This window comes from Dendrobates tinctorius, unplaced genomic scaffold (assembly GCF_039654945.1).
Source record: "Dendrobates tinctorius isolate UK_male_01 unplaced genomic scaffold, ASM3965494v1 ptg000322l, whole genome shotgun sequence".
In the NCBI taxonomy this organism is placed as follows: domain Eukaryota; kingdom Metazoa; phylum Chordata; class Amphibia; order Anura; family Dendrobatidae; genus Dendrobates; species Dendrobates tinctorius.
In genome coordinates, this window is record NW_027361989.1 from 3,499,660 (window position 1) to 3,560,607 (window position 60,948).

At 46.3% G+C, this 60,948-nt stretch overlaps 1 protein-coding gene across 1 annotated transcript; it reads left to right on the forward strand.

Moving 5' to 3' along the window:
• Positions 1–50,137: 50,137 nt before the first annotated feature.
• On the forward strand, positions 50,138–60,414 carry LOC141074072 (uncharacterized). Its single transcript, XM_073561589.1, has 2 exons — positions 50,138–50,186; positions 57,434–60,414. The coding sequence occupies exons 1-2, from the start codon at positions 50,138–50,140 to the stop codon at positions 60,277–60,279; spliced, it is 2,895 nt and encodes a 964-aa protein (XP_073417690.1). The 3' UTR covers positions 60,280–60,414.
• Positions 60,415–60,948: the final 534 nt, after the last annotated feature.

Consider the following 60,948-nt stretch of genomic DNA (forward strand, 5'->3'; position numbering starts at 1 on the left):
CTCTCAATCTCAGCACTGGACTGCAGTGGTCTTGTGGCTCCGGAGGTTTCTGCCAGTCTGAGCACTAGACTGCAAAGGTCTTATGTCTCCCGGGGGTCTCCGTCAGTCTCAGCACTGGGCTGCAGTGGTCTTGTGGCTCCGGGGGTCTCTGCCAGTCTCAGCACTAGGCTGCAGGGGTCTTGTGGCTCCGGGGGTCTCTGCCAGTCTCAGCACTGGGCTGCAGTGGTCTTGTGTCTCTGGGGGTCTCTGCCAGTCTCAGCACTGGGCTGTAGGGGTCTTGTGGCTCCGGGGGTCTCTGCCAGTCTCAGCACTGGGCTGCAGTGGTCTTGTGGGTCCGGGGGGTCTCTGCCAGTCTCAGCACTGGGCTGCAGTGGTCTTGTGGCTCAAGGGGTCTCCGTCAGTCTCAGCACTGGGCTGCAGTCGTCTTTTGGCTCCGGGGGTCTCTGTCAGTCTCAGCACTGGGCTGCAGTGGTCTTGTGGCTCGGTGGGTCTCTGTCTGTCTCAGCACTGGGCTGCAGAGGTCTTGTGTCTCCAGGGGTCCCTGCCAGTCTTATCACTGGGCTGCAGTGGTCTTGTGGCTCGGTGGGTCTCCGTTTGTCTCAGCACTGGGCTGCAGTGGTCTTTTGGCTCCGGGGGTCTCTGCCAGTCTCAGCACTGGGCTGCAGTGGTCTTGTGGCTCGGTGGGTCTCCGTCTGTCTCAGCACTGGGCTGCAGAGGTCTTGTGTCTCCGGGGGTCTCTGCCAGTCTTATCACTGGGCTACAGTGGTCTTGTGGCTCTGGGGGGTCTCTGTCAGTCTTATCACTAGGCTGCCAGGGTGTTGTGGCTCCTGGGGTCTCTGTTATTCTCAGCACTGGACTGCAGTGGTCTTGTGGCTCCGGAGGTTTCTGCCAGTCTGAGCACTAGACTGCAATGGTCTTATGTCTCCCGGGGGTCTCCGTCAGTCTCAGTACTGGGCGCCAGTGGTCTTGTGGGTCCGGGGGGGTCTCTGCCAGTCTCAGCACTGGGCTGCAGGGGTCTTGTGGCTCCTGGGGTCTCCCTCAGTCTCAGCACTGGGCTGCAGTGGTCTTGTGGCTCCAGGGGTCTCTGCCAGTCTTTGCGCTGGACTGCAATGGTCTTGTGGCTCCAGGCTTCTCTGTCAGACTCAGCGCTAGGTTGCAGTGATCTTGTGGCTCAAGGGGTCTCCGTCAGTCTCAGCACTGGGCTGCAGTGGTCTTTTGGCTCCGGGGGTCTCTGCCAGTCTCAGCACTGGGCTGCAGTGGTCTTGTGGCTCGGTGGGTCTCCGTCTGTCTCAGCACTGGGCTGCAGAGGTCTTGTGTCTCCGGGGGTCTCTGCCAGTCTTCTCACTGGGCTGCAGTGGTCTTGTGGCTCCGGGGGGTCTCTTTCAGTCTTAGCACTAGGCTGCTGGGGTCTTGTGGCTCCTGGGGTCTCTCTCAATCTCAGCACTGGACTGCAGTGGTCTTGTGGCTCCGGAGGTTTCTGCCAGTCTGAGCACTAGACTGCAAAGGTCTTATGTCTCCCGGGGGTCTCCGTCAGTCTCAGCACTGGGCTCTAGTGGTCTTGTGGCTCTGGGGGTCTCTGCCTGTCTCAGCACTTGGCTTCAGTGGTCTTGTGGCTCCTGGGGGTGTCTGCCAGTCTCAGCACTGGGCTGCAGAGGTCTTGTGGCTCCGGGGGTCTCTGCCAGTCTCAGCACTGGGCTGCAATGGTCTTGTGGCTCCGGGGGTCTCTGCCAGTCTCAGCACTGGGCTGCAGTGGTCTTGTGGCTCCGGGGGTCTCTGCCAGTCTCAGCACTGGGCTGCAATGGTCTTGTGGCTCTGGGCGTCTCTGCCAGTCTCAGCACTGGGCTGCAGTGGTCTTGTGGCTCCGGGGGTCTCTGCCAGTCTCAGCACTGGGCTGCAATGGTCTTGTGGCTCTGGGCGTCTCTGCCAGTCTCAGCACTGGGCTGCAGTGGTCTTGTGGCTCCGGGGGTCTCTGACAGTCTCAGCACTGGGATGTAGGGGTCTTGTGGCTCCGGGGGTCTCTGCCAGTCTCAGCACTGGGCTGCTGTGGTCTTGTGGGTCCTGGGGGGTCTCTGCCAGTCTCAGCACTGGGCTGCAGGGGTCTTGTGGCTCCTGGGGTCTCCCTCAGTCTCAGCACTGGGCTGCAGTGGTCTTTTGGCTCCAGGGGTCTCTGCCAGTCTTTGCACTGGACTGCAATGGTCTTGTGGCTCCAGGCTTCTCTGTCAGACTCAGCGCTAGGTTTCAGTGGTCTTGTGGCTCAAGGGGTCTCTGTCAGTCTCAGCACTGGGCTGCAGTGGTCTTTTGGCTCCGGGGGTCTCTGCCAGTCTCAGCACTGGGCTGCAGTGTTCTTGTTGCTCGGTGGATCTCCATCTGTCTTAGCACTGGGCTGCAGAGGTCTTGTGTCTCTGGGGGTCTCTGCCAGTCTTATCACTGGGCTGCAGTGGTCTTGTGGCTCCGGGGGGTCTCTGTCAGTCTTAGCACTAGGCTGCCGAGGTCTTGTGGCTCCTGGGGTCTCTGTTATTCTCAGCACTGGACTGCAGTGGTCTTGTGGCTCCGGGGGTCTCTGCCAGTCTGAGCACTAGACTGCAATAGTCTTAGGTCTCCCGGGGTCTCCGTCAGTCTCAGCACTGGGCTCCAGTGGTCTTGTGGCTCTGGGAGTCTCTGCCAGTCTTAGCACTGGGCTGCAGTGGTCTTGTGGCTCTGGGGGGGTCTCTGTCAGTCTCAGCACTGGGCTGCAGAGGTCTTGTGTCTCTGGTTGTCTCTGCCAGTCTTATCACTGGGCTGCAGTGGTCTTGTGGCTCCGGGGGGTCTCTTTCAGTCTTAGCACTAGGCTGCTGGGGTCTTGTGGCTCCTGGGGTCTCCGTCAGTCTTAGCACTGGGCTGCAATGGTCTTGTGGCTCCGGGGGTTTCCGTCAGTCTCAGCACTGGGCTCCAGTGGTCTTGTGGCTCCGGGGGTCTCTGCCAGTCTTAGCACTGGGCTGCAGTGGTCTTGTGCCTCCGGGGGGTCTCTGCCAGTCTTACAACTGGGCTGCAATGGTCTTGTGGCTCCGCGGGTCTCCGCCAGACTCAGCGCTGGGCTGCAGTGGTCTTGCGGCTCAAGGGGTCTCCGTCAGTCTCAGCACTGGCCTGCAGTGATATTTTTGCTCCGGGGGTCTCTGCCAGTCTCAGCACTGGGCTGCAGTGGTCTTGTGGCTCGGTGGGTCTCCGTCAGTCTCAGCACTGGGCTGTAGGGGTGTTGTGGCTCCGGGGGTCTCCGTCAGCCTCAGCACTGGTCTGCAAGGGTCTTGTGGCTTCACCTTATATTATAGCAGCAAAGTGAATAATAACCATCAGGGCCCCCGAACCATCAGCCACGGAGCCAGAGGGGATTTAGCAGAGTAGTTTGGGGGACATGTAGGACTTGTTATTAATCGCTTTTTATTCTGCTGTTTGTGAGGTAGGATGTAAAAAAAGACAGCAATTCTGCTAATGTTTTCTATTATGTGACTGTACGGCCCTTCACAGAGACGAGAATTAGCATTATGGAAGAGGAGTCTATGAGGAACGTGTTCAGCTGCCGACTCCGAGGAGGAAACTGCTTGTTGTCTGTGGCCTAAATATATAGGTTTTATTAGTAGATGTCAGGGAAGAAAACTAAACCCTGTAAGATAATAAATCTCCTCATATGTTTCCCTTATTATCTCCAGTAAGTGTATTATTACACAGGATTCTTATGATGTTACAACGGATCATCTTCTTCTCATTCAGGTCTCTACAATATCGGATCCTCTCAGTGAAGATCTTCTACAAAAGAGAATTTTCCTGATTTACCCATCAAAGATGGATATGGACAGAGACAAGATGGCGGAGAGGATGTTACACCTCACCCTAGAGATCCTCTTCCGTCTCACTGGAGAGGTGAGAGAATCTGATAACGTCATATTACATCATTCTTATCTATGGGAATAACAGATGGACAGAACTGGAGAGGTGAGGACTCTGGAAATGTCTGTAGTGAGATTTATTAATGTGTCTCTCCATTACCAGGATTACACAGTGGTGAAGAAGACCTCTAGTGAGCGCTGTCAGGACCCTGTGTCTGAGGGATGGGGAAGACCCCTGAGCCCAATCACGGGGCCTCCACCTCACCCCCTGATCCATGAGGACATCAATGACCAGAAGATCCTAGAACTCATCTACAAGATGACTGAGCTGCTGACTGGAGAGGTGACACTGCTGGGAATGCTGGGACATTATACAGTAACGCTATGAAGGGATCGGGGGGATGACGGTATCATTGTATGTGTCAGGTTCCTATAAGGTGTCAGGATGTCGCTGTCTATTTCTCCATGGAGGAGTGGGAGTATTTAGAAGGACACAGAGATCTGTACAAGAACGTCATAATGGAGGTTCCCCAGCCCCTCACATCTCCAGGTAATAGACAGGACTAAATACACACGGCCTATAATTATCTGTATGTAGAGAATGAATTCAGTCCCTGTATGTGTTTCCTCCAGATCTATCCAGTAAGAGGACAACACCAGAGAGATGTCCCCGTCCTCTTCTTCCACAGGACTGTAACCAAGAAGATCCCAGTGCTCCTCAGGATCATCAGGTAGATGGAGAGGTGTCAGGAGATCTCCCCTATGAAGTGTAGATGGCTGTGAAGGTCTTGTGCCCAGTCTTGTTTTATCCACCAGTATTATATGTGTTATACTTGTGTAATGAGAACGGTGGAGATGGCAGGATTAGAGCTGATCATAGATGGGACTTCTCCATCTGTCTGTGACTTTTACAATATTTGTTTCAGGGTGAAGATCTGACCCATATTAATACTACAGAGACATATGTGAGGGGTGATGAGTGGTGTAAAGAGGAGATTCCCACATATGACTACCCAGGTGAGTAGTAACCACTGAATGCAGAGAAGTCACATATTCCTCTCAGTCACCGGCTGTGGCTGCTTTATCGGTGGTGTAGTCCGGCCGTATTACCATGATCACCATTTTCCCTCTAGACCACAATATTCTCCTCCACCCAAAACTGTTCTAATGACTTTGGGCGTTGAAAGCCCTTTTCTATAGAACTTACAACCTGGTGGATCCACCTACCCCCTGGGATTAGTGTGAGGGTGATCCCTTAAAGCGAGATCTATATGATTGCTTGTTCCTGACCCTATATAGGTCGAGTGCGCGCTTAAAGAGTCACACTGAACACAGAGTTAGATGTCTACTCCTTTCTCAGCAAAGGCTTGCACACAACTGAAGTTTATTCTTATGACAGAGAGACAGGAAATGGGTGTCACACAATCTTCTGAGTAGCCAGTGTCACTCTATGATAGGTCCATTTCAGCTTCACTTTCATATATGGTATCCAGTATCTCAGCTTCTGCATTCCCAGGATTCCTTCCAGGGTGTTGTCTGAAGACACAGACGCCATCTTGGTACACCATATCTGAACTGACTTATATAAGGTTTAATAATTGATTTCATTAGCCATTCTCTACTTCACATTAGGAGACGCTGACCGTTACCTGCCCAGATCTGTAACTATAAAGCCAAATGACAGCGTACGTAGAATGTGCTGACAAGATAGAAAATCACTTGGAGAAAAATATTATGCTGGGCCTGTAAGAGAAAGCGGAGGGTAATGATGCTGTTGGCTTCCTAGATCCCTGAGATCTTATCGGATGAATCTTCTCTCCCTTCTGTGCTGCTGAATGTCTCATGGTCCCTACAAGACCAGGTCCAGTCTTTCTGGCCAAACTTCCCTTTTATGAGCGACAACAGTAAATGTGCAGTGAGGCCAAGTGTGAATTTCTGTCCAATAACAGCAGAGTTTCCCTTTATCCTGACTTTTCAATTTGTATAAAATCTACCTTATTTTTCGGACTATGTGACGCACTGTTTTCCTTCAAAAATGTGGAGTAAAATGGGGGGGTGCGTCTTATAGTCCGGATGTACTGGCTCTGGCTGTGGTGAGGAGGTGGGGGAACGGCATCGGCGGAGCAGCGGGTCACACAAGGCTGGAGCCAGTGGCTGCGGCTAACTCCTGTTGCTGTGGCTAAAGAGAAATGAATATTCACTGCATTCCACGCCCATGGGCTTGGAGGGCAATGAATATTCATTTCTCTTTAATAATAGTATCTTGATATGATTAGCCCCCAACCCCGGTCCTGGTATACGTGGCCCCATCCTTATAATTGGCCCACACCCCCATCCCCATCCTGGTATGCATGGCCCCATCAGGAAACATTAAAAAACAAACCATGACACTTACCTACCCTGCGCTCCCTCTCAGCGTCCTGCTCCGGTGCCAGCAACTGCTATATCTTTGTAAGCAGCACATGGCAGGGACGTCACGTGCTGCTCACAAGCAGAGCACAGCTGCCAGGACTGTGCACACAAAGGGCAGTGAGTATTCATTGCTCTTCAGTAGCGCGCAGTGTCAGCCACCGGCTTCCTGCTGCTACCGGCGGTCACGTGTGCCGCTACTTAAGAGAAATGAATATTCATGAATATTCACTGTTCTCAGCACTGCTTACAAGTATATAGCAGTTGCTGGCACCGGAGCTGGACGCTGTGAGGGAGCGCCGGGTAGGTAAGTGTAATGGTTTGTTTTTTTTAATGTTTTGTGATGGGGCACTGCATACCAGGATGAGAATGGCCCATACATACCAGGATAAGGATGGGGGTCCATGCATACCAGGATAGGGATGGGGGACCCTGCATACCAGGATGGGGGTGGGGGCTACTTATAAGGATGGGGCCCTGCATACCAGGACGAGCTGGGGCCCTGCATACCAGGATGAGCTGGGGCCCTGCATAACAGGATAGGGATGGGACCATGCATACTAGGACGAGATGCGGCTATGCATTCCAGGAAGAGATGGGGGCCCTACATACCAGGATAGGGATGGGACCATGCATACCAAGATAGGGATGGGACCATGCATACTAGGATGAGATGTGGCTATACATACCTGCTGTTGGGGAGCTATAGAGGGAGGGCTAAATTAACCCTTCACGGTGGACCAAGTGATTTCCAAATTAATCCACGGGGCATTGCTAGCAACTGGGAATGGCCAGACGGAGACATATGCCTCTGTATGGGAGGATCAAGGCAGATCACTAAACCCGTTTATTATGTCACCCTTTTATAGTATTTTGCTTAATTATGCAAAATACTCAGCTACCAATAGCATCGTCGTAATACATTTACTTTATAAGCCAATAGTTTTGCAAGAAAATCGGAATATGTCCCTAGTTACATGATGTAGAGAATAGAACAATAGCACATTCATCAGGGTCTCATATCTCGTGCAAGCTGGAACAGTCTGGTTTCATTACAGCCTTGAACATTCCCCTAGTTACAAAATTTAACTCTTGAACAACAAAATGGCGTCGCAAACACAAAAATGGAGTCTTTGAGAACAAGATGTCCCATACATCTAAATACTGTACTTCACAATACCAGGATGAGGATGGGGCCCTGCATACCAGGATAGGGATGAGGGTGATCATTCCTGTCAGGATAGGAATGAGGGGGCATGCATACCAGGATAGGGATGAGGCCATGCATACCAGGATAGGGATGAGGGATCCATGTATACCAGGATGGAGATGAGGGATCCATGCATACCAGGATAGGGATGAGGGATCCATGTATACCAGGATAGGGATGAGGGATCCATGTATACCAGGATGGAGATGAGGGATCCATGCATACCAGGATAGGGATGAGGGATCCATGTATACCAGGATAGGGGATAAGGGGGCCATGTATACCAGGATAGGGATGAGGGTGATCATTCCTGTCAGGATAGGAATGAGGGGGCATGCATACCAGGATAGGGATGAGGCCATGCATACCAGGATAGGGATGAGGGATCCATGTATACCAGGATAGGGATGAGGGATCCATGTATACCAGGATGGAGATGAGGGATCCATGCATACCAGGATAGGGATGAGGGATCCATGTATACCAGGATAGGGGATAAGGGGGCCATGTATACCAGGATAGGGATGAGGGTGATCATTCCTGTCAGGATAGGAATGAGGGGGCATGCATACCAGGATAGGGATGAGGCCATGCATACCAGGATAGGGATGAGGGATCCATGTATACCAGGATAGGGATGAGGGATCCATGTATACCAGGATGGAGATGAGGGATCCATGCATACCAGGATAGGGATGAGTGATCCATGTATACCAGGATAGGGGATAAGGGGGCCATGTATACCAGGATAGGGATGAGGGATCCATGTATACCAGGATGGAGATGAGGGGGGCCATGCATACCAGGATAGGGATGAGGGATCCATGTATACCAGGATAGGGGATAAGGGGGCCATATATACCAGGATAGGGGATGAGGGGGACCATTGGTATCAGAATGGGGATGAGGGGGCCATATATACCAGGATAGGGGATATTAAGTACAGAATTGACCACATTTTTTGCTTCATTTTTTTTCCCTAATTTCTGCTTGTAAAACCTAGGTGCGTCTTATAGTCCAAAAAATACGGTAATTTCAAGGAGGATTGTGAGAATCTCCAGGACAAACATTCCACCTGTGCCATGATAGATCTCTAAGCTGTGCGTGGCTGATGGCTGTAATATACATTTATTCCCGCCTGCAGGAGATGTGTTGGCTCCAGCCCTGGTGTCATGGAGTCACTCCACGTCATAAATTACATTGTTTCTGATCCTAAGGAATTCAGATTACTGCACAATCTCTCCTGAAATGGGGAGCAATATTATTTTCTCTAATCTTCTGGTCAGGATTCATAGTAGCTCCAATGGTCCACCATAAATGAGGGCAACTCGTACATACGTTGTTGTTGGGGATGTAACATATTTTTTTATTCTATGTCTTTTTTAACCTGTTCATTCTGTATGATAGTTTGATTGTGGTGGGATCGGCCTTCCTGCCAAATGTGAGTCTGTAACTCCCTGATAGTCTTAAAAAAAAATCTCTCCATCACCTCTTCCAAATGCCTAAGATCTAAATTTAAAGTGCCCCTGTCAGCAGGATTGTGCACAGTAACCTACAGACACTGTCAGGTCAGCGCCGTTATACTGATTACAGTGATACCTGGTGATGAAATCCGTCTTGTGGTTGTTGTTTAATCTTTATTTGTAGTTTTCAGTTAATGAGATTCTCCTGCTTCGGGGCGCGGCTTTATGTGATGAATATGTAATCATCACATCTGTCCAAAAAATAAGGAAAAAAGCAGCACAAAACGGCCATAGTCCTGTTTCTTGCCTGCACTTATCCTGCCCTCACAAACCTTGTCCATGTATGCTTTTCTGAAATAAAGGACTTTAAAGGGTTTTTTATGATACGGTAAACGGCGTGTGCTGCTTTTTTCCATATTTTTTTGGATTGTCTTGTGTGCTTCTTCAAGCAAGCACCTTCACTACCGTGCTTTCACCATGCAAAGTGTTGCTGACTCAGAGTCCACCCACTCCACCAGTAAGTAGACTGTTTCTTAGTGCCATTCTATTTTTTTCTTTTTGATTTACATATTCATCTGTATTGGCTTTTGACAGGTCTCTGATCCCTCACTGACCTGCCCCCCATTATTTCATAATGCATATAATAGTGTTGATATTATTGTTGATAATGCCTATTGTTGTGAGTTCATTCTCTGGTCCACCAGCAGTGAGTTCTCCTTCCAGACTCCCTCTGGTGGTAACAGGAGGTAGTGAGGCTGATTTAATCAGTAGAGATCTGCCACATGATAATGAGGATGACGATTGGACCTCAGGAATCTTAAACTGGATTTAAGACAGCCGACGCCCTAGTCTGTGCTGGTGATTGCTTCTGCTTTCCAGGTCTTGGTTTTCAGCTCTGTTCCAGCCTTTTCAAGCTAAGTGTTTTTGCTAATGTTCACACTTGATTTTGTTGGTCTATTCAGTTTTTTGTGTGTTCAGCCAGCCCCGGCTGGGGCTGTGCTGAATTTCTACTCCTATTTATCTGTATTTGCCAACTTGCTTTTTAGTCCCTTATTAGATTGGCATCTTTTTGCTCTGTCTCAGAATATTTCAGAGTGCTGATATAGTGGGAGAAGTCTAGTGACTTCTGGGTTAATTTTGTTATCAGAAGTGTTGGACATTATTTTTGTAGGGTTTTTGGCAGATTGCAGACAGTGTCTTTCCTTTCCTTTCCTCTATAGTTAGTTTGGGCCCCATCGTTTGCTCAGCCTATTTTCCTGCCTGTGTTTGTGTTTTCACCTTGTTTCACCGTCAATACATGTGTGGGGGCTGTCTATTCCTTTGGGGTCTGCTCTGGGGCAGTTAGTTTTCCCCTTTTCTTGCTTTAGGCTTATGTAGTCCTCCGGCGGTGACGAGGCGTCTAGATCATCGAAGGAACGCTCCACTGCTACTGCTAGTTGTGTGGTTAGGATCAGGGATCTGCAATCTGCATAGTTACCAACCTTTCTGGTTTTCTGGGACTTAGCTTTTTGTTGTCCTCCTCGGTGACTCATTCATAACAGAATCACCAGCCATACCGCAGATTCTAAGGAACTCAAAAGCAGGAAAAAATTGTTTAAAAAAAAGAAAGAAAAAAAAGTGTCAGAATTTTTTTTATATATATTTTTTCCTTTTTTTTTGGGGCCGTAGGAGGATTTTTTTTTTTTTCCTAATGGAGATTAAGCAATTGTCTGATCGTGTGGAGCAACTTGCTGCTGAAGTGCAGGGAATTTCCACTTACCTCATTCAGTCACATGCTGCTGAACCTAAGATCCCCACTCCTGATGTGTTTTCTGGGGATCTGTCTAAATTTTTGAATTTTAAGAATAATTGTAAATTATTTCTAGCCTTGAAGCCTAACTCATTGGGGAGCTCTGTGCAGCAGGTTAAAATTGTCATCTCCTTGCTGCGTGGCGATCCCCAGGATTGGGCTTTTTCTCTGAAACCTGAAAATCCTATTTTGACTAATGTGGATGCATTTTTTCAAGCCTTGGGGTTGTTGTATGATGAAGCTAATGCTGTTGATCAAGCTGAGAGAACCCTGTTGGCATTAAACCAGGGTCAGGATTCTGCAGAGTTATACTGTCAAAAATTAAGAAAGTGGGTGGTCCCCACTGCATGGAATGATAGTGCATTGGCAGCTCTATTTCGGAAGGGTTTATCAGAGACCGTAAAAGATGTTATGGTTGGATTTCCTGTTCCCTCTGGTCTGGATAATTCTATGTCATTAGCCATTCAAGTTGATCAGCGTTTACGTGAACGTAAAACTAAACGGGAGGCGCTGCCACCTTTTGAACAAATGTCTGAACCTATGCAATGTGATGGGGTTTTGTCTAGGGCGCAACATCGGGAGTTTAGAAGGCGTACTAAGCTGTGTTTTTTTCTGTGGAGACGCCTCTCATACTATTTCTGTCTGCCCTAAATGAGAGAAACGTTTTGCACACACATTTGATGTGGGTGGTGTACAACCTAAGTTCCTTTTGGCAATTACTCTGATCTGCTCCTTATCCACGTTTTCCACTAAGGCTTTTGTGGATTCTGGAGCAGCGTTGAATCTGATGGATTTGGACTTTGCTAAACATTGTGGTTTGTCCATGACGCCTCTGCGGACGCCTATTCCTTTGAGGGGTATTGATGCTACTCCTTTGGTGGAGAATAAACCTCAGTTTTGGACCCAGGTGATAATGCGGGTCGCCCCAGACCACCAAGAAAATTGTAAATTTCTGGTGCTGCATAATTTGCATGATACTATTGTTCTGGGTTTTCCCTGGTTGCAAACTCATGATCCTGTTTTGGATTGGAAATCTGGGTCTGTGGTAAGTTGGGGCTGTCAATGTGTTCTTAGGGACGCTCCTGTTTTCTCCACCTCTCCTCAGTCTCATGATATTCCTGATTATCTGGCCGATTTTTCTGATGTATTTAGTGAGAGTAAGTCTGCGTCTTTGCCTCCTCATAGGAGTTATGACTGTGCAATTGAGTTGATGCCTGGGTGTAAATTTCCCAAGGGTCGGCTTTTCAACTTATCAGTACCCGAACATGATGCTATGCGATCCTATATTAAGGAGTCGTTGGAGAAGGGTCATATTAGACCATCCTCATCACCTTTAAGTACTGGGTTTTTTTTTGTGGCCAAGAAAGATGGTTCATTAAGACCGTGTATTGATTATCGTTCCCTTAACAAGATGACGGTTAAATATCAGTACCCGTTACCTCTGATGTCTAATTTATTCCCCAGAGTTAAGAGTGCCTGCTGGTTTACTAAGCTTGACCTCAGGGGGGCGTATAATCTTATTCGCATCAAGCACAGGAATGAATGGAAGATGGTGTTTAATACTCCGGAGGGACATTTTGAGTACCTGGTGATGCCTTTTGGGCTCACTAATGCCCCTTCTGTCTTCCAGTCCTTTATGAATGATATTTTCCGAGACCTTGTGGATAAGTTTTTGATCATCTATCTGGATCATATATTGATCTTTTCTAGTGATTGGCATTCTCATGTGGAACATGTCCGGACTGTGTTCCGGATTTTGAGGGAGAATTCCCTGTTTGTTAAGGGATCGAAATGCCTCTTTGGTGTACAGAGGATTTCATTTTTGGGATTTATCTTGTCTCTGTCGACTATTGAAATGGACCCGGCCAAGGTACAGGCCATTTATGATTGGGTTCAGCCTACTTCTTTGAAGGCTCTCCAGAAGTTTTTGGGTTTTGCTAATTTCTATCGTAAATTTATAGGTAATTTTTCTGGTATTGTCAAACCACTGACTGATCTGACCAAGAAGGGCGCTGATGTGCTGAATTGGTCTCCTGAGGCTGTCTCAGCATTTCAGGAGCTTAAGCGGAGATTTACTTCAGCTCCAGTTTTATGGCAACCTCATGTCTCACTTCCATTTCAGGTGGAGGTAGATGCTTCTGAGATTGGTTCAGGAGCTGTGTTGTCCCCAAAAGACCCTGTGACTTCTAAGATGAATCCTTGTGCCTTCTTTTCTCCTAAGTTCTCCCCATCTGAACGCAACTATGACGTGGGGAATCGGGAATTCTTGGCCATGAAGTGGGCATTTGAGGAGTGGAGACATTGGTTGGAGGGAGCTAGACATCAAGTTGTGGTCCTCACCGATCACAAGAATTTGATTTATCTGGAGTCGGCCAAACGCTTGAATCCTAGACAGGCTAGATGGGCCTTGTTTTTCACTCGTTTTAATTTTGTGGTCTCTTTTCTTCCGGGCACTAAGAATGTTAAGGCAGACGCTCTTTCTAGGAGTTTCTTTGCTGATTCTCTTAATGTGACTGAGCCTACTACCATCCTAGGTGAGGGGTAGTTCTTTCTGCCATTTCGCCTGATTTGAGACACACCCTGGAGGAATTTCAGGAGGATAAACCTGAGCGTTGCCCTATGGGAAAATTGTATGTTCCTGACCAGTGGAGAAAGAGAGTGATGTCTGAAGTTCATTGCTCCGCATTAGCTGGTCATCCAGGTATTTTTGGTACCAGAGATTTGGTGAGTCGGTCTTTTTGGTGGCCCGCCTTATCTCGTGATGTCAGGAATTTTGTGCAGTTCTGTGGGACTTGTTCTCGGTCTAAACCCTGTTCTCGTTCTAGTGGGTTGCTGATGCCCCTGCCATTGCCCAAGAGGCCATGGACCCTTATCTCAATGGATTTTATTTCTGATCTTCCTGTTTCTCAGAGAATGACTGTTATCTGGGTGATTTGTGATAGATTTTCGAAGATAGTCCATCTTGTACCATTCCCAAAGTTGCCATCTTCTGCTGAGTTGGTGCCCTTGTTTTTACAACAGGTGGTTTGGTTACATGGGATTCCTGAGAACATTGTGTCGGACAGAGGAGCCCAGTTTGTTTCCAGATTCTGGAAAGCCTTTTGTTCCAATCTGGGAATTCAGTTATCCTTCTCCTCAGCGTTTCATCCCCAGACTAATGGACAGACTGAGAGAATAAACCAGACCTTGGAGTCTTATTTAAGATGTTTTATATCTGCTGATCAGGATGATTGGGTTTCATTTTTGCCCTTGGCCGAATTCGCGCTGAACAATAGAGCTAGTTCTGCCACTTTTATGTCACCCTTTTTCTGTAGTTTTGGGTTTCATCCTCGATTCTCTTCAGGGCAAGTGGACGCTTCGTCCTGCCCAGGTGTGGACACTGTGGTTGAGAGAATGCAGCAGATATGGGACCAAGTAGTGGATAAGTTGTCACTCTCTCAGGAAAAGGCCCAGCGATTTTCCAACCGACGTAGGACCATTGGTCCCCGGTTTAAAGTGGGTGATATGGTTTGGTTGTCATCTAAGAATATTCCTATGAAGGTTGCATCTCCAAAATTTAAGCCAAGATTTATTGGACCTTATAAAATTTTGGAGATTCTTAATCCTGTTTCTTTTCGATTGGCTCTTCCAGTTACGTTCAAGATCCATAACGTATTTCATAAATCACTGTTGAAGAGGTTTGTTGAGCCTGTGGTTCCTATGGCAGCACCTCCTGACCCTGTATTGGTTAAAGGCAATATGGAATATGAGGTAGAGAAAATATTGGATTCTCGTTTGGTTAGATGGAGACTCCAGTATTTGGTCAAATGGAAGGGTTATGGCCAGGAGGATAATTCTTGGGTCTCTGCCTCTGATATTCATGCCAATAGATTGGTTCGTGCTTTTCACCGGGCCCATCCTGATCGGCCTGGTGGCGTGGATGAGGGTTCGGTGACCCCTCCTCAAGGGGGGTACTGTTGTGAGTTCATTCTCTGGTCCACCAGCAGTGAGTTCTCCTTCCAGACTCCCTCTGGTGGTAACAGGAGGTAGTGAGGCTGATTTTATCAGTAGAGATCTGCCACCTGATAATGAGGATGACAATTGGAGCTAAGGAATCAGACTGGATTTAAGACAGCCGACGCCCTAGTCTGTGCTGGTGATGGCTTCTGCTTTCCAGGTTTTGGTTTTCAGCTCTGTTCCAGCCTTTTCAAGCTAAGTGTTTTTGCTAATGTTCACACTTGATTTTGTTGGTCTATTCAGTTTTTTGTGTGTTCAGCCAGCCCCGGCTGGGGCTGTGCTGAATTTCTACTCCTATTTATCTGTATTTGCCAACTTGCTTTTTAGTCCCTTATTAGATTGGCATCTTTTTGCTCTGTCTCAGAATATTTCAGAGTGCTGATATAGTGGGAGAAGTCTAGTGACTTCTGGGTTAATTTTGTTATCAGAAGTGTTGGACATTATTTTTGTAGGGTTTTTGGCAGATTGCAGACAGTGTCTTTCCTTTCATATCCTTTATAGTTAGTTTGGGCCCCATCGTTTGCTCAGCCTATTTTCCTGCCTGTGTTTGTGTTTTCATCTTGTTTCACCGTCAATACATGTGTGGGGGCTGTCTATTCCTTTGGTGTCTGCTCTGGGGCAGTTATTTTTTCCCTTTTCTTGCTTTAGGCTTATGTAGTCCTCCGGCGGTGATGAGGCATCTAGATCATCGTAGGAACGCTCCACTGCTACTGCTAGTTGTGTGGTTAGGAGCAGGGATCTGCAATCTGCATAGTTACCAACCTCTCTGGTTTTCTGGGACTTAGCTTTTTGTTGTCCTCCTCGGTCACGCATTCATAACAGCCTATAATACTATGGCTATTGTGAATCTTAGAAAAAATTTGCATATGACACTGGCGGTGCCTGTCCAGTAACATCTATCTCTTACTTATAGATGCTACTGTGCAGGTGCCGCCATCGCCAGTGACATTTTTCTGGATGTAATTTTTTATGTAAAATAGGGGGCAGGTCACTGAAGGATCAGTGTCATGAGCCAATACAGATGATTATTTACACAGAGCAACACACAAGGTCCCGCCCACAGCCACTCCCACACCCCACCCCGAAGCACGAGAATCTCATTAACTGAAAACTACAAATACAGATTAAACAACCAGCCCTCACCTGCCCAGAAAAGGCACATCTATTAGATGCGCCAATTCCAATGGTTTTCCCAGGTCTTCCCACTTGCCCTGTAGCGGTGGCAAGTGGGGCTCATATTTGAGGGGTTGATGTCACATTTGTATTGTCAGGTGACATCAAGCCCACAGCTTAGTAATGGAGAGGTGTCTATCCATTACTAACCTCATAGTTACATGGTAAATAAAGACACAGCCAGAATAATGTCTTTTATTAGAAATAAAACGGTTTTTCTTTTTTAATTAAAAATAACAAACACAGTTATACTCACCTAACGCCTACTTCCACCGAAGACCTCGTTCTCCTGTATTAAAAATAAAAAAAAAAACAATATACCATTCCTGTCTGTCGTTCTGTCCCACGCCGTAATCTATGTCTGGGGGATAATTAGTTTCCAACCTGGACGGTGCCAAGATGCAACTGTCCAGGCTGAGAGCCACTGGTGAATGAGCAAGCGCAGCATCATTGACCAGCAGTGACATCATCGAGGTTTCCAGCCAGGCTGAACCGCAGTGACCTCAGGACCGTGGTAAAAAGTCAGTGATGAGGTCACCACAGTTCAAGCTAAGTGACTTCACAGCAGATCACTGTGAGAATTCTCTGTTATCTTTAAATAATCTTATAATTCTAATAAAAGACTTTATTCTGGCTGTGTCTTTATTTACCATATAACTATAATATTAGTAATGGATAGGTGTCTTATAGACACCTCTCCATTACTAAGCCGTGGGCTTGATGTCACCTGATAATACAAGGGTGACATCAACCCCACAAATATGAACCCCACTTGCCACCACTACAGGGCAAGTGGGAAGAGCTGGGAAAAGGGCAAGAATTGGCGCATCTAATAGATGTGCCTTTTCTGGGCAGCTGCAGGCTGCTTTTTTTAGACTGGGGGTCAATATCCATGGCCCCTTACAAGTCTGAGAATACAAGCCCCCAGTTTTCAGCTTTAGCAAGGCTGGTTCTCAAAAATGGGGGGCACACACTCCGTTGTTTTAAATTATTTATTTAAATAATTAAAAAAACAGTGTGGGGACCCCTCTATTCTTGATAACCAGTCTTGCTGAAGCTGACAGATGAGGGTTGCAGCCCCCAGTTGTGAGTTTTGTCAGACTGGTTATTGAAAATACAGCAGGACCCACGCCGTTTTTTCATTTATTTTTTTAGTTATAGCACAAGTTGCGGGTGAGGAATACTCCCATCATCCGCTCCTGCTGTCACTGTTCTTAGCAGCAGGTGTAGGATGATGAGAGTAATACTCCCAAAAGCCTCCACCTGCGGTCATCATTCTGACCTTAATATAACTCTCATCATTCCCCCCGCCGGCAGAGCAGGGGAGAATGATGAGAGCGTCTTCAGCACCTGCCACCGGGGAACAGCACTTACTGTAGTGCTTATTCCTTGCCGGCTGTACATGTGGTACTGATGCTGCACACTGTTGTCAGACATGTGCCCAAGTATTATGCACATGGACCAGAAAAATCGGTACTGGAAGTATCAGGACGTGTGACCCGGCCTTATACACAGTTCTCTTTAAATTCCTAATATTTCTTCTTGAAACTCATCTGACAGAAAATATTGGAGCTTAGGATAGTATAGATTGTGAAGTCTCCGAGCCCCATACTCTAATTACACCAGAGAGGTTTCACCACTAGTTACTCATTTATTACTGATGGAGACTGTTGAGGTTGATCATTTCAGTAGTTCCTAATCAGGCCCCATTTTTAATATCTGACGTGTGTCACTTTATGTGGTGGTAAGTTTGGAATTCTTCACAAAGGATAATAGGAAACAAATGGATCTTACAAATTATTTTCCAGCTTCGCACTGTACCCTATATACGGTTGTACACTACTGTCTGGGCACATGGCAGTGTTCAGAAGGGAAGGAGCGCCATTTAGCTATTTGAATGCAGATCTAGCTGGAATAATTTGCAGACACAATATATTGGGAGCACTGTTCATGGTCACCTGGCAGCTCAAAAGATGTCCTCCATGAACATGCTTGGCACTATCTTCTCTGCTTTCCATATCCCAAGGATTGCCTTGCTCATCGCCCTTTAACGCCATTACATGAATCTGGACTTACACAGGGACCCCTAGGCTTGGACCATGGTGTTACCTGCTATTCTGTGGTGTTAGATGGCAAGAAGAATAGTCACGTAGCTGGGTCAGAACCAGAAGGACAGAATACAGAATCAGAAGACGCAAGAGTAGTCAGTAAACGGGCCACGGTCACAACAGGAAACAAATACACAAGCCACAAGCTGAGCACAGAGGACTGAACCTGAGGAGAACAGCGCTGTATTTGGCAGATTCTGGCCATGTGCTTTGAGCTTTAGTAGAGTGTGGTACTTTCCAATTGGCTGAAGTAGGGAGCAGATTACTCCAGCTGGACAGCAGGAACAGATCCCAGATGAGATTGGACACATCATATGCAGAAGCTCTAATATAACTAAATGACCAAAAACCAGAATAGTAGAAATCCCCATAAAGTGATTCCATTTTATAAATTAATTTACTGAGGGTTATTGTCATGATCCAGGACACGATTTCGCTTTGGCCCGTCCTGGTCAGACAGGGTTAATTGTTTCTGCCTCTCTCTGGCAGAGGGCGGCTATTTAATGCTCACTTGACCTAGGTCCGGTGTCAGTTATACTCCTGCCCTCGGCTGAGTTAGTTGACCCCTTGTGTACGTGTGCCTTGTGCCTGATAACTTGTTGCTTGTTTGGTTTTGATCCAGTTCTGTCCCTTTTGTACCGCACCTCTCTCTCATGTGTGACTCTCGGCTTGTGACTTGACTATTCTCTGCTCGTCCCTTTGGTACCGCACCACCCTCTCGTGTAAGACTTCTGCTTATCTGACCTGCATTTTTCTTTCCTCTTCTAAAGTATTCCTGCAGTAGGTACAGCACATCACCTGCAGTATTAGGACGCTAAGCCCCGACCCTACCGTCACATGATCGTAGGTCCTGGTACTCCTTACTATTTTCCGTGCCTCAGGTCCTGTCTGTTTAAACCTTCATTCCCGTGTTGGTCCCCGTGCTCTCCCACAGTGTGGGTAAGTCAGCCTGCTCAGCCGTGGCAGTTGCCGACGCTGACAGGATCCTGACATTATAACTGACCGTTACCATTTTTGTTCTCTGCTCCCTTTCTCCTATGTGTGTGATGGATCCTATGCATGCTCTTTTTGAGCAGTTAAAGCACCTGACTCAGATGTCTCAGAGACTCCTGGGGTAACAACTAGCCCTGGCTCAGTCTCAGCAGCTGATCGCTGACACTGTGCAGGGGGTTTTGTCATCAGGGGCTCGGGAGGTTACAGTAATTTCCCCTGAATCTCCGATTAAGTTACCGGATTCTTTTTCTGGAGATAAAAGGGAATTCAAAGTGTTCAAGGAGGGCTGTAAGTTTTTTTTTCATTGAGACCATACTCTTCTGGGGATGAAAGTCAGAGAGTGGGGGTCATTATGTCTCTGTTAAGGGGAGCTCCCCAGGTTTGGGCTTTCTCCCTTCCTACCACTGCCCCTGAGTGTATGACTGTGGATGAATTTTTTGAGGCCTTGGGGCATATTTATGATGAGCCTGATCGGATGCGTATGGCTGAGGACAGGGTGATGAGCGTGTGTCAGGGGAAGCACTCAGCCGAGTGGTTCTGCTCAGAGTTCAGACGCTGGGCTGCTGAGGTCTGCTGGAATGATGCCGCCCTCCAGGGTTTGTTCCATAGAGGCCTGTCTGAACATCTGAAAGATGCCTTGGCTCTCCACCCTCCGCCTGATTCCCTGGAGGAGGCTATGACACAAGCCGCCTGAATGGATCGCAGGCTACGGGCAAGGGGAATGATGCAGGTTCAAACCCCATTATTTTCTCAAGGAAGGGGAGCCAGTCTTACATTGGAAACCATGGAGATGGGAACCATCGACTTCAAGGAGAAAGGAAAGAGACAACGGCACTTGGGAAAGTGCTTTTTTTTCTGTGGGATTCCGGACATTGGAAAAAGGATTGCCCTTCTTGTCCACCAACCTGCAAGTGACTGAGCCCGGGTGATTGTCGTGGAGGTCACTCAGGCTCTCAGGTATCTTTTTCTCCATTTTCAAAAATGTTATTGCAAGTGGAACTTTGTTGTGGGAGTGTCTCCACACCCACTTCTGCTTTCGTGGATTGCGGATCGTCGTCGAACTTTATTGACTCTGACTTGATGTCCAGGTGTAAGTTAGGGACAGTTAGGCTGGAGACTCCTATCCACGTTGTTGCCATTAACAAAACACCACTGGCTAAAAATGATGTCATATTTCGTACAGAAGAGTTTCTCCTTAAAGTGAGTTCCTTACACCAGGAACATATTTCATGTTTTGTTATGGACAACCTGCCTGCTGGACTGGTGTTGGGGTTCCCCTGGTTACAATTACATAATCCTGTGATTAATTGGGAATCTCGGGACATTGTTAAATGGGGTCCCTATTGTTCTGAAAAATGTCTGGTTACTGTGTCTTGTGTCGTCCGTGGGTCTGGAAGGTATTCCGGAGTGCCTAAAAGACTATACGGATGTTTTCTCCGAAAAAGAGGCTGAGGTTTTACGACCACACCGCCCTTTTGATTGTGCCATTGACCTGGTTCCAGGTGCTAAATTGCCCAAGGCCCGCTTGTATAACCTTTCGGGTCCAGAATGGGCTGCGATGAAGGAATACATTTCCGAGAGTCTCCGTAAGGGACACATTCGTCTTTCTGTTTCTCCCGTGGCAGCGGGGTTCTTTTTTGTAAAGAAAAAAGACGGTGGTTTACGCCCATGCCTCGATTTCTGGGAGTTAAATAAGATAAATGTGAGAAATACGTATACCTCCCACTTATTCCTAATTTATGCAACCAGTTGTCCGGAGCTAAGTGGTTTTCGAAATTAGATCTGCGGGGAGTGTATAACCTTATCCGAGTCCGAGATGGAGATGAGTGTAAAACTGCTTTTCTCACTACTGAAGTGTTGTTTGAAAATTTGGTCATGCCTTTCGGTCTGACCAATGCTCCAGCGGTCTTCCAAAATTTCATAAATCATGTGTTCTCTGATTTTATTGGATGGTTTATGGTGGTGTATTTGGATGACATATTGATCTACTCTCCTGATAAACAGGCTCACATTGGTCATGTTCAGGCAGTTCTCCAAAGACTTCAGGAGAACTGTCTCTTTGCTAAACTGGAGAAATGTTTATTGTTTGTTCAGGAGCTGTCTTTTCTGGGGTTCATTGTGTCTGCTGAAGGGTTTCGCATGGATCCTAATAAGGTGCAGGCCATTGTCGAGTGGGTTCAACCTTGTGATTTGAAGGCTCTGCAGCATTTCCTAGGATTCGCCAATTATTATCACAAGTTTATAAGGGGGTTTTCACAGGTGGTTAAACCCCTCACAGACATGACTCAAAAGGGGGCCGATATCAAGAATTGGTCAGCCGCAGTTTTTGAAAAAATGTTTCATGTCTGCTCCGGTTCTTATTCAACCGGACCCATCTGAACCATTTATTGTTGAGGTAGATGCCTCAGAGGTGGGGGTGGGGGCGGTATTGTCCCAGGGACCCGCCACTTTGACCAATTTGAGAACTTGCGCCTTTTTCTTGAAGAAATTCTCCCCCGCGGAGAGGAACTATGATGTTGGGAATCGAGAACTTCTGGTCGTAAAGTTGACCTTTTGAAGAATAGAGGCATTTTTTGGAGGGGGCTGTCCATCCTATAACTGTAATTACAGATCACAAAATCCTAGCTTACATTGAGTCAGCTAAAAGGTTGACTCCCAGACAGGCTAGATGGTCACTTTTTTTTCCCGATTCAACTTCTCGATCACTTTTCAGCCAGGATCCAAAAATGTCAGAGCTGATGCCTTGTCACGCAGTCTAGATCCGGTGTCCCCCCCGAACCTCCATCCTCCATTCTTCAGCCTGGGGTGGTGGTGGCAGGTGTCTCTAATATGTTGGAACAGGAGATTTGGGAAGTCCAGTCTCTTGCACCTCCGGCTAAGCCGGTGGATAAACTTTTTGTGCCAGCTCGGTTTTGTCTCAAGGTCCTCCGGGAGTTCCATGACTCAGTTCTGGGTGGACATCCAGGGATCTTGGCTACCCAGAAGGCCATTGCTAGAGTATTTTGGTGGTCTTCTTTAGCCTCTGATGCTGGGGAATATGTGTCTGCATGTGATGTTTGTGCCCGTGCAAAAACCACCCATAACCGGCCGGCCGGGGAATTGGTACCACTGCCAATTCCTGAGAGACCATGGACGCATTTGTCCATGGATTTCATCACCAACCTTCCCCCCTCCAAGGGTAATGCCGTTGCTTGGGTTGTGGTGGACAGGTTTAGTAAGCAGGCACATTTTGTACCTTTGGCAGCTCTACCTAATGCGGAAACATTGTCCAGATTGTTTGTTGAGCATGTGGTGCGGTTGCATGGTGTACCCTTGAATGTGGTGTCTGATAGAGGAGTGCAATTTGTTTCCTGATTTTGGAGGGCTTTTTGTAAGAGGTTGGGTATTAGTCTGTCCTTTTCATCCGCTTATCATCCAGAGACTAATGGGCAGACCGAGAGGACCAATCAGTCTCTGGAGCAAATTCTGCGTTGCTTGACCTCAGCCTGACAGAATGATTGGTGTTCTGTGTTACCGTTGGCCGAGTTTGCGTTTAACAACCGCATTAGCCAGTCTACGGGTACATCTCCCTTTTTCTGCAATTATGGGTTTCATCCACATTTTGGAGAATTTTCCCGTTTGAACTCTGGGTGTCCTGGGGCGGATGAGACTATCCAGCGGTTGGGGGAGGTATGGCGGGAGGTCCAGAGTAACATTGCGAAGGCCCAGGATAAATTTAAATTTTTTGCAGACAAAAAATGATCCGTGGGACCGGTGTTTCAGATTGGGATAAGGTATGGTTATCTACCAATAATATAAGGCTCAAGGTCCCCTCTGTGAAGCTTGGACCTAAATTTATTGGTCCCTATGAAATTATAGAAGCGGTTAACCCGGTGGCTTTTCGGTTGCGTCTCCCGCCATCTCTACGGATCCCCAATGTTTTCCATAGGGCCCTTTTGAAACCTGTGAGGTCCGGTGGGGAGGGATCATCAGCTTCCCCGCCACCGGTTTTGGTAGACGGGCAGTCTGAGTGCGAGGTGGAATGAATTGTCGACTCTAGGTTGGTCCGTCATGCCCTTCAGTATCTGGTACATTGGAAAGGCTATGGTCCTGAAGAACGGTCGTGGGTTCCTGCTCAATCAGTTCATGCGGATCGGTTGGTCCAGGCCTTTCACGCCAAGTATCCTGAGAGACCTGGGGGTCCAGTGGCCCCCCATTGAGAGGAGGGTACTGTCATGATCCATGACGGGGTTTCGCTTTGGCCCGTCCTGGTCAGACAGGGGGTTAATTGTTTCTGCCTATCTGGCAGAGGGCGGTTATTTAATGCTCACTTGACCTAGGTCCGTTGTCAGTTATACTCCTGCCCTCTGCTGAGTTAGTTGACCCCTTGTGTACGTGTGCCTTGTGCCTGATAACTTGTTGCTTGTTTGGTTTTGATCCGGTTCTGTCCCTGTTACGAGTTCTGCCTGTCCCTTTTGTACCGCACCTCTCTCTCCTGTATGACTCTCGGCTTGTGACTTGACTATTCTCTGCTCGTCCCTTTGGTACCGCACCGCCCTCTCGTGTATGACATCTGCTTGTCTGACCTGCGTTTTCCTTTCCTCTACTAAAGTATTCCTGCAGTAGGTACATCACATCATCTGCAGTTGTAGGACGCTGACAGGATCCTGACAGTTATAATCCAAAGCCACTTTCTGGAAATTAACACAGTGGATCTTGGAGAGTGAAAAATTACACATTTGCCATTTTATTACCCAGCACATAGTGCCCAGATTGTGCGCCAGGAGACACACACCAAATATTAAGTGGATTCTTCTCACTATAGTACTTTCCAATTGGCTGGAGTAGGGAGCAGATTACTCCAACTGGACAGCAGGAACAGATCCCAGATGAGATTGGACACACCATATGCAGAAGCCCTAATGTAACTAAATGACAGAAAACCAGAATAGTAGAAATCCCCATAAAGTGATTCCATTTTAGAAATTAATTCACTGAGGGTTATAATCCTTAAGAGCAGTGAATATTTTGACTCCACAGCCACTTTATGGAAATTAACATGCAGTGGATGTTGGAGAGTGAAAATTACACATTTGCCATTTTCTTACCCAGCACATAGTGCCCAGATTGTGCTCCAGGAGACACACACCAAATATTAAGTGGATTCTTCTCACTATAATATTGCTAAATACAGGGATCCTAAATGTTGTTTGCGCACACTGCAAGACTCCGAAGTGAGAGCGGATTTTGCTGGATTGCTTTATAGAAACCTTGTTGCTTTTCAACAGCCTTTGAGCCACTAATAGTGCGGGAACCTCTTTTTCCATTGACAGATGATGGACCTGAGTGGGGACTTGTTTTTTGTGAGATGAGAATTGGTATTATTTTCGCCTACATAACATTGATTGGTTTCTTTTTATTCGATATTTGGGAGGCAGAATGAACAAACAGTTGAACACCGCACACTACTGGCTCATCCAACAAGGTTTTCTATTAGACTGTGAACTGTCATTGTCTTGGTAAATAATTAAAGTTTTTTACATAGCTTGACATTTTTATGGACAGTTTAAGTAGAAATGTTCAAAAATATAAAACTCAAGGAGATTTTATTAAAAAATAATTGTTTTTTTTATCTTATCAGATAACTGTACCAAGAGATCAGAGGGACAGCTGACATTTTCAATTTTTAAATCTGATGATCTTGAGATCCTACAAGATACAACTGAAGTGAATGCCATTACTCCAGATATATCATCATCCATTTACAGCAAAGATCCGACTACTAAGGAAAATCAAATTCGCCAAAGAGGCAATAAAAAACAAACTGCTCCTAAAGCAAAGAAGCCATTTTCATGTTCAGAATGTGGGAAATATTTTGCACAGAAATCAATTTTTGTTATCCACCAAAGAACTCACACAGGGGAGAAGCCTTTTTCCTGTTCAGAATGTGGGAAATGTTTTAACAATAAATCAGATTGTGTTAAGCACCAGAGAATCCACACAGGGGAGAAGCCTTTTTCATGTTCAGAATGTGGGAAATGTTTTAGCAATAAATCAGATTGTGTTAAGCACCAGAGAATTCACACAGGGGAGAAGCCTTTTTCATGTTCAGAATGTGGGAAATGTTTTAACAATAAATCAGATTGTGTTAAGCACCAGAGAATCTACACAGGGGAAAAGCCTTTTTCATGTTTAGAATGTGGGAAATGTTTTGCACAGAAATCAAATTTTGTTACCCACCAGAGAACTCACACAGGGGAGAAGCCTTTTTCATGTTCAGAATGTGGGAAATGTTTTAGCAATAAATCAGATTGTGTTAAGCACCAGAGAACTCACATGGGGGAGAAGCCTTTTTCTTGTTCAGAATGTGGGAAATGTTTTGCAGATGAATCAAATTTTGTTACCCACAAGAGAACTCACACAAGGGAGAAGCCTTTTTCTTGTTCAGAATTTTGGTAATGTTTTAGCAATAAATAAAATTGTGTTAAGCACCAGAGAACTCACACAGGGGAGAAGCCTATTTCCTGTTCAGAATGTGGGAAATGTTTTAACCAGAAAGTGCTTCTTGTTAGACATCAGAGCAGTCACACAGAGGAGAAGCCATTTTCATTTTCTTAATGTGGCAAATATTTTACTTGGAAATCAACTGTTAATAAACATCAGAGACGTCACATAGGGGAGAAGACTTTTTTATGTTCATGTTTGAATGATTTTAACCAAAATTGAATCTTCTTAAATGGGTTGCCTCTTGTCATTCCTCATGTTTGCTGACAAAAGGATAAAACTAAACCTTATTAATTCCAAATATAAAACTGTACCCATAATTCACCCCCTGAAGGTTAGTCAGAAGGTGACTAATAGAAAAAACATGTACCCCACAGTTCAGTATATAGGGTGAGGTGATGTGTACACACTCACTCTCCAAGCCTCTCATCTCTACGGGTTTAATCATCCACACCAAAGACGACTCATCAAGAGACTATTTAATATTGACCTATATTCAAACGAGACTAAATTAAAAAGAAAACTAAAATCATGTATCATGTTATCCGAAACAGTCAGAAAACTAGCCCCATATTGTCAGATCCCAGACCTCAAACTATATACTTCGGAAGTTTATAAGCCCCTCCAGTGCCAGGAATAGATAGTATGAATTTGAATTTACCAAATGGCTGCAATGAAACAAAGAGTGAAAAATTTAAAGGGGTCTGAATACTTTCCATAGCCACTGTATCAGTGTCATGTCGGACGCTATTCACACCACAGCGTCCGGCAGGCAGAGGTAGTTCCACCTCCGTCCACTATAGCCTCAGTGGCGCCGGCTTGAGTTTCTCAGGCTATCGGGGGTTAATCTAGCTGAAGATCAGGTTGGATGTTTGGTCACGCCCACGGTCTTTAAATAGTCGTGCTGGCCTATGGGCGTCGACGATTATAGCTTGTGTGTCATACCAAGTGGTTCCGGTCTGGAGTGGAGGTGTTGGAGAGAGAGAGAGATTCATATCTGGTGTCGTATGATCCATTGTTACCTTCTCGCCTTCCCATATTTGTGTTTTGTTGTGCCCTGTTCACATTACTGTATAGTCCTGTGTGTATGCGGCGCGGTGCAGTTTAAGTTCTCCCTGTCTGTCTTTATTGTTTGGGGCTTTGGTGGTTTGTCTCCTCACTGGGTGGAGGGTGGAGGGTTAAGCTTAGGGCTGAGCAGGAGATAAGGAAAGGGTGGAGGCTCAGGCATTTGCACCATCAGCAAAAACCCTGGGTTGAGGGTCAGACAGGGTTTCCCCTAGTTAAAGGGACATCACAGGGGCCCCGGGTATTTCTGCCTTAGTTGACCTAAGCCCCGCGTGACATTATAATCGGCCCACATTTTTCAGGAGTCCATGGATCCCTTGGATTCCATAACCCGCCAGTTGGTGGCGCTGTCCTTACAGGTCTCCGAGTTAAAAGGGGCAGTTCAGCAGCAGGCCCTGGTAGTAGCAAAGGTGCAAACGGCATCTGCAGGTGTCGGTGCAGAGCCGAAGATCCCGCTGCCAGAACGATTCTCAGGGGGAACGCAGCAAATTTGTCATATTTCGGGAGGCCTGCAAGTTATACTTCCGCATGCGCCCGGTCTCCTCAGGTAATGAGGCTCAGCGGGTGGGCCTGGTGTTATCATTACTGAGTGGGGACCCCCAAGCATGGGCATTTTCCTTACCAGCTGACTCTGCTACATTTCATTCTGTCGATAATGTTTTTTCTGCACTCGGGCTCATTTATGATGATCCCGACAGATTAGCTCTAGCAGAATCTAAAATCCGCGCCCTCCGTCAGGGGGAACGTATGGCGGAAGACTATTGCTCCGAATTTTGCCGTTGGGCAGTAGACACACAGTGGAACGACCCAGCGCTGCGGAGTCAGTTTATTCAGGGGGTTTCAGTAAGAGTTAAACAGGCCCTCCTGATGTATGAGACTCCTGCATCGTTGGAGTCTGCCATGAGTTTGGTTATACGCATTGATCGCCGTTTGCGTCAGGGGGCACAGGAGACGCTACCCCTGGGGGAAAGCAGGGGTGCAAGTGTGGTTGCTGCAGGTGAGCCCACTGAGCCTATGCAAATTGCAGGGGTGTCACAGGTTAAGCGTCGCGTCCCTGGGTTCACGAAGCCCGGAGCATGTTTTTACTGTGGTAAAAGGAATCATTATGTTAACGCTTGTCCTGTGCTACCAAAGAAGGTCACACCGGCGGAAAACTACTAAGCTCAGTGGGTATGGAGGAGACCCAACTGAGCGTATGCATATCCTCCATGATGGTATCTCAATGTATGCTCCCTGCCAAGGTTATTATCGCGGGCAGAGAGCTACCAATATCAGTGTTTGTGGATAGCCGTTCCGCCACCAATCTCATAGATGAGGAGTTTTCACGCACTGCCGGGTTTAAGATCGAAAAACTCCCTCATCCTATTCAGTGGTTACCATTAATGCCGCTCCCCTCCCTCAGGGGGAGATTACGGAGTTTGTGGCTGAGGTGAAACTCCACATTGGGGTCCTACATTCGGAGTGGGTTACATGTAGGATCCTCCGTAATCTCCCAGCACAAATGGTCTTGGGTTTTCCATGGTTGTCCAGGCACAACCCGGTGATTGATTGGAAAACTCAGGACATAGTCCAATGGAGTGGTTTTTGCCAGGACAATTGCTTGGCCACATGTGTGTCCGCCGTGATGCCCAGCCTTCCGGAGGCTTTGCAGGATTTCGCGGATGTTTTCTCTGAGAAGGGTTGCTCAGAACTGCCTCCACATAGAGCCTATGACTGTGCGATTAGGTTAAAACCCGGGACCAAATTACCTAAGGCCAGGATGTTTAACATTTCTGGTCCAGAGAGACAAGCTCTGAAAGACTACATCGCGGAGAGTCTGAGCAAAGGACACATCCGGCCTTCGTCCTCGCCTGTAGCAGCGGGGTTTTTCTTCATTAAGAAGAAAGATGGGGGGGTTACGGCCGTGTCTGGATTTCCGGGAGTTAAACCAGATTACGATCCGTGATCCATACCCGATGCCTTTGATCCCTGATTTGTTCAACCAGGTGGCGGGGGCGAAGTGGTTTTCCAAGCTTGACCTCAGGGGGGCGTATAACCTCATAAGGGTCCGTCAGGGGGATGAGTGAAAGACGGCCTTTAACACTCCTGAGGGTCATTTTGAGAGCCTGGTTATGCCATTTGGGTTGACAACCGCGCCTGCTGTTTTCCAACATTTTATTAATGACGTGTTTGCTCATGTCCTCGGGAAATTTGTGATTTTATACCTGGATGATATCCTCATTTATTCGAGCGACCGGGACATTCATTTAGAGCATGTTAGGCAGGTGTTACAGTTGCTCCGTGAGAATAAGCTCTATGCTAAGCTGGAAAAATGCTTATTTTTTGTTCAGGAGTTGCCTTTTTGGGATATATTGTGTCCGCCGCAGGGTTTAAAATGGACACCGCTAAGGTGCAAGCGGTGCTACAATGGGAAAGGCCTGATAATCTGAAAGCGCTCCAGCGGTTCCTTGGGTTTGCTAATTATTATAGGAAATTTATAAAACACTTTTCTACTATAGCCAAACCGCTCACGGACATGACAAAAAAAAGGTACCGATCTGACTAGCTGGTCTGAGGTGGCGATGCGTGCATTTGAGCGTCTGAAGAACAGTTTTGCTTCAGCCCCCATTCTGGTGCAACCGGACGTGTCTAAACCTTTTGTGGTGGAGGTTGATGCGTCTGAGGTGGGAGTGGGGGCAGTACTGTCACAGGGCTCATCTTTGAGCGATATGCATCCATGCGCCTACTTCTCCAAGAAGCTGTCGCCGGCCGAACGGAATTATGATATCGGCAACAGGGAATTGTTGGCCATCAAATTGGCTTTTGAGGAATGGCGACACTTCTTGGAGGGGGCGGCTCAACAGGTCACAGTTATCACCGACCATAAGAACCTGCTCTATCTGGAGTCGGCCAAGCGTCTGTCTCCTAGGCAGGCTCGCTGGGCATTGTTTTTTACACGTTTCAATTTTCTGGTGACTTACCGTCCCGGGGCTAAAAACACCAAGGCGGATGCCTTGTCCAGGTGTTTTCCGGGCGGAGAACCTCGGGAAGAGCCGGTACCCATTCTCCAGGAAGGTGTAGTGGTTTCGGCTCTCACGACTGAGGTAGAGGTGGAGATTGCCGAGGCCCAAGAGGAGGTACCGCCAGGACTTCCCACCAGCAAATCATTTGTACCCCTTCATCTTCGTCTTAAGGTGTTGAGGGAACATCAGGACTCAGTACTGGCTGGTCATCCAGGGGTTAAGGGCACCTTGGAGCTGGTATCGCGTCGTTTCTGGTGGCCCAAAATCCGGCAGGACGTGGTCTCGTACATGGCAGCTTGCATCACATGCGCCAGGGCCAAGTCGCCCCGAGCCCGTCCTGCTGGCACGCTACAGCCTCTGGGGGTACCTAATAGGCCATGGACAGAAATCTCCATGGATTTTATCACTGACTTGCCAGTCTCGGCGGGGAACACGGTCATCCTGGTGGTGGTTGACCGATTTTCAAAGATGGCGCATTTTGTCTCATTGCCCTCCTTGCCCAATGCGAAGACGTTGGCTCAGGTGTTTGTGCAGGAGGTGGTCAGACTCCACGGAGTTCCGTCGGACATAGTATCTGATAGGGGAACTCAATTTGTTGCGAGGTTTTGGAAAGCTTTTTGCTCACGTTTGGGGATCAAGTTGTCACATTCATCGGCGTTTCATCCACAGTCAAATGGTCAAACTGAGCGCATGAACCAAAATCTGGAGCAGTATTTACGATGCTTTGTGTCCGACAACCAAGAGGAGTGGTCTACTTTCCTTCCCCTGGCCGAGTTCGCGTTAAATAATCACCGTCAAGAGTCATCGGTAGAGTCTCCGTTCTTTTGTGTTTACGGTCAACATCCTCAATTTTGTACCTTACGTCAGGGTGACTCGGGGGGCGTCCCGGAGGAGGACCAGCTAGGAGCTCAATTATCATCGGTCTGGAGGAGGGTGAGACAGCGATTGTTGAGCATGAGTGCGAGGTACAAACGGGTGGCTGACAGTAGACGCGTGGCAGGTCCGGACCTGTGTGTGGGTGAATGGGTGTGGTTAGCGACTAAAAATATAAAACTCAAAATTCCATCTTTAAAATTGGGTCCAAGGTTTATTGGGCCTTTTAAGATTGCTGCCATCATTAACCCAGTTGCTTATCGGTTGGAACTCCCTGCAGTATACAAGATACACAACGTGTTTCACAGGGCTTTATTGAAAAAGGTGGTAGGCTCTGTGGACACGACGCCGATGCCACCTCCAGTCTTGGTGGATGGCGATTTAGAGTTTGAGGTCTCCAAGGTAGTGGACTCTCGAGTAGTGCGCCGTACTCTTCAGTATTTGGTACACTGGCGGGGGTATGGTCCGGAGGAGAGGTCTTGGGTACCAGCCTCGGACATACATGCAGATCGGCTGGTCAGTTCTTTTCACCGTCGTCATCCGGACAAGCCGGGTCCTATGAGTCTTGAGGGCCCTGGGGTCCCTCGTAGAAGACGGGGTACTCTCATGGCGGACGCTATTCACACCACAGCGTCCGGCAGGCAGAGGTAGTTCCACCTCCGTCCACTATAGCCTCAGTGGCGCCGGCTTGAGTTTCTCAGGCTATCGGGGGTTAATCTAGCTGAAGATCAGGTTGGATGTTTGGTCACGCCCACGGTCTTTAAATAGTCGTGCTGGCCTATGGGCGTCGCCGATTATAGCTTGTGTGTCATACCAAGTGGTTCCGGTCTGGAGTGGAGGTGTTGGAGAGAGAGAGAGATTCATATCTGGTGTCGTATGATCCATTGTTACCTTCTCGCCTTCCCATATTTGTGTTTTGTTGTGCCCTGTTCACATTACTGTATAGTCCTGTGTGTATGCGGCGCGGTGCAGTTTAAGTTCTCCCTGTCTGTCTTTATTGTTTGGGGCTTTGGTGGTTTGTCTCCTCACTGGGTGGAGGGTGGAGGGTTAAGCTTAGGGCTGAGCAGGAGATAAGGAAAGGGTGGAGGCTCAGGCATTTGCACCATCAGCAAAAACCCTGGGTTGAGGGTCAGACAGGGTTTCCCCTAGTTAAAGGGACATCACAGGGGCCCCGGGTATTTCTGCCTTAGTTGACCTAAGCCCCGCGTGACAATCAGTAAAAATAACTCATCTTTATTAGGTAAAGTATAAAAGAATTGCACCATTTTCCGATACCCGTCACGTCTCCATTTTTCATGATCTCGGGTTGGGTGAAGGCTTATTTTTTGTGTGCCGAGCTGGCGTTTTTAATGAAGACCATTTTGGTGCAGATACGATCTTTTGGTCATCCTTTATTGCATTTTAATGCAATGTTGCGGCGACCAAAAAAAGTAATTCTGGCGTTTTGACATTTTTTCTCGTTACGCCATTTAGTGATCGGGTTAATTCTTTTTTATATTGATAGATCGGGCGATTCTGAACGCCGCTATAACAAATATGTGTATGTGTGATTTTTTTATTGTTTTATTTTGAAAGGGGTGTAATTTGAACTTTTATATTTTTTTAATATTTTTTAAAACTTTTTTTACTTTTGGCATTGTGAAGACATACAGCATTCTATGTTAATTAACCAGACAACTATTTTTAGCAAACGAAGAATAATAGAATGTTATCTGTATGTTGGGTTTAAATTTAAGTGTAGATTTCTAGTTGGTCAAGAAAACAGACTTTTGTTTGTGTAAGCCGGTAATATTGACATCCATACATCCAAAGGACAAGAGACAGGACAGCAGCCACAACATCATCACAAGGGACACGGATCTATCATTCTATAGGAAACAACCTAGGGGTTTTCAGCCTCGGTTGGAAGAATACAGATCTGCTCCATTGACCATCGCTGAACCATGGATACGTTTGGAGAAGCCAGATTGTGGTCTTTGGATCAACTGGCCTTGTACCTTGAATGGACTGTCATCTCCCTACACTTGTCATTACCTCCTCTCTGTGTGTGCCACAGCTGGGGTAGTGACCCTGGAAGATCTGAAGTCACAGCTGCTATTATCCCGGCGGGTCAGTGGAGGGTGAGACTCTGTAATGTGTCCCATCTTGGGTCCTGTGCTGGGACTGTTCTATGTGTTATCTGCCTGTTTTGTGGTACAGTAAAGCATTGTCCACACTGTGTTACCCTCACCCTGTGTTGTCTGAGTAGCGTTTTGCCCATGTTAAAAGGAGAGCAAGGTTCGGTGGGACGATCACTGGTTCATGTGGTTTTGGCTAGCGGGTGGTGCTTATAGCAATCCGGCAGTGACAAGCATAGACTTCTGCTGGAGACCTCTGGTTGTCATGCCAACCCATCGGTGACCTATGATCATGTGATGGGGTCACCGATGGGTGGGATTTCTGGTGCTTGCTGGAAGTGCGCATTAAATGCCGCTGTCAGAGGCTGTTCGGGGCAAATGGCAGGTGTTCAGTACAGCTGACGTGTGCCGGAAAAGATGTCAGCTCACCGCCGGAGCCCACATCAAAGGGGGGAAGTACATTTACACCCGAGGTCAGAAAGAGGTTAAAGGGGATTGTTTTTACTGAGACAGAAGTGGTAATCAATCATGTATACATACAGATAATTACAGAAATACACAGCTTCTAATGGTAAATAGTATAGAGTTACCACAAGAAAATATAATTTGTAAAAGAAAAGAAAATACAAGAAAATATAATTTGTGTAAACCATGTGTAGAGATAAAAATTCAGGGAAATGTCAAATGTTAGAAATATCAGAGAAAAGAAGCGATCAAAGAGTCCAAAACCACATATATAGGAAAATATAAAATACAATTTTATTGTGATATATCAGGAAACAAGAAACAATGGGGAAAGAGTCAAATTGACCACAAAAGCACATGGGCAAAAATGGGACACACCAAGGGTAAGAAAGACCCAAGGGATAGAGGTAGTTTAACATTGCCATAATGGCATAGATCAAAGATATATCGCACTTATCCCTAATCCAAGTAGCCGGACAGGATATACAAACATATAATAGTCAATAAGCTTAGCAATAGAATGAAAATTATTGCCTGTCCGGGTATAAGGGAGAGGTCCACCCTGGCTTTATAATCAATTGTTTTAATGGGTTTTGTCTCCATGAAATTGTTATGGTAAATGTCAGATGTTGTAACGCCATCTAGTGGCTATGTGCAGAAGTGCCATCATAGAGTAACATGTATCCTAAGAGAGTGTCACTATCAAGGTGGGGATGAAAGTGCACCATATTTACTGAGTGTAAGATAAATCCATACATAGATATATGTAACCGGATTGTAGATCTATCACTGGATATCAGTGTATAAGGGGAATAGATCCTGTGCACTTATAGATGAATAGCTTATATAATGAGAGGACACAGAGCAAAGGGTATAAATAGTGAGAGAATAAAGAGCTGACAGCGCATTACATCCCTGGAGTACAGATAGGAGATATAAAGTGCAGCCAGTGCTATATGGGATATCCCAGGAATACAGCACAGCCCATATAGTGTAAAGGAGGAACCATCCTAACAAGAGATGGAGATTACAGATCCTACAGACGACATGCCGGGAGTGTACAGAGAAAGATGGCAGATTCACCACTATTCCCTCTTACCAGCGTTTCGCCCCGTCAGCTTCCTCAGAGGGTACGGATAAGTGTTTCCAACACACCAAGGTCCTGCACTAATCCAGGCAAGGGGAGTAACTCTGGGGTAAAGTGGGGGTGATTCTAAAGGAATTGGGGCTGTTCCCCGGTCACATCTTCCCCAGTGAAGCAGGAGGTTCAGGATGAAAACCTGTTGGTAAGACCAAGATGAATAATGCTGCATAGAGCCATCTGGTAGTGATCAATCAGGTGAAGTGATAGTGAGGGGGGTCCGGAAACAGAACAATGCAGGTGAAAAGAGCCAAATGTGACCCCACCAAGTGACCAGTGAGAGAGCAACTGTGCAACGGGTAAGAAAGGAGAATAAACAGTGATATGGTAAAGATATAAAGAGAAAAGCAGCTTAATAACAGTGATGGATAATAAAATCTATGGGAAGTGTTTGTGGTGAAGTGTATACACTCCTAGAAATGTTTCCTCTACAATATAGAGATATAAATGATCAGTATTAGGACGTGTAACAAAGAGGAATCTGTTATTTTATAGAGAGAATGTAATGAGCAATAAATGACGGGAATAATCGGGAAGGAAATTGTTATTAATAATATAATGAGATCCCAGCACCTGACACTTCCCGGGATATATGGGCTTATATTAGAATCCCAATTACCAACTGGAAAGATAACAACAAAGGGAAAAGGGCGGAACAAAAAACAAGCCCCAAACACCTCATAACCCACAATGTAAGGGCAGAAAAATACCGGAAATATAAGTTTCTCTTCACACTGCAATATTAGTCACCTGTGATCTGTGTCTCTCCCAGAAGAGAAGTCATCACAGCGTCATTCCCCGTAATAACCGTATAGAGGAGGAAATGATGGCGGAGAGAGCGTCCATTGTTAGAATAGTGGGGAGACACAGATGGGATCCAATGCTCCTGACTGTCCGGATGTCTAGAGGATCGTCACCATCGGAGAGTAAAGTGCAGATCGGCGATCTTGTGACCGGTGTATTATGGGGAAATAAGAAACAAATAAGACACATTGAGATCAGAGAAAACTGTTCTATGTAATAAAGAGTGTAGAGAACGAATTCCACCAAACCCCCTATAGGAAAGGGGAGAAGCGGAGAACTTCATCTACACCATTGGGATGTCAGGGATTTAATTGCCGGATCCATTTAGTCTGTAATTGTGACCAGATCTTTTCCCAGTCGCCCCCTATTGGTAACCAGGACCCTATCGGTGCCAAAGACACGGAGTAAGCTGGAATCACAGGTATGTGTTTTATAGTCAACTCCTCTAAATCAGAAGCCATGAACATAACGCTGACCTGACACAACTAATTTCTCACTTTCCCTGTAAGTGGCAGAAAGACGCAATTAACCCCTTCATGCTGCGGCCCATTTTCGTTTTTTGTTTCTATTTTTTCTTCCCTTCTTCCCAGAGCCATAACTCTTTATCTCTCTGGCCACATAGACATATGAGGGCTTGATGTTTGCGGGGCGAGTTGTACTTTTCAATGACTCCCTTAATTTTACCACATATTGTACTCAAAAACGAGGGAAAAATTCCAAGTGCGGTGAAATTGTGAAAAAAACAATTCTGACATTGTTTTTTGTGAATTGTTTTTGTACATTTTGTGGTATAATTGACCATGTAATATGATTCTCCTCATCACTATGATTACGGCAACACCAAACATGTCCAGTTTTTATTATTCTTTTAGTGCAGAAAAAAATATCTGAGGTTTGGAAAGAAACATTTTTGGAGCAGTTTCTCCATTTCCCGAGCCCCGTAACATTGTTATTTTCCTCCGGTGGAGCTGTATGATGGATTATTTTCTGCAGGACGAGATAACGTTTTTATTAGTACAATTGTGATCGCTCGTTACAGCATTTTTTGTGGAATTGTGCCATCCATAAATACGTAATTTTGTCATTCTCACATTTTTCCTATTTCCGGTGTTTACTGATCGGGTTAATTGTTTTTATGTTTTTTACAGAGGGGTAAAAGACACACAGGCAGTGCTGTACAAAAACAACAGATAATGTAACAAAAAAGAACAGCGAGCGCTGAAGGAGATAAAAACTGCCAAGATCCTGTTATTAGAGAAGCCGATAAAGGCAATAATGTAGTGTTAGTAGCAATGGACAATATAGTAAGGAGCAGAAAGACAGCGATCAGAGAGCAGCACAGAGAAAAGCAAGCGCTGATCCCACAAATAACGAGAAGGAACAACTAAGATCTTCTCTGAGATTTCACATAGAGAAGGGACAAATGTCTAAGAAATACCAGAGAAACTCTTCCCTGAATTTCCACACAAGCCGCATTGGTATTATATTCCTAAAGTCCACAAAGACGCAGCGCCCCCACCAGGCCGCCCGATAGTGTGCGGGGTCGGATCAGTAACAGAATCTTTATCTACATTTATAGACCGGTGTCTGAGACCATTACTGAGAATAGCACCTGCTCACATCAAGGACACCGGAGATTTATAGAGAACTGTGTCCGGTATAGATTGGCAGGAGGGTTATAAATTGGCTTTGATCGACGTCGGGAGCTTGTACGCACGAATTCCACAAATCACAGGACTGGAAGCAATAAAAAATCTATGGAAAAACTGCTGAAACAGATGAGTATATTGGATTCATCCTGGAAAGCCTGAATGTTATATTGTCCCATAAGGCCTTCTCTTTTGGGGGCAGCTGGTCCACCCAGATGACGGGGACAGCGATGGGGGCGCCAGATGCTGCAGATTCGCTAATTTGTTCCTCCCAGACTGTGAAAATAAATATATTTATGGTGTAAACCCACCTGACACCTCCGTGCGGACCACCGGTACGTGGATTATGTGTTTCTGGTGTGGGCTGGTACAGAAAGGGGTTAATGATTTCATTACATATATGAATGAGGAGAATAAGGTTAATATGAGATTTATTCACAATTTGGACAGAATAACTTAGATTTCTCAGATGTGAATAATAAAATAGTGGATGGTAGAATAATAACCAGCACCTATAAAAACCTACAGCCACCAATATGTCCCTCCATTCTAATAATGCGCACCTGAAACATACTAACAGAGGCCGACCATACAGCCGGTATCTGAGGCTGAGAACAATGAATAGTAGAGAAGAAGGTTTCATACAACAAGCGAATGACCTGACAGACGACTTATTACACAGAGGTCATCCGCCAACATTATTACACTGTGCTAGAGCGATGGAGGAACCCATGTGGGTCTAGTTACAAGATCCAGGAGGAAGAGCAGAAAAAAGGACGAGATAATAAAAGGTTTATTGTTACTTTTACACCTAATCCCAATATGAATGTAATAAAATCAGCGATAAACAGGAATTGGCATTTGTGAGGAGATAAAGATTTAGCCGTAGCAGCAAAGAACAACCCTCGATTGCTTCTAGAAGAAGCGGTGACTTAGATGACTTATCGCTACAGGAAAGATTCCAGGAGAAGAACAATAAAGTCACCTGGTTACATGGAAGACGTCCAAGAGGCCATTTCCATTGTGGGGATCGCTCCTTCTGTCATCTCCATCTTACAGGAGAAATCTGAGGATCGGGGCGATGACGGTAGATAAACTAATCACGGGCCGCACAGAGCAAGCGCTTTATGTCATATACTGCCCAGGACGATTATTATATTGCCCCGACAATTAGACCGCGGCACATCAGGCTCAGAGAACATTTCCATTCAGTTACACAGGGAAAGGATCTGTGACATTAATGATATAAGAGAGGTCCATAATGCGGACCCCGATGTGCTGAGATCTGCAGGAATTGAGCCCGGTGATTATCCTGTACAAGGCGGTGACCAGAATAGATTACTACTAACAAGAGAAGCAGCATGGATTGTGGACTGCGATGCACAAGTTCCCCTTGGCCTCAGTGATACATTGAATATGTCTGTGTGGCTGTGATCTATGGTATATTTCTTTTAATTTTTTGTATTAATCATTTCACTGTACTCACTGTAAATGTTTTGCACTTCTCAGTTAACCATTCGCTAACCCTTGTTGAAAGGAAGTGGTGTAACCCCCTGACAAGCATGGACCGGTAGAAGCGCTAAGCAAGTGCGAAACGGCCGTACTCCGTCAGGCTCTCTCCTCTGTATAGCTCCCTGCTACCTGCACGCCACACTCTAATATGGTTTGATGTCTCGTTTCACCATGGAATAAAATTGCAAGAAGGATCTGGGTGACAATTCTTTCAATCCCTTATGATTACTCTTATATGTATACACAATGGTGATGAATGGAAGACCGCATTCAATACACCGGAGGGACATAGTGAAAATTTGGTGATGCCATTCAGATTAAACAATGCTCCGGCAGTCTTTAAATATTTCATTTTTTTTCTCCCCGATGGGTAGATTTGCGGAAGTTTACCTGGATGATATATTGAGTTACTCACGTCCTCTGCAGGAGCATCATGAGCATGTCAGACAGCTGGAGTGGGAAAAACATTACCCAGCAATCCCTTTTTGACATTTTGAAGACCTCCATCATTGAAAAATGTCCTAGCACCAAGAAACATAAAAGAGAATGAAGATTTGCTAAAAATCGCCTGTGTCCCGAATAAAACCATTACATGCAATCTGAAAACTTGCCTCTGTTGTGACTCGATCTGCCATGGTCTCTCTGAATTCAGCCTTATTTCTACTGGTGAAATTTTCCCGATCAAAACTCCCATGTCATGTTCCATCAGTTATGTTACACACGTGATTATATGCTCATACCAGAAATTATATGTGGGAAGGACGACCCGACCCCTCCACAAAAGGCTGAACTCACACCGCTCCAATACTCCATAGGGTTTTCTCCAACATGGGCTTTCACGTCACTGCACCATCAAACACAAGAAAGATTCCACACAACTGAGAATATTCCCCACAGAGGAGATTCCCCCACAGGGTCAGAATCGCATTGGACAACTACATCGGGAAGAAATCTTCTGGATTTATAAACTAAACCCCCTTACTCCAAATGGCCTCAGTGAGATTACAGATGTTACAGAGCCTCCTGCTGCACCAGCCTGGGATAAGTCAGATCATCACCGGATCCCCGAACTCCTCCTGTGACCCGGCTCCACCAGCGCTGCCGATCCCCCCGGGTTTACTGAATTCGGACTGTGAGACAGACCCCCACTTGACGCATTAACTTTTGCCCTATTTTCCTTCTGAATATTTGGGGTGCGTCTTATGGTCCGGTGCGGCTTATAGTCCGAAAGATACAGTATATCTTTATTCATTCTTTTAGGTGACCTCACTTCAGTCATAGGCACTTTATAATATAATTATTGTATGTAAGTGTGTTCTGTTTTCTCATGAACTATAATTTACCTTTGTGTGACGGACTTTCTCATGAACTTTGACATTTTGTGTTTTTTTGGCGTTTTTTCATTCCAAAGACATACTGATGGGGAATTTAGATTGTGAGCCCCATCGGAGACAGCGATGATAATGTGTGCAAACCTTAAAGCGCTGCGGAATATAAGTAAATAAACATTTTTAATGAAAATCTCCATCTCCGATCGTCTCATCAGCAGCGCAGGTACAGACACATTATACCCGGATCAGCTCTTCTGCTCGGTCTTTGGCCCCGGGTCCTGCAGCAGCTGATTTATGCATTGAGCATGGTGTAAAGGCGCCGCTCCATCAGGTGAGTGTAATACTCCCCTACTCTCATTACATCTGGTTATCAGGTAAGACCCTATTTTTCACTTTTTTGTTCCTCAGTATCTCGACTACAAGAAATCTCTGTAACACTTTCAGGTTACTTGGTTAAAACCAATGAAGGGACTGCTGGGACCGTAACGGGGTCCATCTGAGACCCCAATGCAGAAGCCACATGTCCTGAGAACTGGACCTGCTGGACCACAAATTGTCATTTCTCCAGGTTACCAAATAAATAGTTGTCACGTAGACCCTGGAGAACCTGTCTGACATGCTCAGCATGCTCCTCCAGAGGACGGGAGTAACTCACTATATCATCCAGGAGAATTACCACAAATCTACCAATCAGTGAGAAAAATATAATTACTGACATTGTCACAGACTGCAGGAGCATTGGTTACCCCGAATGGCGGCATCAGGTTGGGTTTTCTTACAGCGAATATCCGATTTATGTTGGGGCCCCCTGTCCCTGACAGCCGGTGTCGTTTCCCCTACAGAGGCTAATCCACAAGGGCCCTGAGGAGCAAGACTCGGGCGAGTTTCTCCCAAGTGTGACCCCGGCCTCAGCCGGACTCTGGAAGGGGGGAAATAACCGAGATTTGGGCATTTCAGCTCCTGGTGTGGAGTCGATAGCACAATCATATGCCGCCATATAGTAGACGGCCGGTAACTGGTGATAATTCCCTCATGTGTGGGGTCTATTTCCCTCCAGAGAAACCACACGTCACATTCCACACATAACACTGTGTAGAAAAGGGGGCGCGGGGTAATTGTGCCAGTAGTGAGGGGCAAATAATGACTCCTCCCCTTCTGTGGCCTCATCACAGGTCCTGTGCGCACAGAGCAGCCATATATGTGGAGTGCAGCTCTGCAGGTTAGTGATGGGCAGTCCGGCTCTTCTGGCTCCTTTCCCCAGTTTTCTCCCTCCTGTCCCCTCACTATAAAGCCTGAGCCTCATTATACGGCTGTACTGAGGTCTAGTGAAGTTATTCCCACTGGGAATTTATCTCCAGGTAAAGGCACAATTGTGTCTCCATGGAGGTTGTGCTCACAGCCCAACATCGTGTGGCCTCCAAAGAAATGCCACCCCGCACCATTACTGACCACTGCCAAACCGGTCATGCTGAAGGATGTTGCAGGCAGCAGATCGCTCTCCACGGCGTCTCCAGACTCTGTCACGGCTGTCACATGTGCTCAGTGTGAACTTGCTTCCATCTGTGAAGAACACAGGGCGCCAGTGGTGAATTTGCCAATCCCGGTGTTCTGTGGCAAATTCCAAGTGCCCTGTACAGTGTTGGGCTGTGAGCACAACCCCCATCTGTGGATGTCGGGCCCTCAGACCATCCTAATGGAGTCAGTTTCTAACCGTTTGTGCAGACACATGCACATTTGTGGCCTGCTGGAGGTCATTTTGCAGGTCTCTGGCAGTGTTCCTCCTGTTCCTCCTTGCATAAAGGTGGAGGTAGCAGTCCTGCTGCTAGGCTGATGCCTTCATACGACCCCCTCCACATCTCCTAGTGTACTGGCCTGTCTCCTGGTAGTGCCTCCAGCCTCTGGACACTACGCTGACAGACACAGCAAACCTTCTTGCCACAACTCACATTGATGTGCCATCCTGGATGAGCTGCACTACCTGAGCCACTTGTGTGTGGTTGTAGAGTCCGTCTCATGCTACCACGAGTGTGAAAGCACAACCAACATTCAAAAGTGACTAAAACATCAGCCAGAAGCATTGGTACTGAGATGTGGTCTGTGGTCCCCACCTGCAGAACCACTCCTTTATTGAGGGTGTCTTGATAATTGCCAATAATTTCCATCTGTTGTCTATTCCATTTGCACAACAGCATGTGAAATTGATTGTCAGTCAGTGTTGCTTCCTAAGTGGACAGTTTGATTTCACAGAAGTTTGATTTACTTGGAGTTATATTCTGTTATTTAAGTGTTCCCCTTATTTTTTTGAACAGTGTATATAGATAGAGAGATTTTTTTTTCTTTGCATTGGAGGGTCCAATTCCAGCTATTGCTGTGGGATCTGTGATTTCTATCTACTCCACTGTGTACAGGATAATAGAGTATAATAAAGTAGTTATGGACGTGACGTAACTAACATTGTGCAGTGACTCTGCTTTCCATATAGTGACGGATATTTCTTGTTGCTGAAACTGTGATATTTTTTCCACTTTAAGCCTTTTTTAAACCCCTCTGATCAGTGCGATCACACAACATACAAGCCTCTGATGGCTCCGGTGATGCCCTGTACTACTGTAGTGCCGTGTATCATCACTGCCTGTCAGTGTAATACTAACGGCCCCACACACATGAGACCAGAGGTTGCTGAGCGGACATTTGTCAGACGGCGATCTCTCCCGACTCCCCCATACACACAAATATTCCAGCTTTCCTGTGGTCTGTATGAGAGAGTCGCCTCCAGACTCCTCTAGAGGAGGATTATCTACAGGAAGAACAAACGGATTATCCTCTGAAATTCAGGATATCAGATCCTTCTCTGCCCTGACATCATCTGTCGGGAGGCCCCCAAATACATTATATGGTCGGCCAAACCCCCCGGAATCAGAGCTTTCATGGAGCTTTAGTCTACTCTGTATGGGGGCGTTATAAGGTAACTTATTGGACGCTGCCTCTGGCCCGGCCTAATAGACCTTCATACATTGCGGCCCAGACACTATTATTAGGCATGTAAGTATCATAGTAACTAGGCCGCCCCATACTATCGAGTACTTGGAGGCGGGGGGCATTCAGCCAAACTCTGTCACACCTTCTTAGATGCCATGTTTGCTTTTCAGGGTTTTTGTTGCAGCCTCATCTGTGCCGTCCCTGCGGTGTACATCCATGTTCTGGGGCCCAAAAAGATTACTTTCTTTTTAATAAATGTTTAACATGTTAAAAACTATAAAATGTGTTTTGCTTTTTACATATTTTTTTCTTCTTACAAGAATTGTTGAAGCCAATTTTCCTTAGAAACATTTAAATTTCGGCTTTTTCTGGAGTTTTTCTTGTAATATAGGAAAGCCTAAGGCCAGAAATAATCCCCATAAATCACTGTACATGGAGACTTTGGGATCAGATCATTTCTGTCCGCGTTGATTGTGGAAACAAAAAATCTTTTCTAAAAGCCTCAAACTTCTGTGTGTGACTCAGAGCTGAGATCTAACGTGATAGAAGATTCCAGTGCGGGGAAGACGGGAAACCTTCATATAGACGGCCGGTGGGGATGGAGTCAGTGACCGACTCTGGCCAAATCTGTCTCTAGAGCCGTAGTAGAAGATGAAGATGTCGTCCTCATCATGAAGGAGTTATTTCTCATGTCGCGTGTAATGAATATCTCCTGCAGTATTGCTAATGCCGATTCCAGTGTCGGTAATGAGAGGAGAATTAGCGTTATGGAAGATGAGTCTATGAGGAACGTGTTCAGCTGCCGACTCCGAGGAGGAAACTGCTTGTTGTCTGTGGCCTAAATATATAGGTTTTATTAGTAGATGTCAGGGAAGAAAACTAAACCCTGTAAGATAATAAATCTCCTCATATGTTTCCCTTATTATCCCCAGTAATTGTATTATTACACAGGATTCTTATGATGTTACATCGGATCATCTTCTTCTCATTCAGGTCTCTACAATATCGGATCCTCTCAGTGAAGATCTTCTACAAAAGAGAATTTTCCTGATTTACCCATCACGGATGGATATAGACAGAGACAAGATGGCGGAGAGGATATTACACCTCACCCTAGAGATCCTCTTCCGTCTCACTGGAGAGGTGAGAGATTCTGATGATGTCACATTACATCATTCTTATCTATGGGAATAACAGATGGACAGAACTGGAGAGGTGAGGACTCTGGAAATGTCTGTAGTGAGAGTTATTAATGTGTCTCTCCATAACCAGGATTACACAGTGGTGAAGAAGACCTCTAGTGATCGCTGTCAGGACCCTGTGTCTGAGGGATGGGGAAGACCCCTGAGCCCAATCACGGAGCCTCCACCTCACCCCCTGATCCATGAGGACATCAATGACCAGAAGATCCTAGAACTCATCTACAAGATGATTGAGCTGCTAACTGGAGAGGTGACATTGCTGGGAATGCTGGGACATTATTACTATTTATTTATAAAGCACCATTGGTTCCATGGTGCTGTACATGATAAGGGGTTACATAGAATTACAGATATCACCGACAGTAAACAAACTAACAATGACAGACTGATACAGAGGGGAGAGAGGACCCTGCCCTTTCGGGCTTACATGCTACAGGATGGTGTGGAAGGAGACAGTAGGTTGGGGGGGTTGCAGCAGTTCCGGTGTTGGTTGAGGTGATATCTGCGGTAGTGGTTAGGAGGTAGTGGAGTCATTGCAGGCTGTAGGCTTTTTTGAAGAGGTGGGTTTTCAGGTTCCGTCTGAAGGATCCGAGTGTGGTTGATAGCCGGACGTTTTGGGGCAAAGAATTCCAGCGAATAGGGGCACTTCGGGAGAAGTCTTGGAGGCGGTTGGGTGAGGAGCGAATAAGTGTGGAGGAGAGAAGGAGGTCTTGGGAGGACCAGAGATTACGTGAGGGAAGGTATCAGGAGATTAGTTCAGAGACATATGGGGGAGACAGGTTATAGATGGCCTTGTAGATCAGTATTAGTAAATTGAATTGGATACGCTGAGGGAATGGGAGCCAGTGAAGAGATTTGCAGAGGGGAGAAGCGGAGGAGTAGCGAGGAGAGAGATGAATTAGTCAGGCGGCAGAGTTAAGGATGGACTGGAGAGGTGCAAGGGTGTTAGCAGGGAAGCCACAGAAAAGGATGTTGCAATAGTCGAGGCGGGAGATGATGAGGGCATGCACAAGTAGTTTAGTAGATAGAGAGTTGAGGAAGGGACAGATTCTGGAAATGTTTTTGAGCTGGAGGCGGCAGGAGGTGGAGAGAGCTTGGATGTGCGGTTTGAAGGACAGGGCAGAGTCAAGGGTTACTCCCAGGCAGTGGACCTCCGGTAGGGGGGAAAGCGTGATGTCAATTGTTATAGAAATGTCGGGTAAGGAAGATCTGTGAGATGGGGGAAAGATGATGAGTTCAGATTTGTCCACATTGAGTTTGAGGAGAAGAAGGAGGATATGGCTGATTGACACTCTGGGATTCTGGAGAGCAGAGAGGTGACGTCTGGGCCAGAGAGGTAGATCTGAGTATCATCGGCATAAAGGTGGTACTGGAATCCATGGGACTTTATGAGTTGCCCCAGGCCAAGTATATAGATTGGGAAGAGTAGGGGTCCTAGAACAGAGCCTTGGGGGACTCCAACAGAGAGAGGGTGGGATGAGGAGGTAGTGTGGGAGTGGGAGACGCTGAATGTGCGGTTGGAAAGGTATGAGGAAATCCAGGATAGGGCGAGATCTTTGATGCCGAAGGAGGAGAGGATGTGTAGTAGGAGGCAGTGATCAACTGTGTTGAAAGCAGAGGACAGGTCTAGAAGGAGGAGTATAGAGTGTTGTCCCATAGATTTGGCTGTAAGTAGGTAATTGGTAATTTTGGTCAGGGCTGTCTCAGTGGAATGATGGGGGCGGAAGCCAGATTGTAGATTGTCAAAGAGCAAGTTAGATGAGAGGTGGGAGGAAAGGTGAGCATGGACATGCTGCTCCAGGAGTTTAGAAGCGAATGGGAGCAGCGATATTGGGCGATAGCTAGATGTGGCTATTGGGTCGAGGGTCGGCTTTTTAAGGATAGGCGTGATTGTGGCATGTTTGAAAGCAGAAGGGAAGGTTCCAGAAGTAAATGATAGGTTGAAGAGGTGGTTTAGGGATGGAATAAGAGTGGTGGCGGGGTTGTGGAGGAGGTGAGATGGCATAGGATCAAGTGCACAAGTGGTGAGGTGTGATTTGGAGAGATGAGCAAGCTCCCCTTCAGTGATGTTATATAGGGAGGTTATGGGGTTTGGGCTTTGGTCTGGTGTGTAAAGGGGTTGTGGTGGTTGAGCAATAAAGACATGCCGTGTTTGGGCCATCTTGTTTTTGAAGTGTGCGCAAAGTCCTCGGCAGAGATGAGGGAGGTTGGAGGGGGCAGTGGTGGGTGGAGGAGGGAGTTAAAAGTACTGAACAACTGTTTGGGGTTGTGGGATAAGGAAGATACAAGGGATGTAAAGTAGGCCTGTTTCGCAGAGGTGAGGGCAGATTTGAATGCAAGTGTTGCTTGTTTGAGTGCAGTGAAGTCGTCTTGCGAATGCGTTTTCTTCCAGCGCCGTTCTGCAATTCTGAATGCTTGCCGAAGCTTTTTAGTGGTGTTATTGTGCCAGGGTTGTCTATTGATTCGTCGCACTCTGTTATGCATGACAGGGGCGACCGAGTCGATGGCTGATGCAAGAGTGGCATTGTAGAAACTAGTGGCAGTGTCTGTGTCGTGGAGTGAAGATATGGAGGACAGTGGTAGAATAGAGTCAGAGAGTTTGTGAGTGTCTAGATGTGTGAGGTTTCTGCGGGGGTGCGCATGCTGCTGGACATGGGTGACAGGTGAGGAGGACAGGGATGAGAAAGTGCGTAGATGGTGGTCAGATAGAGGGGAGGTGGTGAAGTTAGAAAGACAGCAGAGGCGGGTGAAAACCAGGTCTAATTTATGTCCGTCTGTGTGGGTGGCTGAGGAGGACCACAGAGTAAGTCCAAAAGATGATGTAAGGGACAGGAGTTTGGAGGCTGCTGAATGGTGGGTGTCAATGGGGATGTTGAAGTCACCCATGATGATGGTGGGAATGTCAGCAGAGAGAAAGTGAAGGAACCAGGTGGAGAATTGGTCAATGAAGGCATAAGGGAGGGTAGAGGTTGGATTGGGTTGAAGCTGCAATTGGAAGAAAGGAGAAGGCCCACTCCTTCGCCATGTCTGTTGCCAGGGCGAGGAGTGAAGGTGAAGTGGAGGCCGCCGTAACCTAGCACAGCAGGGGAGGCGGTGTCGGAGGGTGTCAGCCATGTTTCGGTGAGGCCAAGGAAGGAAAAATTACGAGAGGTAAAGAGGTCGTGAATCACATGGAGTTTATTGCAGATGGAGCTGGCATTCCAGAGTGATCCAAAGAGTGGGAGCAGGGTGGTGGGTGTCAAGGGCATGGATTTGAGGTGGGAAAGATTTCTGGTGTTTGTGTTGATTTGGGAATGATAGAAGGGGGTAATAATGGGAGGTATGGGCTGTGGGGGTCCAGGGTTGAGAGATATATCGCCAGCAGTGAGGAGAAGCAGAGAGAGGGAGAGCATGTGGGAGAAGGAGGGTGGTTGGCTTGTTTTGTATTTTATTAGGAGAGCTCTGAGGTCGAGGAGCAGGTCAGCAGAGGAGGTCAGGTGGGGAGGCAAGAGGGAAGGAGAGATTATTATTTGGTTAGCGGGTGCTGGGGTTTGCGGATAGCGAAGGAGAGTGAGGAGTAGTGGAGCCAAAACTGTTAGCGCGTATGTCAGCATGATGAGAGTAATATAGAAGGCAAAAGATATTTAGTACATCTAAATGCAGCGGTTAGTCGTACCTTCTGGTCACTTCAGGCTCATTTCAGATGTTATCCTTAGAAAACATCCTTGCAATGACAGACCTCTTAGTCTGAATTTATACTAACTTAACAGCACATGAAAGGGCCCAGGTGTGATCAGAAAGGGAGGAGCAGCAGGGAGACTGGATGCAGACACAGAAGACGATTAATTAAAGTCACAAGAGGAAATGCAAAGGGAGATAGTATTGCAGCCAGAACACATACCAGTGATAGCAGACAGATACAGGGGTGATTGGGGTTCAGGAAAGCTGGGTGATGATTGTATTGCAGCCTGAACACATACCAGTGATAGCAGACAGATACAGGGGTGATTGGGGTTCAGGAAAGATGGGTGATGATGGTATTGCAGCCGGGATACATACCATTGATAGCAGACAGATACAGGGGTGATTGGGGTTCAGGAAAGATGGGTGATGATGGTATTGCAGCCAGAACTCATACCTGTGGATGAAGCAGATCGATTGTCAGAGTGATAGTAATAGTGAAGCATAGTAATAATAATAATGAAGCATCGAGAGCAAGGGAGTCATTTTCAGGCATATTTCAGATGCTATCCTTAGAACGACATCCTTGGAATGACAGACCGACATTATACAGTAACACTATGAAGAGATCGGGGGGGATTGACGGTATCATTGTGTGTGTCAGGTTCCTATAAGGTGTCATGATGTCGCTGTCTATTTCTCCATGGAGGAGTGGGAGTATTTAGAAGGACACAGAGATCTGTACAAGGACGTCATAATGGAGGTTCCCCAGCCCCTCACATCACCAGGTAATAGACAGGACTAAATACACACGGCCTATAATTATCTGTATGTAGAGAATGAATTCAGTCCCTGTATGTGTTTCCTCCAGATCTATCCAGTAAGAGGACAACACCAGAGAGATGTCCCCGTCCTCTTCTTCCACAGGACTGTAACCAAGAAGATCCCAGTGCTCCTCAGGATCATCAGGTAGATGGAGAGAAGGTGTCAGGAGATCTCCCCTATGATGTGTAGACGGCTGTGAAGGTCTTGTGCTCAGTCTTGTTTTATCCACCAGTATTATGTGTTTTATACTTGTGTAATGAGAACGGTGGAGATGGCAGGATTACAGCTGACACCAGTGACCAGAGGTAAACTTTTTACCTCCAATCACAGCTGAGCGGTTATGCTGTGTTCTGACAACGTGGGAACCATGGCTCTGTGACCGGCGGGGATGATTTTACCACCAATCAGAAGCGCTACACCGGTGTTTACCGCACTGCCATACAGCTTGGGAAACACCGGCTTTTGTGCTGTGCATGATCGGCTATATTCTGCTATTAAATCAGCAAAAGTGTTGTGCCTGCCATCTGATGTATATACTTCTCATCAAGTTCTTGTTAAGTGAAGGAAAGTCTATTTTTGAACTTTGGTCCCCCTCATTCATCTCCATACTATCTGGTCTGGGCCTACAACGACAGCATGCAATCTCCGGAGTCGGGAGATATGACTCTGCTATAATGTGTGTGTATATATATATATATAATTATACTATACTAGATGGTGGCCCGATTCTAACGCATCGGGTATTCTAGAATATGTATGTAGTTTATTTATGAAGATTTAAGAATAATGCAATGAATGTTCGGGCGGTGTAGAAAATTGCTTTGGAAAGGCTTCTGGAATCGACTTTGGGATTGCCCCTTGCAGACCTGGGGGGCTGGACCCTCATCTGACCTTGTTTTCCCTGGGCACACCGCTGGTGAAGGTTCCCTCTCTGCCTGCTGCACGCGCCATCTTCCTCCTTTGTGGTGACATCACCGCTACCAGATGTTCGGCCGGTGTGGAGATTTCCTTCTGAACAGTATCTGCGTCCTGCCTTATGCTTGCCCTTTGCCGACCGGGGTTTTTTCGCCCTCCTCTGCTCAAGTTAAGGCAGGGCACATCGTTGGTGAAGTTCCTGTGGAGGACTGCTGCGGCGCCATCTTCCTCCACCTTCAGTGTCGTCCCCGGGCGCGACCAATCAGCGACGCGGGATTTCCGTTACAGACAGAATTAGACGAATATATATATATACTAGATGGTGGCCCAATTCTAACGCATCGGGTATTCTAGAATATGGCCAAATTCGCATGCGTTTTGCCGCAGAAAACATGCGTTTTTCACGCGCGGAATTCAAGCGCATACCAAACGATTTGAAGCATCGCTTGGAATGTGATTGACAGGTTGGTCACACTTGTGAAGCATAGTGTTTGACAATTGTGATCAACTTTTTACTATTGATTGAAACCACAATTTTTTGCAAGTATTTAAATAGGCACTTCAACACATGAATCCACACTTGCGGGTAAAAAAGAATATTACTCCTTCTTATCCAAAATGAAGCGAACCACAATTATATTACAAACATGTAACTTTATTAAACAAAATAAAGACATTTAAAATTGGCTACATATTCATTGTTTCCTGATAACCTACCCCAAAAGGGGAAAAAAACAGCAGACAATTATCTCTGTTTTGTTTAATAAAGTTACATGTTTTTAATATAATTGTGGTTCGCTTCATTTTGGATAAGAAGGAGTAATATTCTTTTTTGTCCGCAAGTGTGGATTTTTACTATTGATGATGCCTATGCAGCATCAATAGTAAAAGATAGCATGTAAAAAAGAATTAAAAAAAATTAAAAAAAGGTTATTCTCACCTTCCGACGGTCCCCGGACTCTTTCTTTCCTCTCCACGCTCCCGGCATTTTCCGTTCCCAGTTATGATTAGCGCGAATTACCGGAGATGACGTCACTCTCGTGAGAGCGCGATGCTTGCGAGATTGCGACGTCATCAGCGGTCTTTCTCGCAAAGCATTACTGGGAACGGAAGATGCCGGCTGTGTGGTTAGAGGCGGGAGAGCTCCGGGGGCCGTCGGAGGGTGAGTATATCACTATTTTTTGCTTTAATTCTATTTTTACAGGTTTATGGTACCCACGGTCCAGAGGAGTCTCCCGACTCCTAGCGCCGCTGATCTCCCGACGGTAGCGGTGGCGTGTGTCCTTCAAATTCCGGACTGCGCCTGCGCACTGCGCCTGTCGCTGATTGGTTGCGGCCTGCCGGCCACGACCAATCAGCGACGCGGGATTTCCGTTACAGACAGACAGAGTTAGACGATTATATAAATAGATATATATATTATGTATAGCTGACCCGTGGAAGCGCTGATAGGCCGTCATCAGAGTTTACTCACTCCTTTCTTCAGCCTCCCGGCCATGAAGTTTTAAACTTTTGCTACAAATAAACTACGGACTTTCAATATGGATCGGTGAGTGCTTCAGTCCTTACTTTCTTTGATGGTGAAATTATATATATAGATATATTCTGTATATATGTGTGTATGTGTATATATATATGTTTGGCAGAGTCATATCTCACGACTCTGCAGATTGCTGCTCTCATTGTATTATTACACAGGATTCTTATGATGTTACATCGGATCATCTTCTTCTCATTCAGGTCTCTACAATATCGGATCCTCTCAGTGAAGATCTTCTACAGAAGAGAGTTTTCCTGATTTACCCATCAAGGATGGATATGGACAGAGACAAGATGGCGGAGAGGATGTTACACCTCACCCTAGAGATCCTCTTCCGTCTCACTGGAGAGGTGAGAGATTCTGATGACGCCACATTACATCATTCTTATCTATGGGAATAACAGATGGACAGAACTGGAGAGGTGAGGACTCTGGAAATGTCTGTAGTGAGATTTATTAATGTGTCTCTCCATAACCAGGATTACACAGTGGTGAAGAAGACCTCTAGTGATCGCTGTCAGGACCCTGTGTCTGAGGGATGGGGAAGACCCCTGAGCCCAATCACGGGACCTCCACCTCACCCCCTGATCCATGAGGACATCAATGACCAGAAGATCCTAGAACTCACCTACAAGATAACTGAGCTGCTGACGGGAGAGGTGACACTGCTGGGAATGCTGGGACATTATACAGTAACGCTATGAAGGGATCGGGGGATGACGGTATCATTGTATGTGTCAGGTTCCTATAAGGTGTCAGGATGTCGCTGTCTATTTCTCCATGGAGGAGTGGGAGTATTTAGAAGGACACAGAGATCTGTACAAGGACGTCATAATGGAGGTTCCCCAGCCCCTCACATCACCAGGTAACAGGACTAAATACACACGGCCTATAATTATCTGTATGTAGAGAATGAATTCAGTCCCTGTATGTGTTTCCTCCAGATCTATGCAGTAAGAGGACAACACCAGAGAGATGTCCCCATCCTCTTCTTCCACAGGACTGTAACCAAGAAGATCCCAGTGCTCCTCAGGATCATCAGGTAGATGGAGAGAAGGTGTCAGGAGATCTCCCCTATGATGTGTAGATGGCTGTGAAGGTCTTGTGCTCAGTCTTGTTTTTTCCCCCAGTATTATATGTTTTATACTTGTGTAATGAGAACGGTGGAGATGGCAGGATTAGAGCTGGTCATAGATGGGACTTCTCCATCTGTCGGTGACTTTTACAATATTTGTTTCAGGGTGAAGATCTGACCCATATTAATACTACAGAGACATATGTGAGGGGTGATGAGCGGTGTAAAGAGGAGATTCCCACATATGACTACCCAGGTGAGTAGTAACCACTGAATGCAGAGAAGTCACAGATTCCTCTCAGTCACCGGCTGTGGCTGCTTTATCGGTGGTGTAGTCTGGCCGTATTACCATGATCACCATTTTGCCTCTAGACCACAACATTCTCCTCCACCCAAAACTGTTCAAATGACTTTGGGCATTGAAAGCCCTTTTCTATAGAACTTACAACCTGGAGGATCCTCCTACCCCCTGGTATTAGTGTGAGGGTGATCCCTTAAAGAGAGATCTATATGATTACTTGTACCTGACCTAATATAGGCCGAGTGCGCGCTTAAAGAGTCACACCGAACACAGAGTTAGATGTCTACTCCTTTCTCAGCAAAGGCTTGCACACAACTGAAGTTTATTCTCAAGACAAAGAGACAGGAGATGGGTGTCACACCATCTTCTGAGTAGCCAGTGTCAGTCTATGATAGGTCCATTTCAGCTTCACTTCCATATATGGTATCCAGTATCTCAGCTTCTGCATTCCAAGGATTCCTTCCAGGGTGTTGTCTGAAGACACAGACGCCATCTTGGTACACCATATCTGAACTGACTTATATAAGGTTAGCTGCGTTGTACAGTACCATGAAAGTGAATGTAAATTGAAAAACGCTGTGCACATGCTGCAGAAAAATCTGCGTGGAAACGCTGCGGGTTCATGTCAATTTTTTGTGCGGATCTGCAGCGTTTCTGCACCCATTGACTTGCATTAAGTTGGGCATATCCGGAGCAAAACCGCAGATCTAAAAAAGATCTGCGTTTTTGCTGTGGATGAAACGCTGCAGATCGGGAGGGGGGGAAGAGTGGGGGCGGCGTGTCGGCGGAGACTGTGTGCTTGTGTATGTGTGTGGGCGGTGACTGTGTGCGTGTATGGGCCTGTGTGTGCGGGGGTCATCAGGCGGTCTGCCGGGCTGTGCGGAGGTCATTAGGCATATGTTGGGGCTGTGCGGGGGTCATTAGGCATATGTCGGGGCTGTGCGGGGGTCATCGGGCGGTCTGTTGGGCTGTGCGTGGGTCATTAGGCATATGCCGGGGCTGTGCGGGGGTCATCGGTCGGTCTGCCGGGCTGTGCGGGGGTCATTAGGCATATGTCGGGGCTGTGCGGGGGTCATTGGGCGGTCTGCGGGGCTGTGCGGGGGTCATTAGGCACATGCCGGGGCTGTGCGGGGGTCATTAGGCATATGTCGGGGCTGTGCGGGGGTCATCGGGCGGTCTGCTGGGCTGTGCGGGGGTCATTAGGCATATGTCGGGGCTGTGCGGGGGTCATTGGGCGGTCTGCTGGGCTGTGCGTGGGTCATTAGGCAAACGCCGTGGCTGTGCGGGGGTCATTAGGCACATGCCGGGGCTGTGCGGGGGTCATTAGGCATATGTCGGGGCTGTGCGGGGGTCATCGGGCGGTCTGCTGGGCTGTGCGTGGGTCATTAGGCATACGCCGTGGCTGTGCGGGGGTCATTGGGCGGTCTGCCGGGCTGTGCGGGGGTCATTAGGCATATGTCGGGGCTGTGCGGGGGTCATTGGGCGGTCTGCCGGGCTGTGCTGGGGTCATTAGGCATATGCCGGGGCTGTGCGGGGGTCATTGGGTGGTCTGCGGGGCTGTGTGGGGGTCATTAGGCATATGCCGGGCTGTGCGGGGGTCATTAGGCATATGCCGGGGCTGTGCGGGGGTCATCGGGCGGTCTGCTGGGCTGTGCGTGGGTCATTAGGCATACGCCGTGGCTGTGCGGGGGTCATTGGGCGGTCTGCCGGGCTGTGTGGGGGTCATTAGGCATATGCCAGGGCTGTGCGGGGGTCATCGGGCGGTCTGCTGGGCTGTGCGTGGGTCATTAGGCATACGCCGTGGCTGTGCGGGGGTCATTGGGCGGTCTGCCGGGCTGTGTGGGGGTCATTAGGCATATGTCGGGGCTGTGCGGGGGTCATTGGGCGGTCTGCCGGGCTGTGCAGGGGTCATTAGGCATATGCCGGGGCTGTGCGGGGGTCTTTGGGCGGTCTGCCGGGCTGTGCGGGGGTCAATAGGCATATGCCGGGGCTGTGCGGGGGTCATTGGGCGGTCTGCGGGGCTGTGCGGGGGTCATTAGGCATATGCCGGGCTGTGCGGGGGTCATTAGGCATATGCCGGGGCTGTGCGGGGGTTATCGGGCGGTCTGCTGGGCTGTGCGTGGGTCATTAGGCATACGCCGTGGCTGTGCGGGGGTCATTGGGCGGTCTGCCGGGCTGTGCGGGGGTCATTAGGCATATGTCGGGGCTGTGCGGGGGTCATTGGGAGGTCTGCGGGGCTGTGTGTACTACAAGTCCCATCGGGCTATGCCTGCTACACTGTCAGTGCTTATACACTTAGATTGGAAGGAAGGATCATCCCCGCGCTGCCGCAAGAAGAATTCCAGAAATTGTAGAGGTGTTAACGTGGTTTCTTCTACGTGTTTGGGGGGTTCAGGTGACCCCTTCGTCAGGACATACCACAAATATTGTACCAAATCATTCTCAAACACTATCCGAAGCCAAGAAACAGCTAGAAAAGATTAAATTACAAATTAATCAAATTTAAAGATAAAACCACTGCTGCCCCGAAGACACTGAGAGGTAATAATAAATCTGGACCAAAGGAGCCAACTCTAATTCGGATCTGTCCAGTTCTCTCCCTCTTTCACTTCTTGAGTTCTCCATTCATGATACCACTCCAAGCATGTTGGTACCTTCACTAACCACTATCTCATTAGGTCCTGACGACCCTGATACCTCCACTCCACCAGCCCCACCAATGACACTATTGTATTGGATCATTCAGATGCCTCTAAATCCGGGACGGTTCCTCTTTTACCCCGGGCAATAAAAAACTCCCAACTGAACCAATTTTTTGTACCCAAAACCGTAAAAATAAAAAGCACTACAGAGGAACTAGGGGAGGGAGAAAAAGAGGAAAAATACCACCTTAACCCCTCCATTGCTAATGAATTAACTTCTAATATTTGTAATCTTTCTGACTACAAACTCTCTGAAAGTGAGGAATCCCTCCTATCTAGAGGATTGTCCTTCTGTCTCTCCAACAAACCTAAGGATTTTAATTTATTTTTAGATTTACAAATTTTCATAAGGAAATTAAACCTTAAAAGACATTTCTTTATTAAGGAAAATAAATCCAACCCTCCAACCAACACAGAAAATACTGAAGAAACAGATGAATGGTTTCACCTGAACGTACCTGCTAAGTCTAAATTTTATCCTGTTGAGGACAAAAGTCACCATCTATCTATTATCTATCTATCCTTCTATCTATCTATCTATCTATCTATCTATCTATCTATCTATCATCTATCTATCTATCTATCTATCTATCTATCCCATATCTATCTATCCTTCTATCTATCTATCTATCTATCCCATATCTATCTATCTTTCTATCTATTATCTATCTATCTATCTATCTATCTATCTATCTATCTATCCTTCTATCTATATCCCATATCTATCCTTCTATCTATCTTTCTATCTATTTCTCTATTTATTTATCCTTCTATCTATTTCTCTATTTATCTATCCTTCTATCTATTATCTATGTATCTGTGTGTTATGGAGTGTGGGTTGGACAAATGTAAATGAGGAGGTTGGACAGAAATGACATCACAAATCTTTTTTTTTGTTAAATAAGATATCTTTATTTAGCTTACAAAAACGCAGACAAATCTGCCTGAAAAACCGGAGCAAAAAGGCATCAAAGACGCTGCGGATTTTGTGCGGAAAAATCCGCGGCAAAATCTGCAACGTGTGCACACAGCCTAATTGTTGTTTGCGCACACTGCAAGACTCCGAAGTGAGAGCGGATTTTGCTGGATTGGTTTATAGAAACCTTGTTGCTTTTCAGCAGCCTTTGAGCCACTAATAGTGCGGGAACCTCTGTTTTTCCATTGACAGATGATGGACCTGAGTGGGGACTTGTTTTGGTGAGATGAGAATTGGTATTATTTTCGCCTACATAACATTGATTGGTTTCTTTATATTTGATACTAGATGTGTGCCCGATGCTATCGCATCGGGAGGGCAGTAACATCACGATGGGGGCAGCTTTGTGGTGCTGGGGGTGGCGGCCCACCCACTTCCATGCAGTCACAACTGGCAGGAAAGTCTGTGTTTTGCGATCTGTGCTGGAGATGGTGTGCGGCGCCACCAGAGGGTGGCCGCACCCAATCTCCAGCACAGGCCTCAAGTCGCAGTCTTTCCTGGTGACTGTGACTGCATGGAGGTGGGCGGGCAAGCAGCGGTGGGATCCGGCGCATGTAGTCAGGCAGTGGGTCCAGGCGGGGGTCTGGCGGCGGCATCCCTCTCATTACTCCCCCCTCATTATACCCTCTCATTATACCCCCTTTATTACACCCCTCTCTTTATACCCCCTTGTTACACCCCTTTCACAGCCTCATGATCGCAGCGGCGACCTGGATCCAAGCGGTGGCCGGGATCCGAGCGGTGGCCGGGATCCCAGTAGCGGTCGGGATCCCAGCGGCGGTCGGGATCGCAGTGGCAGCCTGGATCCAAGCGGCAGCTGGGATCCCAGGGGTGTTCGGGATCGCAGCTGCATCCTGGATCTGAGCGGCATCACTTGGGTGTACCAAAATAGCGGTCGGCGTACGTCCGGTGCGGCGCAATGGATTGTGGGATTCGGGGACATCCAGATGGAAGTTGACGACAGACAATTTAAGGCAATTATATATATATACTAGATTAAGGCCCGATGCTATTGCATCGGGAGGATAGTGACACACCTCTTGCCATGTTAACCCTCAACACACACACCTCCTCAACACACACTCCTCTCACCTTTCACCGTCTCCACTCACGTCCCCCCTCTTTCACTCCACATACGACCCTTTCTCTCACTCATCGCGGGATATCGCGATACTCAAGATGGCGTCGCCGCAAGAACATGTCGCCGGCGTGGACAACGTCTGGATCCAGGATGGTGCCGGCGGAAGATGTCGGGGATCATGGAGCAGCGGCGATGACGGCGTGAGTATGAGAGACGGAGTGAGAGAAAGGGTCGTATGTGGAGTGAAAGAGTGAGTGAACGTGAGTGGAGATGGTGAAAGGTGAGAGGTTTGTGTGTTGAGGAGGTGTGTGTTGAGGAGGAGTGGTGTGTTGAGGGTTAACATGGCAAGAGGTGTGCTGTGATGTCACCAGTTACAACTGGACGGAAGTTGTTACAACCCGGAAGCTGCTTAGCGCATTTATTACTATAGAAGATTTGGGAGGCAGAATGAACAAACAGTTGAACACCACACACTACTGGCTCATCCAACAAGGTTTTCAATTAGACTGTGAACTGTCATTGTCTTGGTAAATAAAGTTTTTTACATTGCTTGCCATTTTTTAAGTAGAAGTGTTGAAAAATATAAAACTCAAGGATATTTTATTTAAAAAAATTGCTTTTTATGTTAGATGACTGTACCAGGAGATCAGAGGGACAGCTGACATCTTCAATTTTTAAATCTGATGATCTTGAGATCCTACAAGATACAAATGAAGTGATTTCTGTTACTCCAGATATACCATCATCCATTCACAGCAAAGATCTGTCATCTGATCCTATGAAACAGGTCCCATCTTCTGATTCATTACTGACTACTAAGGGAAACCAAAGTCACAAAAGAGACATTAAAAAACAAACTGCTCCTAAAGCAAAGAAGCCATTTTCATGTTCAGAATGTGGTAAATATTTTACATGGAAATCACATTTTGTTAACCACCAGAGAATTCACACAGGGGAGAAGCCTTTTTCATGTTCAGAATGTGGGAAATGTTTTAATCGTAAAGGGAATCTTGATGAACACCATAGAACTCACACAGGGGAGAAGCCTGTTTCATGTTCAGAATGTGGGAAATGTTTTATCAATAAATCAGTTTGTGTTAAGCACCAGATAATCCACACAGGAGAGAAGCCTTTTTCATGTTCAGAATGTGGGAAATGTTTTATCAATAAATCAGTTTGTGTTAAGCACCAGAGAACTCACACAGGGGAGAAGCCTTTTTCCTGTTCAGAATGTGGGAAATGTTTTAACACTAAATCAGATTGTGTTACGCACCAGAGAACTCACACAGGAGAGAAGCCTTTTTCATGTTCAGAATGTGGGAAATGTTTTATCAATAAATCAGTTTGTGTTAAGCACCAGAGAACTCACACAGGGGAGAAGCCTTTTTCCTGTTCAGAATGTGGGAAATGTTTTGCACATAAATCATATTTTGTAACCCACCAAAGAACTCACACAGGAGAGAAGCCTTTTTCCTGTTCAGATTGTGGGAAATGTTTTAACACTAAATCAGATTGTGTTACGCACCAGAGAACTCACACAGGAGAGAAGCCTTTTTCATGTTCAGAATGTGGGAAATGTTTTATCAATAAATCAGTTTGTGTTAAGCACCAGAGAACTCACACAGGGGAGAAGCCTTTTTCATGTTTAGAATGTGGGAAATGTTTTAACCAGAAAGGGAGTGTGGATAAACACCATAGAACTCACACAGGAGAGAAGCCTTTTTCATGTTCAGAATGTGGGAAATGTTTTATCAGTAAATCAGCTTGTGTTAAGCACCAGAAAATCCACACAGGAGAGAAGCCTTTTTCATGCTTAGAATGTGGGAAATGTTTTAACAATAAATCAGATTGTGTTACGCACCAGATAATCCACACAGGAGAGAAGCCTTTTTCATGTTTAGAATGTGGGAAATGTTTTAACCAGAAAGGGAGTCTGGATAAACACCATAGAACTCACACAGGAGAGAAGCCTTTTTCATGTTTAGAATGTGGGAAATGTTTTAACAGTAAATCAGGTTGTGTTAAGCACCAGAGAATCCACACAGGGGAGAAGCCTTTTTCATGTTTAGAATGTGGGAAATGTTTTAATCAGAAAGGGAGTCTTGATGAACACCATAGAACTCACACAGGGGAGAAGCCTGTTTCATGTTCAGAATGTGGGAAATGTTTTATCAATAAATCAGTTTGTGTTAAGCACCAGATAATCCACACAGGAGAGAAGCCTTTTTCATGTTCAGAATGTGGGAAATGTTTTATCAATAAATCAGTTTGTGTTAAGCACCAGAGAACTCACACAGGGGAGAAGCCTTTTTCCTGTTCAGAATGTGGGAAATGTTTTAACACTAAATCAGATTGTGTTACGCACCAGAGAACTCACACAGGAGAGAAGCCTTTTTCATGTTCAGAATGTGGGAAATGTTTTATCAATAAATCAGTTTGTGTTAAGCACCAGAGAACTCACACAGGGGAGAAGCCTTTTTCCTGTTCAGAATGTGGGAAATGTTTTGCACATAAATCATATTTTGTAACCCACCAAAGAACTCACACAGGAGAGAAGCCTTTTTCCTGTTCAGATTGTGGGAAATGTTTTAACACTAAATCAGATTGTGTTACGCACCAGAGAACTCACACAGGAGAGAAGCCTTTTTCATGTTCAGAATGTGGGAAATGTTTTATCAATAAATCAGTTTGTGTTAAGCACCAGAGAACTCACACAGGGGAGAAGCCTTTTTCATGTTTAGAATGTGGGAAATGTTTTAACCAGAAAGGGAGTGTGGATAAACACCATAGAACTCACACAGGAGAGAAGCCTTTTTCATGTTCAGAATGTGGGAAATGTTTTATCAGTAAATCAGCTTGTGTTAAGCACCAGAAAATCCACACAGGAGAGAAGCCTTTTTCATGCTTAGAATGTGGGAAATGTTTTAACAATAAATCAGATTGTGTTACGCACCAGATAATCCACACAGGAGAGAAGCCTTTTTCATGTTTAGAATGTGGGAAATGTTTTAACCAGAAAGGGAGTCTGGATAAACACCATAGAACTCACACAGGAGAGAAGCCTTTTTCATGTTTAGAATGTGGGAAATGTTTTAACAGTAAATCAGGTTGTGTTAAGCACCAGAGAATCCACACAGGGGAGAAGCCTTTTTCATGTTTAGAATGTGGGAAATGTTTTAATCAGAAAGGGAGTCTTGATGAACACCATAGAACTCACACAGGAGAGAAGCCTTTTTCATGTTTAGAATGTGGGAAATGTTTTAACAGTAAATCAGATTGTGTGAAGCACCAGAGAACTCACACAGGAGAGAAGCCTTTTTCATGTTTAGAATGTGGGAAATGTTTTAACAGTAAATCAGATTGTGTTAAGCACCAGAGAATCCACACAGGGGAGAAGCCTTTTTCATGTTTAGAATGTGGGAAATGTTTTAACCAGAAAGGGAGTCTTGATGAACACCATAGAACTCACACAGGAGAGAAGCCTTTTTCATGTTTAGAATGTGGGAAATGTTTTAACAGTAAATCAGATTGTGTTAAGCACCAGAGAATCCACACAGGGGAGAAGCATTTTCATGTTTAGAATGTGGGAAATGTTTTAATCAGAAAGGTAATCTTGATGAACACCATAGAACTCACACAGGAGAGAAGCCTTTTTCATGTTTAGAATGTGGGAAATGTTTTAACAGTAAATCAGATTGTGTGAAGCACCAGAGAACTCACACAGGAGAGAAGCCTTTTTCATGTTTAGAATGTGGGAAATGTTTTAACAGTAAATCAGATTGTGTTAAGCACCAGAGAATCCACACAGGGGAGAAGCCTTTTTCATGTTTAGAATGTGGGAAATGTTTTAACCAGAAAGGGAGTCTTGATGAACACCATAGAACTCACACAGGAGAGAAGCCTTTTTCATGTTTAGAATGTGGGAAATGTTTTAACAGTAAATCAGGTTGTGTTAAGCACCAGAGAATCCACACAGGGGAGAAGCCTTTTTCATGTTTAGAATGTGGGAAATGTTTTAATCAGAAAGGTAATCTTGATGAACACCATAGAACTCACACAGGAGAGAAGCCTTTTTCATGTTTAGAATGTGGGAAATGTTTTAACAGTAAATCAGATTGTGTGAAGCACCAGAGAACTCACACAGGAGAGAAGCCTTTTTCATGTTTAGAATGTGGGAAATGTTTTAACAGTAAATCAGATTGTGTTAAGCACCAGAGAATCCACACAGGAGAGAAGCCTTTTTCATGTT

Excerpts from the sequence above, each read along its gene's own strand:
- LOC141074072 (XM_073561589.1), top strand. The coding sequence starts at position 50,138 with ATGCCGGCTGTGTGGTTAGAGGCGGGAGAGCTCCGGGGGCCGTCGGAG. Across the intron at positions 50,187-57,433 it reads GCTCCGGGGGCCGTCGGAGG|ATATACCATCATCCATTCAC; the intron begins GTGAGTATATCA and ends CTGTTACTCCAG.